General features: G+C 39.0%; 3 protein-coding genes across 3 annotated transcripts; 1 reads left to right on the forward strand and 2 right to left on the reverse strand.

Annotated features, from left to right (window-relative positions):
• Positions 1-1,383: 1,383 nt before the first annotated feature.
• Positions 1,384-6,207, forward strand: LOC146670957 (uncharacterized). The gene is made up of 6 exons (XM_085403102.1): positions 1,384-1,429; positions 2,184-3,093; positions 3,362-3,458; positions 3,832-3,942; positions 4,460-4,557; positions 4,890-6,207. Exons 2-6 carry the CDS (start codon positions 2,186-2,188, stop codon positions 5,935-5,937), a joined length of 2,262 nt encoding a protein of 753 aa, XP_085259228.1. The 5' UTR covers positions 1,384-1,429; positions 2,184-2,185; the 3' UTR covers positions 5,938-6,207.
• A 1,117-nt stretch (positions 6,208-7,324) lies between these two features.
• Positions 7,325-17,128, reverse strand: LOC146670958 (uncharacterized). The gene is made up of 14 exons (XM_085403103.1): positions 17,077-17,128; positions 16,019-16,439; positions 15,838-15,870; positions 15,652-15,741; positions 14,536-14,607; positions 14,339-14,427; positions 14,191-14,226; positions 9,865-9,931; positions 9,504-9,606; positions 9,372-9,424; positions 9,185-9,263; positions 8,467-8,963; positions 8,074-8,267; positions 7,325-7,909 (listed from the first exon to the last, which is right to left on the reverse strand). The coding sequence occupies exons 2-14, from the start codon at positions 16,229-16,231 to the stop codon at positions 7,765-7,767; spliced, it is 1,671 nt and encodes a 556-aa protein (XP_085259229.1). The 5' UTR covers positions 16,232-16,439; positions 17,077-17,128; the 3' UTR covers positions 7,325-7,764.
• A 22,377-nt stretch (positions 17,129-39,505) lies between these two features.
• Positions 39,506-42,133, reverse strand: hoxb13a (homeobox B13a). The gene is made up of 2 exons (XM_085405093.1): positions 41,171-42,133; positions 39,506-40,027 (listed from the first exon to the last, which is right to left on the reverse strand). Exons 1-2 carry the CDS (start codon positions 41,874-41,876, stop codon positions 39,780-39,782), a joined length of 954 nt encoding a protein of 317 aa, XP_085261219.1. The 5' UTR covers positions 41,877-42,133; the 3' UTR covers positions 39,506-39,779.
• Between the last annotated feature and the right edge of the window lie 29,956 nt (positions 42,134-72,089).

The raw sequence follows: 72,089 nt of genomic DNA on the forward strand, positions 1-72,089 counted from the left end.
TAGTTGTGTAACCCTGTGCAATACTTAATAATGCGGACAATGAATCACTGCATATCAGTACTTTTGAGACCCTGCTGTCCTCCACCCATTCTAGAGCCAGCAGTATGGAAAACAATTCAAATGCATACAGTATACACCCAGACGGGTTGATGTTCTTTTCGCAATCTTGATATTCAACACCGGAATTACCACTGCTACACCAGTTGCTTCTGTCTTAGGATCTTTTGACCCATCTGTATACACCTGTAAAAAGTCACTGTATTTGCTGTCCAATCTGTTATAGAATTTTTGACAAATATCTGTGGTCACTTTCCGCTTTCCAGTGTCCGTTAAAGAGCTGTCCACGACAAGACACTTCAATGTCCATATGGGACGTAAAGGCCACAACACTGTCTGATTAAAGACTTTGTCAGACACTTTAAAAGTTCTTGCACTATCATCTCCAACCCACCCAAAACTATTTTTAAAAACCTTCCCTCTTTCCCAACAAGCCCCCAACACTTTCTTAACAAAACCATGTGGTTTCCTGCCTCCTGTGCTTAAAATCACCCGTGATCTTGTGATATCGCGAGTCTTTAAGGCAACTAACCACTATCGTTAGATTTTATCATGTCATATCAACAAGAATAAATTTAAGAGGTGCTAAGTTGGTAAATTTCATGCAGATCATATATGATTTACAGAGATGGGCAGTAACGCGTTACTTGTAATGCGTTACTGTAATCTGATTACTTTTTTCAAGTAACGAGTAAAGTAAGGGATTACTATTGCAAAATCGGTAATTAGATTACCGTTACCTTCCCGTTGGAACGCTGTGTTACTGCGTTACTAAAACCGTGATTTTTTTGCGAGAATGTCTCATGACAGTGACGTAAGCGAGTGCGCCGTTAGTGACAACAGCTGTGTGCAGATCAACAATGGATCACATATCGATTGTGGGAGAGAGTATGAGCGTGCAGCGTTTAAAGTGTGGACGTACTGACCTTACTTTGAGTTTGATTCCATAAAAAGTGACAAAAACATTAGCGTTCATCGTGCGTGGGAAAAAAAACTTCTTTTTACAGCGAAAAAAAACCCCTAAACTTCCAAGCAAGCACCGAGTGCGCAACGACGTAATGGGAAACTCACAGAGAAAGTCGCGGATTCTTCAACTGACCGCGGCACACCTGCCTACCCCCGGACGATCTGATTTCCTCGTGTCAGCATTGTTCCCACATCATCATAATTAATGTTGTTCCAGGTTCAACATTGCAAGTGACCAATCACCTTCTTGTGACGTCATTCCTTTGCGACTTCGAAATACCCGCCTTCGAGTATTTCGAAATACAAGTGAAGAAGCGAGAAACCGCCGCCTGTCTGCCGAATTTGAAGTCAAATCGCCTGTCCGCCGAATTTGAAGTCAATTTAGGATACTTTCCTTTAATAAACGGTAAGCATTATACATATGTTCCTCACTTGGCTTGCTGTTTGTTTGCTAGCGATAGGCTACTTGACGACAGCATTAGCTAACCAGTGTTCTCTAGACCAGCGTTCCCCAACTTTTTGGGTGTTTCGTGGCCCGGGGGTTGGGTCAGGCAAAATTGCAGTAGCTTCCCTGATCATTTTACAAACATAAGTGAAGAGAATCTGGACTAAAAGGCCTAGACTTATGGTTGTGTGCTGAATCTATGAATCAAACTATCACCTGGAAACATAATTAACTGGTCCATAGCTGTGAAACTGGACATGAGTTCTTGATTCTATGGAGATTAACAGTAATCCAGAAATTTACAAATTTGTCCCAGGGACATCGCGTAGATGTTGTCCCTGGGACATCGCATAAATGTTGTCCCTGAGACATCGCGTAAATGTTGTCCCTGGGACATCGCGTAAATGTTGTCCCTGGGACATCGCGTAAATGTTGTCCCTGGGACATCGCGTAAATGTTGTCCCTGGAACATCATGTAGAAGTTGCCCTGGGACATCGTGTAGATGTTGTCCCTGGGACATCATGTTAAAGTTGCTAGAGACATACCATATGAAAGTTTAGCTTCTTTTAGCCCCTGTTTGTTTTATATTATTTTATATATATATATTTTTTAATATTATATTTAATATTTACATTGTATTGCAAAAACCCCCAAAACAAGTTAAAATGAATTAATGAATATTGACTAATTAAACCTTCGTTATTTTTCCACCAGAAATGGACGACATAATTAGAAGAAGTGTTCTGAATGACGAAAAAAAAAGAACTGGAAAAGACACACAACTTTGTGTGCATGTGTCACAATGCCAGGAGGACCCATTCAGTGTTGTGTTAGAAAAATTGAACTCATTAACCCTTCATGGACATTATAAATGTTTAAATGTTGCCTCAGGTAAAGACAGGAAAAGAGACTATTACAAATTCAACTGCATCAGAGCTGGGAAAAAAAGTCGAAACAGCTACAGAGCAGTGGGCTGTAAGGCCTATGTTTCATTTAAAGTACTCAAATGTTGGAAAGACCACACAGTCATCGTGCAGCGTACATATGATAAGCATGATGGGCATGATCCTTCGGACCCAAAAGACGCACATTTCAACAATATTTCCAGTGATTTGAGGAGGAAGATTGAGGAACTGCTTTCCCTTGGAACTAAGCCAGCCATCATACTAACCGAATGTCATAAATGGGCCAAAGAACATGGACACAGAGATCTTCACAACAGAGAGCATTTTGTCACACCACGTGACATTGACAGTGTTAGAACCTGCATGATGAGGAAGAAGCACTTTAACTGTGGAGACAGTCAAAGTGTACATACCTTACTTAATGGAAAACATCAAGAACATGTTCTCTTCTATCAACCATACACATCTGACCAAGAACTAATGATTGTTTTGCAGACACCTGTAATGAAATCAAACATGGAGAACTATGCAAAACAGTTAGTATTTGTTGACACCACGCACTGCGTTAACCAGTATTCATTTCCCTTATTCACACTTGTTGTAAGAGATGATCATGGGCATGGAGTCCCTGTGGCCTATGCTATTGTCAGCAACGAAAGTCAGAAAACCCTGGAAACTGTTCTTGGAATAGTTTGTGAGCATTTCCCAACTTCCCCGAGGTAAATAATACATTGACAGCTATTAATTTTGAAATAATTCCTTTTCAAAAAAGTTATAACGTGCCAGAATCTAATGCTATAGCTGCAGCATGGGCTGCAAAAAACTTTCCTTTCCAGTTGTTAAAGTTATTCCTATAGGCTGTATGCAGTATTTTATATATCTACTTGTGAGTTGAAATGTTTAATTTGGCATTGAAGTGGTGCTTTGAGATAGCAAAAACATTTTCATACTGTTTAATCTCATTTAGTGTTTTCTTTTTTTCTGTAGAGCATTTATGGTTGACAAAGACTTTGCGGAAATAAATGCTTTGCAGAAGGTTTTTCCAGAGTCAGCTATCCTTCTATGCTGGTACCATGTCTTGCAGGTAAACCACATTGTTTTCTTTTCACGTTGTCTAAGATGCACCTGAAACACATTTTTACAACAGGGTCCTGTTGTTATGATTTGCCTCATTGTGATATTCACCTACTCAGGTTAATGAATATAAAGGGATAAAATGTTGAGTGACTATGTCCATCCATTTAAGACCACAGTGCACTCATCTTCTGGTGGCTGCTTCCCAAAGCTCTTTTTGACATTTAAAAATATGTTTGCCTGGTTGATTTCTGTAATGCACAGGTCCTCTTGTCCAGTGAGTGACAAAGTTATTTTTGGACGTCAGCTTTCTTTTATGCTTTTTGTACAGCTGCTCCTCTGTCTCTCTCTCCAGATTAACTTTTTTTCTCTTACATTCACAGGCTGTTAATCGATGGCTTTCAAAATCAGAGTCCGGGGTCCATGGGCTTTCTAACACCCAAAAGAGAAATGAAATCATTTCTTTCTTTTGTAAGCTGAAAGCTTGCACATCTGTAAGTGTAATTTGTCTATTTCACATTTTGATTTCTTGATTACACTAAGAGCATAATAACTTTCAGTTGCTAAAAAAAGTTACAGAGAGATACAAAATAGATTTTTGAAACAATTTCTAAAGCTGGCTTCTTATCTTGCTTATCAAAACAAGTACTTAAGCTGTGCAGAACATCATTGTGTCACCCACTGTGCAGTAGAACTTGTGAGTGGGATTCTTTCACAGACAGATGCTGAAACCAAATATGCTTATAGGTTTAGTGTTCCTTCTTAGCCATTGTAAGGGAAGAACTAATTGCTTCTTAATACAAAAACACGACATATTATTAATAACTTAAAATTCTTAATGTTATTCAATAAAAGGAAAAGGGCTTCAATACATAATATTAAAGATTTCAATAGGTCTGTTAAATGGATTGAAATATATTCTGTTGCATCCAATTCTCTTAGGAGGATGACTTTAAAGCCACATCAGCAGAGTTCTGCCAGACATTTAAGCAATACCCTTTGGTGTGCCAGTATTTTCAGAAGCACTGGGAAGGCATTGGCCACATGTGGTGTGACTACGGCCGTCGCTTCAGTCACGCTCATTCTGAAACAAACAATGTGATTGAAAGGTATGATTTATTATTTTGACCTCATTCAATTGTATTGCTGAAAAAAAGATATTATGCTTTAATCCAAGAGGCTAAACTGAGTAGGTTCGTCATGTCATTGCCAGAACAGGTTTTAGGCAAATCCTTTAAATTCTAGCAGCGTTTTTTATGTTATCACAACAAAAAACAGAGTAGGTGGATTTGCCTAAATCAGCTAAACCGGCACAGAGCATTCCTTTATAAAAGATGTGTGCAATAGGTATTCCAATTTTTTAAAAAATAATACAGTCTTGATTAAAACTTTAAATTCCTTCAATTACAGTTACTAATCATTTCAAATAACTGTTTTTCAGATTTTTCCACCGCCTGAAATACCAGTTTTTATCTGGCTACAAGAATAGGCGTCTGGATGATCTGATTGAAGTGCTCCTAGGGAAGGCCGACGACTACTTCTCAGTCATAAAAACCCTGCAAGATGTGGGCCGCATGAAAAACAGGTTTGCTGACACCTTGTCTCAAGTTTCAGACTCTGCTTCAAGACTGATGGAAAGTGGTTGGGCTCTTAAAATTACAGTCAAGAACAGCCATGGAGTTAATGCATATCAAGTCCCATCTGAGTCAAGAGAAGACATGGTGTATGATGTCTGCCCTGTTGAGTCCTACTGCAACTGTACATATGGCTTACGAGGACTTCTTTGCAAGCATCTAGTGTTACTTGCAAAATTAGCAGAGGCTGACAATGACATCTATCCAAACATGGAAACAGACATTTCTACCTTGGCAAGAATTGCAGTGAAAGAAAGGCATTACTTTGTACACTGTGAGGACTTGAAAGTGATAAAAATGCCAAGTTTGTTTGGAAATCTGTGTTTTTTTGCATCGGCTGAAACACTTCAGTGCACTTGTTGTACGTTCTCTCACTATAACACATGTGCTTGCCTGAAGGTGGCTTGTAGCCATTTTAAACAAATGAAAAACTCTCTGAAAAGTCCTCTATCAACTTTGAATGACACTCCTGTAGTTGAAAGCACAGACAAAAAATGCACAGAAGATGCAGTTGGAAAACTAAATGCTGTTTTAGACACAGTTAAACAGTGGGCATTCATTCCAGAGGGTATTACTGCAATGATAGATGAACTGCATACAAATGTCTTAAAAACAAAACAAGTAGGCAAAAGTATATGCCAGTACGAAATAAAGACGACAGATAATGCACGCAAAATTAGGCCATTGTATTCTAGCAAGAAACGTTCGGCCAGCATCGACATTCCAACAGTCTGTGAAAATGAATGTGAACAGTCGATAACCACTGAAAGAGAGACATCCTCTGGAGAAAATGAAAACCTTTTGGAATACAAAACAAAAAAGAGAAGAGTTAAAGCTAAGTATATGCACAAGTAGACTTTTGTGTGACATTTCAAAGGGACTGCATCCATTACTTCTGTTTATTGAAACCTAAAGCTGAATAGCTGTCTTAACTTTCTGCCAAGGAACAGATGAAAAGAAATTGTTTGGTCTCTCAAGCAGTTGTTATTTATGTGTGTTATTCATTACTTTGGCTTGGTTGCTGTTTTTGATACAAATTCATCTGTGCCCATTGTAATATTTTCATATGTTACTATTTTTATATTGCTATGCATTATAAATAAAGGATTACTTATTACTATTAAAGGTCTGCATTTGTAATTGTTGGTATTATTTATAAAATATGCGCTCTTAAGTTTTTTGCTCCATAAAACGATACCTGTCACTTTTTGGACATAGAGTATCAGCTGTTGAGAATCCTGGCTCATACAAAATAGAAGTAAAAGGTTTCAACATCCAGCCTTTTTATGATTAAATACAAAGTGTAATAACAGAGTTATTGGGGTGTGATTTTGTTAATAGTTAGTCTTAAGTATAAGTTTAATAGTAATGAGTAAGAAAATATAGCCAGAATAATGGAATGAGACTAACACCTGACCTCACACTGAGATTTGGTATGAAGTGGCATGTTTGTGCTAATGCTGACATTGGGGCTCAGAGTTCCTCTGTGTGTATATATTTGTGAACGTTAACTTGGCTAATGTCCAAGGGTTTGACTGCTTTCCTGTTGGATTGTATCACAAAGAACAGGGATAAGAGCACCAGTGGCCGTGCACACCCTCATCTCTCTCCTTCACCCGATCATTAGTAGATTAGACTTCAGTATAGTGCAAGTGATTTGATTTTATGATTATTTGATTCAGTTTTTTCTGTGTTCAAGCTCAATTACTTTAATAAAATATGTTGAATTCAAACAAATAAATAAACAAATAAACTGTGGACATTACCCTTTTAAACCTTTCTGAAACAAGACAGGTAAAAACCAGTGTATAAAAGTTTACATAGGTATAAATAGCTCTAACACTTTACTCCAGCCTGGCGTCCACACATGTGGACATCACATTTTGGGTTATTTAGACCAAAATACTAAATCTTGATCAACAAGTGCCTGATATACAGTTATGAGGACATTATACTGCAACTGTTCTATCGAAATTTCAAATTAATGTCCTCATATGTGGCTCTCATTTTTCTCAGAAACAAAAATTAGGTAAAAAAAAACAAAACCTGGTAATTCTTTCTTTTTACATTCATCGGGTTCCAATCGGCCCAAATATCAAAGAGAAATTAAAAATGCATGCCATGGAAGATTTCGGGTCTTAGGGGGTTAAAATGACCAGACCCCTCCGGCCTGTTTTCCAGGCCACTAAATTAAACCCAGTCAATTACCAATTGAACAGAATAAAAACCTACGAGGTCCACTAATAGTCCAAAAGTCCAAATCTTTAATAGAAAAGACAGGCAGAACTCAAACAAACAATAATCCAAACGAGGAGCATATATACACACTGGAAAGTAAATAATTATAAGTTATTAAATCAGACTAATTAAATACAGTAAAACTAATAAGGGAAGACGAACACACGGGAAATAAAAATAACAGTGTAAACATACCAAAACTCAAAATAAAACAGGAAAGCTACTACAAACCGAGTGTGACACAATTACATTCATATTGAAACATATGTGATAATTTTCTTTCTTTGTAGCATTTTTAAGATATGTGTTAGAACAGTCATTATGCTGTTTGGATTAGGAACCAATCATTTTTGCCAAATAGTTAACACAAACTTAGAACAACAATGAACAATTTTCAAGATTCTGATTTACAGAACAAACAAAAGTCACAAAAGGTTTCATTATTTAAGAGACAAGATCAAGTTTTTCACACAGGAATGAAATGACAGAATCCAGTGCAGCGGGGCCAAAGGTGTGTGTCAGCAAACTGAAGGTTGAGGAATCAGTCAGTTCATGTTTAAGATTGTGTTGGATTTTGAGAAGAGTCTGTCTGTTATTAGAAAGTAAGATTAACAATGTTACACCAATAACCCAAATAAGATAAGATAAGATAAGATAACCTTTATTAGTCCCACACGTGGGAAATTACAAATACGGGGAAATGACAAATAATACCAAAAAAGATACAACTTTCATATTGTTTTACTAACTTACTTTGTCATATCAGCACTTGAATGGTCGATGCCTTTACAGACCATGTCTGTTGTGACATCGCAGGCCAATCTTCCGGCAAACCCGAGGGCTAGCTCCCCAGCCTCCTCTTCACTCAGAACACTAAATACTGTTACTTTAGTTTTGGCCTTCTTAGGCCTGTCAAGAATCATTGCGGGCAGTTTGGCTTTACGGCCCTAAAAAAGAAAAAGTGCAAACACCAAAAGAGCAGAGAGAGACACACACACGCGCACAAAGTTAAATGCTTTTGTTTACATGGTGTAATTGTGTATATGTTGCAGCAAATGCACAATTTCCAGCCACATTGTCACTTCATTGATACGAGTAACCCGGATTTATTTCAGGTGACATCAAAATCACGAAATGTATACCTACCCCAATCAAACCTCTGAAAACATGAACTGACATGTTCTCTGCGTTGATTCTGCGCTTGATCTCGTCTTCTGTTATTGTGTAGGTTTTCTTTTTTGAGCTTGGTACAGATAAGCGACCATGCACTCTGTAAACTGTACTAGTTCCTTCTGAATCAGTTTGGAATTCTGTATCTGCATCGATCCTGTCAACATCATCAGCAGCAGCATTATCTGTACTCAAACTTGTGCCGTATACTTCTGCTTCTTTTTCGTTGTCTTCAGTCTGTGTACCTTCATCTCTTTCAGTCTGTGTACCTTCATCTCTGACTGTCAGTCTTCCTATCTCACTGTTACTTGTCGATTTGCTGCAGATATTCTCTCCCTTAGGAACTTTTCCTTTGTCATTCGCTGCCTGATGCTTTCCCTGATGACATTCTTCACTGGCTACTTCTATTGCTCCTCCTGTATAGCCACCCACTATGCTGCACAACTCCTTTCCCTCTGCTGTGCTGCACTGTGCTGTTACATAAAGAAGAATGATATAAACAGCACTATATCAATTTAATTGTGAAGAGAAATCCCCACAATACGACACAGTTATGTCTAAAATAGTTTTGTGTAAAAACTGGATCTTGAAACGTCCACTTTAATTACACAGTCCTGGTGTGCAAAGGCAAAATTACGAAAAAAAATTTCACTTTAAACATTTTTGGACATTGTTTAGTTATATTGTGACTTACTCTCACAGAAGATACAGATGCCACAAACAGACTTTGAACAACGCATGTGCTTGTATGCACCACATTTCTGGCACTGCACCTGTGAATTAAAAAAAAAAAAAAGAAGAAGAAATAAACAAACAAAAAACAAATGAACAAAGTCCATTAAATAAACAATCTATATGGCTAAGGACATGTCATAGTGTACCCGGTCTTTGGCTGCAATCACACACCAGCACTGACTGCACTTCCTAGTTCGATCTGCAAAATATAATTTGTTTCAGTACAAGTTACATTTTCCAATGTTAGAGAAAAAGAAGGCAGCTAATTTTATCTTTACCTATTGAGGAAAATAAGTAGTGGCAAAGTCGGGACCTGAGCTTTGTGATTTCAGTGTTGTACTCCTCCACTTGTGTTTTACCGTCAATGAGAGATTGGGCAAACTAATAATTGACGAAGAAGAAAAAAAACAAAAAAAACAAAAAGAATTAGATTAACAAAGAAATGTTTGTTTGTTTTTAACCCCCCCCCCCCCCAAGAAAAAAAAAAAAACAGAGCAACCAAAGCAAAGCATTACTGCTGAAATGGTTCAATCTACAAAAAAAATTGAGATTTTACCATCCTGCCTCTAAGGCTTTAAAAACTGAATAGGCAAAAATGTAAACATTACTTATATAGGTTAAAGCTATAGTTTTCAGTACCATTATGACATGCACTCCACATGAGTTCCCATCCTGTTGATGTGGGTGGCTCACATGTGACAAGGTCTGTGATGTTTACAGATGTTTTATTTTGAAAGGTCGAACAGGAAACGAAAAAAATGAACAAGTTAGCGCTGCAGACTGTGTTATCGCTGCAAGCCTGAGAATAAAAGAATGGAACTGAGAATTACCGAGGGTGTGATCATTAATGTTTGAGGCATGCAAACATTACATTGGCGACGAGAGTAAAGGTTACAACCAAAGCAAGACGAAGAAAGTTGCCCTACCCGGAGCTTAAGAGACAAGAACATGGCTGCACACGCTACTCCACTTCCACCCTTCGACACGGAGACCGACCTCGGTTCCGTCGGACCTCGCTGGACGAAATGGCTTCAGAGGTTTGAAAACTACACCACCGCAATGAATATTACTGGAGATGCAAGATTAAGAGCATTATTGCTGCATGTGGCTGGTGAAAAAGTGCATGACGTTTACGACACGTTAGCAACGGATGGCGACAAGTACGCAGATACAAAACAGAAATTGTCAGCGTACTTTGCGCCTAAGAAAAACGTGCAGTATCAGATTTATCTGTTCAGGAAAGCGGTGCAAGAGTCAGGTGAAACGTTGGACAACTATCACACCAGGCTTAGGATTCTAGCCAAAAACTGTGAGTTTGCAGACATGACTGCAGAAATCAAAACACAAATTATCCAAAGCTGTACATCATCACAGCTGCGTAGAAAAGCACTCAGAGAACCTGATTTAACGTTGGATGATCTATTAAATCACGGGCGTGCATGTGAGTTGTCTGAATTGCAAGCTACAGGGATGGAAGCTGACAAGACAGCTGCAGTTAATAAAGTACAGCACAAAACAGGACGTGATACCACGGCGAGAAACAAATGGACACCCTCATGGCAGCCGAATAACCGCTGTCGAAACTGTGGAGGCAGATATCCTCATGAGCAAGGCTGCCCAGCCAAAGACAAAATCTGTAATTCTTGTGGCAAATACAATCATTTTGCAAAGCAATGTCGCTCAAAGACAAAAGAGACACATTGTGGAAAGAAGTATAAGAAAAATCTGCCACCGCAAACGGTTCATCAAGTAACAGATAGCACTGCACATGTGGAGACAGGGCACACATCCAGCAGTGATGACGCCTATGTATATGTGGTGAACACAGCTAAACATCCTAAACTCCCACATACTGAAATCAGAGTAATGGGCACCCAGATACAGGTGCTAATCGATTCTGGGGCCACTGCTAACTGCTTAACTGAAGCTACCTACAACAAACTGACACCACGTCCTACTTTGACGTCTACAGACATCAAGATTTACCCATACCACTCATCTACGTCTCTCCCTGTGTGTGGTGCATTCAGGTGCAGTGTGGAAAAACAAGACAAAACAGTTAGGTGTTCCTTCTTTGTCATTAAAGGAGGAGGTTTCAATATTTTGAGTTTTGAAACCTCAAAAGCCTTGGGACTCCTCCATATTGTGACTGCGGTCTCTTCTCAGTCTCAACGTTCTGTTGCAGACAAGCTAGTAGAACAACACCCAGAACTTTTCCAGGGAATTGGAAAACTCAAAGATTTTCAAGTGAAACTGCACATAAACACAGATGTAAAATCAACCTGTCAACCCCACAGACGTGTTCCTTTTCATTTACGTCAAAAAGTGGAGGATGAACTTCAGAAATTAGAAGCTGATGACATTATTGAAAAGGTTACAGGACCAACACCGTGGGTTTCACCCATTGTAACACTGCCAAAACCAAAGAATCCGAATGACGTACGGATATGTGTGGACATGAGACAAGCAAACACTGCAATCGAACGAGAACGACACGTCACGCCCACGATTGATGATGTAATCCATGAGCTGAATGGATCTACGGTGTTCTCAAAACTTGATCTCAGGGCAGGATACCACCAACTTGAATTACACCCCGACAGCCGCTACATTACGACGTTCACTACTCATCTGGGACTCTGAGCCACTGCGCAGGCTCACGCACAAGGACACCCCTTGGACATGGGGTCAAGACCAAGAAACTGCGTTGCAGGCACTCAAGGTCAGTCTCACAAGCGACACGACGATGTCCTACTTCTATCCCAGCAGACAGACTGAACTGATAGTTGATGCTAGTCCAGTAGGACTGGGTGCCATTCTCTGTCAAAAAGATGAAAAGGGGATGAAACACATTATTGCATACGCAAGCAGAGCACTGAGTGATGTGGAAACGAGATACTCGCAGACAGAGAAAGAAGCACTCGCCATTGTGTGGAGTTGCGAACATTTCCATTTGTATGTTTATGGACATCCATTCACACTGGTGACCGATCACAAGGCACTCGAAATCATCTGGAATAACCCAAGATCAAAACCACCTGCCAGAATAGAAAGCTGGGGACTGAGACTTCAGCCATATAACTTCAGAGTGGAATACAGAAAAGGTGCTGATAATCCAGCTGACTTTATGTCACGTCACCCAGTGCCAACACAGGAGAATGAAAGTGCTCGTGCATGTAAGGTTGCAGAAGAGTATGTCAATTTCTTCTCTTATCACTCCACCCCAAAAGCCATGACACTTCACGAGATAAAAACAGAGACTCTGAAAGACCAGGTTCTGCAGGAAGTCATCGGTCACATCAGAAACAACACGTGGCATCTAACAGATAAATCCCAGCATGCTGACATGTTGAAATCATTCAAACATGTTCAAAGTGAACTAACAGTAGCCGACTCATCTGACTTCATCCTCAGAGGCACGAGGATAGTCATTCCAACTATCCTACAAGAAAGAGCAATACAGCTGGCACACGAAGGGCACCAGGGTATCGTCAAGACCAAAGCGCTGCTACGTACCAAAGTATGGTTCCCAGAGATCGATCGGAAAGCAGAATCTGCAGTTCAAAACTGTCTGCCATGCCAAGCTAGCACACCTGTCACACACACTGACCCTCTGCAGATGTCACCATTACCGGAAACGCCCTGGCACAGTGTCAGTGCAGACTTTTATGGACCACTCCCTACGGGGGAATACCTGCTCGTCATCACAGACGAGTATTCTCGCTATCCAGTCGTTGAAAGTGTACGCTCAACATCAGCATCTTCTGTTATCCCAGTAATTGACAAAGTGTTCTCCATGTTTGGGATCCCAAGGACAGTAAAAACTGACAATGGTCCTCCTTTTAACAGTGAGGCTTTCTCACAGTTTGCAGACTACCTAGGATTCCATCATCGCAAAATCACACCTTGTTGGCCTCAGGCGAATGCCATTGCTGAGAGATTCATGAGAACCCTAGGTAAAGCACTGAGAGTTGCCGAGACGCAGGGCACACCATGGAAACAGCAGCTAAACATCTTTCTTCGTGAGTACAGATCTACACCTCATAGCACAACAGCGAGTTCACCAGCTGAAATACTGTTTCAACGCCAGCTATACACCAAGCTCCCTTTCGTTAACACCACTCCACGGAAGTGTTCAGATGCTGAAGTGAGAGCAAGGGATGATAGTGCAAAGATCAAGATGAAGGTGATCGCAGATGCAACTCGTCACGCCAGACCACACTCACTAAGTCCGGGTGACACAGTGCTGCATCGCCAACCCAAGCACAACAAATTATCCACACCATACAATGCAAAACCCTACAAAGTGACTAAGGTTAAGGGTTCTGAAATTACAGCTACACGGGATGGACACTCAATTGTCAGGAATGCCTCATTCTTCAAGAAAATCAGACATGGACTTGAAGATGCCCCACCTGGACGGCATGTCGACCCCGCCTTAACAGACAAGCCCAGATACCCAGTCAGATCAAACAGACGCGCACCTATGCATCTGTCTGATTACATCAGATCTAAGACTTGAATATCTGAGTGACCAGTTAAAAGTTACGCTGCGTGTAACATGTTTGTTGTTCCTGAATCTAACACTGTGACCAGTATTATAGTGTTGAATGTTGATAGTGTTTAGTCACAGATCTGTGCAAACGCAGTGCTGTTTAAGTGATGTTTAGGTGTGGAGAAACTCAAGTAATAAGAACGTTCAGTAATTTTATTAGGTGTCGTTGTCATAGGTTCAGATTAATAATTCACCTCGCTGAATATATAAGTTTGGTTAAAAAAAAAAAAGGAGGTGATTGTGATGTTTACAGATGTTTTATTTTGAAAGGTCGAACAGGAAACGAAAAAAATGAACAAGTTAGCGCTGCAGACTGTGTTATCGCTGCAAGCCTGAGAATAAAAGAATGGAACTGAGAATTACCGAGGGTGTGATCATTAATGTTTGAGGCATGCAAACATTACAAGGTCCACTCTCCAGCGCAGCCTCTTGCTGAAGCAAATGAGCTGAGAGATCGCAGTTATTACAAATAAAAAGCATATAGAGAAATCAATAACCACGTTCGGTAATGATTTCAATTAAATTAAATATGTTATGTTAAATATGTTAATTAATTACCTCCAGTTTTTCAACACCGCACTTTTTCTGACCTCCGACTCGCCAAATGAATTCATATAGACTATGGTCCTCTTGGGTATGTCACAAAACTGTTTTGTAAAAAGATGGATATGGTAGGCTTGGGCCTTGAGCTTTCCTAATGAGGGACACTGAAAAGTATCATGCACTAGAGAGAGTGCAAAATCTGTGCAACTTACAAACAAGGTCCAGTGGCTGCCGTTTTCCAGACAGGCTCCAATCAATTTCTCATACATCTGAAAGATGTTTTTCTGGAAATAAAAATAATGTGACAAGTATGTTTTTCTGTCAAGAATGACACTGCAAAACTGCAAAAGCTTGTCAGGTGAGACTTGTAATTAATTCTGCAGATACACAAACATATAGAAAGTGTCATTTTTGGTTTACATTAATTAATTTCTATAGTGTGTACAAAACAAATCAAGACCACAGACTCAACACGCACCACTCAATTTTTGGTGTTCTTTATCTGTCATGGTCCTGGGCCATGTTGGCCCAGTATTCTTAGTTTTCTTGTATGTTTGTATTTTGTTCCCTATTTAGGCCATGTTTCCTGAGTTGCCCTGTTGTGTTGTTCCCTAAGTGTTTTCCCTTCGTGGCTTTTACCCCCTGTGTGCCCCTCTGTGTATCTGTGAGCCCTTGTCTCTCCTTATGTTTTATTCCATGTTTCCCCAGCCCGTTATGTCTGTGTTTTCCCCGTGCTCTCTCTCCTCCTGTCTGAACCTCTGTACTTCCTGTTTGACTCTGCCCGTCTCCCGTCAGTGTTATGTTCACCCCGCCCTGTCTCGTTATGGTTATCTGTGTCAGCTGTGTTCCCCGTGTGTTCCCACTTTCCTCGTTAACCCTCTGTGTATTTCTGTCTGCGTCTCCCTCTGTTCGGCGTTCGCGTTCTCCCTCATGCTGTGTGTGGTTCTCCCCGTGTCTTCTGGTATATGTTACAATTAGCTTTTCCCAGTGTAGTTTAGTTTTGTATTGCTTTGGTATCACTGCTTTCGTTTGTCACCTGTCAGCAATAAAGCTGCATTTTGAGTTTATCCCCTGAGTCCGTGAGTTTGCATTTTGGGTCCTCATCCTGCCTGCCACACAGCGACCATGACATTATCAGTTGGCCAAGACAGAAATGTTTTAATCTGTGTGCATTGCTTTTGAACAAGTCTTTACACAGAAAAGGTTTCAGAAAGGTATTTTTCAGGTTCTTCTGACAAGGCTTCAATTTTGGAAAATGCTGTTTGTTTATAGTGGCAACTTATAAACCCTTTGTGATAAGAACATAGTTACCACAGTCCAAGTCATACCTTCAAAAAGTATGCACTTTGTGCTCTTGTGGACCCATCCAAAATTTTTCCAGTGATTTGGCTTGGTATTGGATAAATGTGAGGGAAATTCTATAAAAATAACATAAATACACCTATGTTTTCAAATACATTACAAAAAACATAAACATGCTATGTCATTATGATCAAACAAGCTTTTCAACATACCTCACACTGCAAATAGATTAGGCCATCTATTACCTTATAAAACAAATAAATAAATACATATAAATAAAAACAGAACTAAGGAATACGATTCATTAAGTAAATTGTACAATAAAGTGTATTTAAAGCAGAATTTAACATTAGTTTTATGACAACATAAAAGGATTTTTATGTCAAGAGGTACCTCATCTGAAATGTTAGTCTGGTCAAACAGGGATTTCAAACTTGAAATACCAATAGAGTTTGGTCCAGCTACTCCCACAAGGTAATCTGTGAGAAAGCATATGCTGTAGTCAACAGATATCATTTTCTTTTTGCATGCTGCAACCATCATCCATTTCAGTCTTCTAGGAGCTTTGTCTGGTTGTAGTTCTTTTTTCTCCTCCTCTCCCCTCATCTATTAATTAAATTGTTTTCTGACCTTCCTAACTGTTTCCGACCTGTCTTCCCAATGTGATGTTTAAGCAATATATGTATGGTCAGAAGGGGGTGAAATTTTCATTGCAGTTGTACGTGTAACATTGCATGTGATAATAAAAGGCTTGATTGGTTGATTATTCAACATGAGTTGACATTTACCTGACATTGTGAAGGAGTCACAGTTTCTGTAAGGGTGTAAGAACATAACATGTGGATTTGTTACACTTCTTTTTCACAAGTTAATAACAATCAATAATTTTCATTCCATTATTTACAAGCTATCACACGATGTCCCAGGGACAACATTTACACGATGTCCCAGGGACAACATCTACACGATGTCCCAGGGACAACATTTACACGATGTCCCAGGGACAACATCTACACGATGTCCCAGGGCAACTTCTACATGATGTCCCAGGGACAACATTTACACAATGTCCCAGGGACAACATTTACGCGATGTACCAGGACAAATTTGTAAATTTCTGGATTACTGTTAATCTCCATAGAATCAAGAACTCATGTCCAGTTTCACAGCTATGGACCAGTTAATTATGTTTCCAGGTGATAGTTTGATTCATAGATTCAGCACACAACCATAAGTCTAGGCCTTTTAGTCCAGATTCTCTTCACTTATGTTTGTAAAATGATCAGGGAAGCTACTGCAATTTTGCCTGACCCAACCCCCGGGCCACGAAACACCCAAAAAGTTGGGGAACGCTGGTCTAGAGAACACTGGTTAGCTAATGCTGTCGTCAAGTAGCCTATCGCTAGCAAACAAACAGCAAGCCAAGTGAGGAACATATGTATAATGCTTACCGTTTATTAAAGGAAAGTATCCTAAATTGACTTCAAATTCGGCGGACAGGCGATTTGACTTCAAATTCGGCAGACAGGCGGCGGTTTCTCGCTTCTTCACTTGTATTTCGAAATACTCGAAGGCGGGTATTTCGAAGTCGCAAAGGAATGACGTCACAAGAAGGTGATTGGTCACTTGCAATGTTGAACCTGGAACAACATTAATTATGATGATGTGGGAACAATGCTGACACGAGGAAATCAGATCGTCCGCCTACCCCCAGTCCTGCTTTACAGGTGAAAATAGAGCAACAGGACCGCTGAGTCTTTGACTTTATTTATTTTCTGCTGTGTTTTACTTGCATCTATTTGAAAGAGTGAGTGTAAACACAAAAAATATTTTATTTTATGTGCTGGAATGTGCAGAAAATAGGTTTAAATGTTAAACTAATTTATTCAAGTCAGAGAATGTTGCATATAATTAAATTTTTGCTTGATGCATAAAGTTAAAAGATTAAAACTGATAAAACAAGTAAAAAATAAAGAGACTTTTCCATTTGATTACATTTTGTATGATGGATTATGTAGAAAAAGTAGAATTGGGCTGAAAGAGCTATCGCTTTATCACCTCTTCAGGTTGTAAATCGTGTTTTTAAAAAGTAACTAAGTAACTAAGTAATTAATTACTTTTGAAAATAAGTAATCAGTAAAGTAACGGGATTACTTTTTTGGGGAAGTAATCAGTAATTAGTTACTGATTACTTTTTTCAAGTAACTTGACCAACACTGATGATTTAATTAAGTTCACCTTGGAAACCTCGGATTTTGTTAGAGACTTGTAAATGCAATAACCATTCAATTTCACTTTTTTGAGTGTACATAACATATTATGCCTATACTTTTATGACTATTAAACTTTTGAGTGATAACGCCTGACAAGATTTTGAAAGAGTTGAAAGAAAATGTCATAGTACAAACTGTATAATCACAATAAATAAATAAATAAGAAAGCTATTAAATATATTGGTATCTCAAAATATTTTTGCTTTTGTTTATGTATTTTTTCTACACTAAAACCCTGATAATATGTCATATCGAGGTAAAAGCACCACAGAATACACCCTTAATCTAAGGATCTAAGGTAAAATTAGTTTATCTGAATCCATTAGTTTTAGTTAACAGTATCTAATGCTCTAACAGCTTAGCATTTGCTTACTGATTCAGCAGATACTTCCATCCCATTCATCCTTCCTGAATTTAATTCTGTTATAGGTTTAATCACTTAATAAATGTATTTTTTAGCTATCTACTGCTAACAATGATCCAATGTCAAATTACACTGCAGCAGTGTACTATCCATGGATATAATAGAATGGATGGATGGACAATTTTTAATTGATAGTTTTTCAGTTTTCCTCTAATATTAATGATATCCAGAGTTAGCATTTTTCTTCAGGTCTGTTACAGTTCAACGTGGGAGACTCAAGCGCAGGACTCCAGAATCAGCTGAACACAAGAATTTATTTACAGAGTTCACCAGGTGTATATAAAGGAAGTGCAGGGCAGTGCTATATACAACAATGTGGGGGACGGGGCTCCAGGGAAATCCAAAGGGGGGAAATCTCTCGTTCTCCAACTCTCCACACTCACGACCGCAGTTCCTTTCTCCACACTTGACACAAAGATTCACACAGGGAAGGTTATCCAGGAGGTCTGTAGGCAAGGAAACAAGAATGAGTTACAACTTTCACAATAGACACTTGACTTAGCTTGAGCTGTAGCTTGAGTCTCACTGATTGTTGTCTACCACGATCCAGCAATCGTGGTAAATTTGGATAAATTTGGATATCTGCCGATACCGATATAAATCCGATATAGAGATTGACAGACCACGTGACTTTCGCGCATTGCGTGCCGGGAACTCGTGGCAAAACAATCCAAGTACCGCATCAAATGCAAGCATTTTCAGCACCTGAAAACGTTCATTCTCCGGTTCCAATACCTTCTTGCTTGTTCTTTGTCCCCCGAAAAAGTAATGTACACAACGAAGGAGAACAATGCCAGTCTGTACAAAGACAGACTTGATGAAAAGTCAAAGAAAAGATACGAGGAAAAAATCAAAGGAGTGAAAGGGTTAGACCCTTACGAGCACACAGAGTGGACAAAAGACGTTAGCGTGCTGCCCAACTTTCACCACGCTCATATTTATAATTATACGGTTCTTGGAGTGAGTGCATACTCTCATGAAGTTTAGTAACTTCAGGTCACTGCAACAAGCCCAGGTACAGTGTACAGACGGATGGGACCTTGAAATGCACCGTGTAGAACGAAAGACCATCATACCTATCATAAGTTTACCAGTCTCACAAATCGTCTTCATAAATACACATTCGTTAACAGTTTATTAATAGGACCTTTAAGCTCAACGGTAATTAATTAGTAGTGGAAATAATTTCTGGTACGCATTACAGAAATGTAGCAGTGACAACAATATTGTATGCTGTAATCGCACTGGGCAATTGGTGATACAAAAAAACCTGTTTTACCCTGTGAATAAAAGTATATGTTTTTGTCAATGTACCATGGTAATAACAGAAGCGAAACACAATATTGTGTCAGGACAATTCAGTATTTATGCACAATAAACAAAGGAGCATAGCGCGACAATTTCTGTTCAGCACCAGACTTGCTTGTAACCTATATCACCAATTATGTTAAGAAAAATGACGTATTAATTACTACAAAACACTGACCTTTGTGGGAATGCTTGGAGCAGACTAACATGTGAGCTGGAGTGTTCTGGGACGTTATATTTGGTCTTTGAATGGCTGCAATCCAGGCCATCCGTCGCCTGTTTGTTACTTCGGAAACATGGCTCGAACAATTTCTCTTCAACGACGTAATCCGATAACAACCGATCTCTTTACCCATCGGCTTCCCGTGGATGTCATGCGACTGGCTATTGCAGTTAACAATACAACAGCTTCTTGACATCTTTTGTTTATTTTTATCGCTGTGTAACTTATTTCAATTGAAAGCCTGCGTGCACTAGTACCTCTTGCCATGAGTTCCCAGAATCCTTTGCGGTTTTACCCCTGAATGACGTCACATTTTCAATCTCTATAGGGTATTTCATAATCAATAAAATGTTTTTTTTAAATATCTTGCTGCATTTTGTATAAGTTCATACTCAAGTTTAAAAAAGAAAACCACTAAAGCTATTCTGTTAAACCTGTATGCAAAAAATACACTGCACCCAAAATATTTTATAGTTCAGCAAAACTGATCAATCTAATAAACTTAAACCTACACCATCCTCACTATTCTGGTATTTTAAAGAGTACTTAGTGGAAATATTAAACAACCTAACTAATAGGGTTGCCAACTCCCAGCAAAAGAAAAATAAATAAATAGAGACACCCCCCCCCCCCCCCAATAATGCTTAATTATGCTTAGCACGTGCTTAATGCTTAATCAACTTTAATTTAAAGCACGTATAAAAAAAAAGCACAGTAGTCAACAATTTTTCTACAATACTTAAATAGATTCAACATGATCAATCAATCAATCAATCAATCAAAGCTTTATTCACCACATGCAGGTTACCCTGCAGTGAAATGGGACCCCCCCCCCCCCCCCCCCGACCTTACACACACAACACAGACATCACATGGGGATACAGGTCGGAGATTAGTAACATTACAGAAAAACACTGAAATGTACACTACAATGGGAAAGTACAAGAGGAAAAAAAGTAGTGATGGGATTTCCAGCTCTTTTTAGAGATCCGGCTCTTTCGGTTCGGCTCACTAAAAAGAGCCGGCTCTTTCGGCTCCGAACCGGCTCTTCAGATTGTTTTGTTGCTTTAATTAATTAATTATTAACAATAATATTAAATTATGCACAAAAGGAATTACTAACGTAAAAAAAGTGGTTTTATTTATATATGTTTATATATAAATATATGCGGTGGCACCTAGAGACAAAACACGTACAAACTCCAAAACACATTTCTAGCATGAACTGAACTTCCAAAGCAAAGCTACTAGATCACTTAAATTACACAATTGAAAGCATGTATGTATTGTTTGTGTATTCATACACAAGCACTCATATATATTCAAATAATTTTAAAAAAAAGTTCATTTACCTGTTACTACCATACATCAAATCCGGTCGTTGGTACTTGCTGGCTTGTGTAGCCACAAGATAACAAAAGCTCAACACTGCGCCCAGCATCCTGGAGTACTTCTGTTGTCTTTTGTACGTGTTTTGAGTTTTTATATGCTTCTAAGTTTTTACGTGCTTATGAGTTTTTACGTGTTTTGGAGTTTTTACGTGTTTTGGAGTTTGTACGTGTTTTTACGTGTTTTGGAGTTTTTACGTGTTTTGGAGTTTGTACGTGATTTGAAGTTTATATGTGCTTCGTCTCTAGGGGCCACCATAAATATACTTTTATTTATTCACTCCACATAAAATGTAATAAATAAATCATATAATACAAAAATCAACTATTCACATTTCAACTTTTAACTATTTAAATTTTCAGCTTTTTCCTTTTACAAATTTAAAGTGAAAACAACACAAAACACTGCAAACCACAACACAATTAAATATAAATTAAAATATGAAAACATAAAGAAGATGCATATTCTCTGTCATATGGGCCCGCATGAATAAACTTTCTGAATCCTTTATCATCTGCAACCGAAAATAGTTGTGGATGATTACTATACCTTTCTAATGTGATGTTGTTGTCCCTGGCTCCCGTTCTCTCTCTCTCCCTCTGGCTCTGTTCCTGTGCTACTGAGTATAACTCCCCCCTCTGCCCAGCGTAAAGCACAAGGCTCATGTGCAGAGTGAAGCGGAAAAAAAGTGCGAGAGAGAGAGAGGGTGAGAGAAAAAAAAAAAACCCACGTGACGGCTCGCGTCGTTCACGTCAAAGAGCCGGCTATAAGAGCCATTTCGTTCGCGAACGACCCATCACTAAAAGAAAGAGACCTCTACTCATGCTGGGCTCCTATGAAAGGACAGCATGAGAACAGGAAACCAAAAAACTCCTCTGCACAGAAGCACATAAATGTCCACAGCACAACATTATGGAGCACGTGACAAGCAACAGGGTTGGGTAGGGGGTGAGGTGTAATCCGAAGCAAACACAGCAGCCATCCTGCCCTCAGTGGCGTGTCCAGCAGGGTGGCCTGGGGGGGCACAGGCCACCCCCCCAACCAGACTGGCCACCCCAGGTGCCACCCCAAAGGCTTCTGCGCTTTGTGCATCACGTTAGCAAAGGTAGGAGAGCCAAGCACGAAAGATGGCACCGCAGGAAACAATTTTTCGGTGAAAGAAAATGAGGCCAGAATAAATGTCCCGGTAAGTAATATTAAGTTTGTTGAGTTTAGTAAACTTCGGTGAAATTAGAATACCAAGGAAAAAATAACACTTGAAGAATTATTGCAGCCGTCGAATATTTCAGACAGTATGCTACTGAGGGGAGCTAACATAAGAGTTATGAGTTATAATATATAATCCAAGTCGTAACATTGCTGTATGGAGCTGCAGATTTGGTTGCAGGTTAACATAGCTGGACTGGCCATCGGGCATACCGGGGATATGCCTGGTGACTTATTTTTTTTTTTTTTTGTAACGGCATGAACAATGAGAGGTGGTGGATTGGCCAGATGCAGGTCGATGTGTAAAAATAACTCAGTTGTTTGGTGGTGGCTATGGCGGGGCTTCCACAGAGGCCAGCAGGTGGATGAGGGAAGGGGAGGCAGGTTTCATTCAAATGTTAGTCTTTTCAGTTGTTTCCCCACTTTTTTCAAAATCAAACACCAGTTTGTGAGAAGATTATCTTCTTTTTTTAACAGGCAGATAAAGTTTTACATTGGAATTGGCTGATTTGTCAATTATTTGTTACAAATGTTCGTATTTTAATATTAAAAAATGTTTTTGCCCAAAACATATGTGCACTATATGTCAGTAAAAATACTATGCAAATATTGCTGTCCTTGAATGCTGAGTAAACACTGACAAAGCACTGATTGTATCTCTTGTACTTTATCAATGCAGTATCTAAAAACTTTGCACCGTAGTGCTTAAAATCTCATTCTAATAAGAGTTAAAAGCACATTCAGTTATTAGGTTTACAGGGTTATTTAATTATGGTTAACGGTTGGTAGAATTTTTTTTAAACATTATCTGCCAATTACATCTGCCACCCTTCTCCAAATCTGTGCCCCTACCTGGCCCCCCCCAACAAAAAATTTCTAGACACGCCACTGCCTGCCCTGCCTGCCCTGGAGAACACGGCTCAGACCCGCCGTGTTCTCCAGAAGGGAACAAGCATCGAAGGCGTTTGGAAAGGGAGGGGGGATGAGTGAGTGCGTATCAGTGTATGTGTATGTGTGTGTGTGTGTGTCCAGAGTTCAAGATCTTATCCATGCTGCACTCAATGAGCCCATTCTGAGAACTCATGCCTCGTCCCATCGTTTCAATCCCAGCGGGCAGCCTTGTGGGGGAACAGCCGGTTCTGCTTTCTTAATTCTTCGATAAGCCAGGGCCAAGCCAGCTCCGATCAGCAAGAACCCTGTTATCATGGTTCCGGATAGGTAGATATCTTCAGTGTCCTCGATCGACAGTCCCGCCAGGCACACGATTCTCCATTTCTGCCACCCGTCCATCGTGTATCCGGCAGGGAAAGTACCACCCGGACACTCAGACTTCTCGTTGAGAAAAGGGTGTCAATAGCATTCAGGGACCAGTTGATCAAATCCATAATTCCCTTTTAGGTTTTAGAGAACAGACTATGAGAGAGTGTTCCAGGGAAAAGTAATACAAAAAACACGAGACTAGACAAGGACATAAGAGGCTAAGCCCCTGCTAAGATAAGGGAGAGGAGGAGAGGAGTAAAGTGCAACCGCCTTCGCCAAGAGCCAAACGAGGTTTCCCACCTTTGAGTACTGTAGCTTTCTAGGTTATAAATTTGACTTAGTAGTTACTATATACAATAATGGATTTCTATACATTTTACATCAGACGAAAACTTTGGTTGTAAGATTCAGATAATTATTTATTAAAAGCCAGACATGACAATTAGAAAGAAAAGTATGTTTTTGTGCCCCCCTTTCCCTGTTAATGCCCTACCTGGCAAAACCTTGCTAGACCCGCCCCTGCATAGTTATCAGCTGTCAGCAACGTAGAAAATAATCCTGGTGTAGAAAGTAATATTAAATAAATTCTAACAACAGCTTATTACGTTTAAACGTGCTGCTGTTGTTTATCCGCTGGTTTCCTCTTTCTGGCGCAAAGTGGGCGATAAACAAACAAGAGAGACGGGGGTTGCGACGGAAAAGCCGATCAGCTGATCGTTGATCAGTTTCATGATTGAAGTAGCAGCAGGAGAGGAAGGGGAGAGAGGCAGTCGCGCCATATATCGGTTGTTAAGCTTAACGTGGGAATGCTTTATGAAATGCTGGTTTGGAAGCACGTAGCGAGGCTCCAAATGCTCAACCAGACCGCCGACAGGTTTCGCACGCCACAGCCGCTCTATCACGAGACGCACACTGCTCCCACGTGCTAAGGTCATGAGCTGGGTTACACTGTGTCGCTAGTTTTGTGAGGCGCTTTTATGATATTTAATGGATCGGATTACATTTTTTATTTCTCTCCGATATCCGATCCAATAATTTCGGTCAGTATCAGTCCGATCGGTCCATCTCTATTATGATGTCAGACGATTCTGGAGAATACACAGCGTTGGTCTTACTAGACCTTTCCTCAGCTTTTGACACAATTAATCATACTATCCTAATAAAAAGACTGAAGAATCTGGTTGAGATATCCAGTCTGTTTTAAAGTGGTTTTCATCCTACATCCTAATCTGGTGGGAGTTTTAATGTGTCTGCAAAACAGATTATGTCTAAATGTGGAGTCCCTGAAGGCTCTGTGCTGGGACCTATTTTCTTTTTAATATATATTCTTCTTTTAGACCAGATATTAATGATATTCAGCAGTACTGCTCTTTTACGCCTTCAGAGGTTCACAAACTGTCTGTTTTAATTAATTGCTTAACTAACATTAATCAATGTTTAAATAAAAACTATTTACAGCTAACCCCAGATAAAACTGAAACTTTGATTATATTGCTGATTAATTGATTATTGCTGTTTAATGTTGGAAATTGCAGTGTCCAACATTAACCTCCTAAGAACCGAACTCTTCCATGGCATACATTTTTAATTTCTCTTTGATATTTGGACAGATTTTTTTTTTACCTAATTTTTATTTCGAAGATAAATGAGAACCACATATGAGGACTTTCGTTTAAAATGAAAAAAAGAACAGTGGCAGTATAATGTCCTCGTAAGTGAATATCAGGCCCTTGTAGACCAAAATTGAGTATTTTGGTCTAGACAACCCAAAATGTGATGTTCACATATTTGGGCGCCAGGTCCTAGAGGTTAATCAGAAATTGGGTGATCCTGGTCACTCAGAAATTTAGGTGTTATTTTTGACAAAGCTTTTTTCCCAGAAATATAACTTAAAACAGACAGTAAGAACTAGCTTCTTTCATTTGAGGAACAGCTCAAAACTTCAATCAATGGTGTCAGCAAGTGAACTTGAGATGATAATTCATGCTTTTGTCTCTACGAGACTGGACTATTGTAATTGTCTATTTACGTGTCAAGAAAGGGCTGAATAGTTTCCAGGTTGTCCAAAACTCTGCAGCGAGACTATTGGCTCTCTGAAACAGAGGAACTCATAACCCCTGTTTTAAAGTTGCTGCACTTTTTAAATTTTATTTGTAACTTTTAGAGCATAGGTGTCAAACTCTGGCCCGCGGGCGCCATACCAAATTATTATTAGAGCTGGCCTACTGGTATTATACAGCTAATATATATATTGTTTAGTATTAAGCTTTGCTTGTCCCATATTCAGTTTTTCAGCAAAACTTGTTTGAGTCCATAAGAAGAGATCCATTCTTAAATCTGGAGGAAGATTTTTTTTCAATAAATATTAATGTTAGCCCGCGGCCTTGTTCCAGTTTTGAATTTTGGCCCACTGTGTATTTGAGTTTGACACCCCTGTTTTAGAGCATTATATGGAGAAGCCCTTCCTTGTATTGTTGATATGATTCATATATAACTATATATATATACCTCTTCTCGTAGCCTGATGTCATAGAATCAAAACCTTTTAGTGGCCTCTCACACCTGCTTCAAAACTATTGCACCCAGACTGTGGAATGCATTGAACCCTGTGATGACTTAAAGGGCTTTAATGCTTTGATGATGCATTTATGATTGTATTATTTTCTGGTTTTTTGTGGCATTTGTCTGCAAAATCTGCTGTATAAAGAAACTTTAAGGCTACGTTCACACTGCAGGTCTTAATGCTCAATTCCGATTTTTTGATCAAATCCGATCTTTTTGTCTGCCTGTTCACACTACAAATAAAATGCGACAGCAAACGCGCTCTAGTGTGAACGCTCAAAGCGGCCCGCATGCGCAAAAGAAGACTTCACACACAACGCGCTCTGTTTAGACCCAGAGCAAACAGTATTGTTTGATAGATGGCCCTTAATATAAAGAGTTCGGACTTTACATTTCCCAATTTTTTCTTTAAGTTATTTTGTTATTTACATAATAATGTAAATAACCTAATAATGATCCTTATTGCTGTTTTAGAGAGGAGCGGTGCTTCAAAGGATAGTTGCAGATTTCTGTCAGAATCTGCAGATTATACAGTACAAATAAAATGTTCACGTTTCTCCAACATTGTCTGCCCAACAGTTTCACTGATATCTACACGGGATGGCCAGAGAAGCGTTCGCGATGTCTTCTCTGGCGCTGATAATTGGCGTCTGTCTTGTGTCGGTGACGTAAAAGACGGATTTAATGCGACCTGACCGTTCACACAGCAGTCGCTTTCTGAAACATCGGATATGTATCGGATTCAGTACCACATACGAAAGTGACCCAGATCGGATTTGAAAATATCGGATTTGTGCCGTTCACACTGTCATACCATGATCGGATATGGGTCGCATAGGGTCAAAAAAATCTGATTTGATGCGCTTTCGCCTGCAGTGTGAACGTAGCCTTATTTACTTACATATTGATGTTATTTTAAAAAGTGACCTGCAGTGTAAATGCCATGTCACAGTATCAGGTTGCATTGTCTCTTGCCACTTGTAGGGCCCTCAATTATATGGGTGGGAACAGAATTTGTGTAGGCATCAGTTCACTGTAGGAAATAATTTCGCGAGCTATTGACCTGTTAATAACGACTATCAATCTCATCTTGAATGTATTTCTTGGCCTATAATATGACTATTTTGCATTACCTCTGTGCCATTTTTATTGACTCTGAGCATTTTTATAATCATCAGTCACTGATGTTTTCAGCTGCATAATGTTTTGTCAGGGTTTATCATGCAGTGCAGTGCATTACAAAGTTCCAAGATACAAAGCATGACTGCAACTTAAAATATTAATCTTTAGAGTACACACAAAAAACTGACAGAATAAGTTCCAAGACCCAATGAAGTAGATCTATTGGATATCAGAGGGGAATTCAGGTGTGAGCTGAAAGAGTTTGTGGTTTTCTGAGGAGTCAGTGGAAAGTGGGCAGCAGGATTTCGTCTCTGAGTAGTCAGCTGGTTGAACAAAGAACAAAGATCACCAGGATTTACAGACTTGGTGATCTAGAGGATGAGGAATATAGGATGAGCATACTTGAAGCAATAGCTATCTAAGAAGATGTATAACATTGTTTTTGAAATATGTAACATTTGTCAAAGTATTAGAATTAAAACATCTCTTATATCAACATTTACAAAAAGAGATTTGTTGGTTCATCAGTTTTCCAGTATATTCTGTAAATGATGTTAATTGCTGTCTTTCACTCAGAACTGTGATTTTTATTACCGGTATAAGTAAAATATTTAACATGTCTACTGAAAATGAATTTCTAGAAACCATTGGGGCGATCGTGGCTCAAGAGTTGGGAGCTCGCCTTGTAATCGGAAGGTTGCCGGTTCGAGCCCCGGCTTGGACAGTCTCGGTCGTTGTGTCCTTGGGCAAGACACTTCACCCGTTGCCTACTGGTGGTAGTCAGAGGGCCCGGTGGCGTCAGTGTCCGGCAGCCTCGCCTCTGTCAGTGCGCCCCAGGGTGGCTGTGGCTACAATGTAGCTTGCCATCACCAGTGTGTGAATGGGTGGATGACTGGATATGTAAAGCGCTTTGGGGTCCTTAGGGACTAGTAAAGCGCTATATAAATACAGGCCATATATATATTTAATTTTCTTACACAATGGATACGTTTATATATATATATATATATATATATATATATATATATATATATGTATAATTTCTAATGTCTTCCCTTACCTTTGCATGTTATACATAATTATTCTGGTATCAAACATAGAATGGTCTACTGAAGAGGAATACCAACATGTCATTGCAACAGTGTTAATAAATAAACTAAATTATTTTGTATTGATTCATATTTTGAATGTTACCTTATTAAGAATATACTAAAAGTAATAATTGTACAAGAGAAATAAATGTAATTGCCTTGTTTATTATATGCCAATAATTTCCACTGAATTTACTGTTTATCAACTTTAGAAATATGCAGCTGATGAAATAAATGAAGGTTAAATAAAGCTGTTTTTTTATTCCTGCTCCTCTGAATTCCAGGAAACTCTTTCCGTGTTTTTCAAACCAGGCTGGCATTCACCATCCCACACACAAAGGCTTTGTTGGAGGCCTGTCCGGCTGTATAGTGTGTTTATAGTCATTTCCTTTTCTTCCTGAGCTGTTAAAATTCACACATACTCAGACACACACGCATACACACATAGTTACATGCATGCACACACACACACGAACACACACACACACACAGTAGTAGTGTTATTTCTTTACATCTCAATTTAAAGTTAGTTTGATTTCATATATTCTCCATTCTAGAGCTTCAACAGTTTTACCATTTTACATCCAATATCTGTGCTACCTAGTCCAGTGTGTATTTTTTTAACTGTATTTTTTTTAACAGATCTTGAACTTGAAACAGATCAGAGATTGTATGTGCATATGAAAGCATTTGGTATAAAAAAGGGTTGCTGAATTCAGTTCCCCCCTCCACTGCTGCCACCACTTCCCCCAGGCCATTCCGCACTAGACAAGGGCCAGACTGCCAACAGTTTACAAGCTGTCTGTCTGTCTCAAGTTCAACTTCAACATTCAACCTGGAGAACAAAAAATCAGTCTGCAATGCACACAGAGAAGGATGGCTAAAGATGGTTTGTGTGTGTGTGTGTGTGTGTGTGTGTGTGTGTGTGTGTGTGTGTGTGTGTGTGTGTGTGTGTGTGCATGTGTGCATCTGCAGTCTGTTAAACACGAATTTGAGACGGGAAAAAAAAGAGCTACAGTCCTGCATTCCTGATGTAAAGCATACCCTAGAGAAGGTGTGTGTGTGTAGTGAATTGACACTTTGTTTTATGCCTCTAAATCATAATTTGTACTTAGTATAATTTATTGACTTTAGAATAACTGAATTTCATTGAGTATTCATTAGGTTTAGTTGTGTAATTTGTAAAGCTTAGGGGTGATAAATAATGGTTTAATTTTGAAATTTTATACTGTTTTCCAGGCTTTATGCAGCCTTACTCATAACTCGGCTAAAGTATTTTATCATACTTTTTAGAATAAATACATTATCAATTTAAGTTAAGTTCTTTGATTTAAATTATTCAATTATAGAATTTAATTCTTATTTTATTTTTTTGTTGTTTTTTGTGTTTATTTATGCTAAATAAAACATGACATTGCATACCTCTGTACACAGGCAAACTACAAAGTAAAGGCAAGTTTCCTGAGGTCACAGGTATAGTGTGATACTATCTAGCTCGCTGATCTCTTATATTAATCTCTAAACATGTTTGTGGTTGTACAAGTCAATCTTTTTAAAGCTGTCTTCCATGTATAAATTTATTTGCACACATAATGCATCTGATAATGAAATCATTGTGATGATTAAAGTGAAATTAAATATTATACTTAAGGGGTTAAGTATAATATTTAATTTCACTTCACACCACTGTCAATCCCAGCTGTGGATAAATGTGTATAGGCAGCTTTCTTTTGAACATCTTTCTTTTCTTTTTTATGCCATTTCTTTTTTTGTTGTTGTTGTTTTAAGTCTAGTCAATTTAGTCTCTAAAAAAAATGGTTGGTTGGATCCAATGTTGAATTTTGACTAAGTATATAATATAATTTAACAAATATTAAAATTCCTCTGCAAAATATTAGCTGTGCACTGATATATAAACATATAAATGCCAGTGATGCGTGATAACCCTGAAAATTCCACAGTGAAAATGATCCACTCCTTTGAAAGCATAATAACTTTATTGAAACCCTTCCTGAATAAAAGTACTGAATAATAATCTATAAAATGCACTTAATCATTAATAAAATAAATAAAGTAAATTTGAATGTTCTTTCTGATTCTTTCATATGTGTGTGTTACTGCATTCATTTTTAAATTGAAGATCACTTTACTTATATTTCAGATTTTTTATGTTTTATTGATTATATATTTTTTATTTATTTATTTACCCTTGGTGTTTTTTGCTCTTAATTTTGTGACATTTTCAACAGATATTGTCAAGTTCTTAAAGAGTTACATAAAATTATAGTCTTGAGTCCTGCATTTTTTCTATTTTACTAGGAACATGGGCAATAGGTACAGTAATTTGTGGAAACATATGACAACATGACTCCTACCAAAGCTTTCTTGTAATATCTTTAATATCTTTATCTTTAATATCTTGTATAACTAGCTCGGCATTCCAGCTCTTCTTTAGATGCTGATTGCCTTTTATTCCATTCTCTTTCATGATGATCCCACACTGGTTTAATAATTATGAGGTCAGGTCTCTGGGTAGGAGTGTCCATTGTGTGTTTTTAAATCCAACGCATCTGCAGTTTGTAATGCTGTTTCTCTTCCTTAAAATGTCTTCTTGACAGCAATGGTTTCTGACCTGCATTGCCTTCCATGCCAAGATATGCCAACTATTCAGCGATACTCCTTGAAATAACCCACGGTGAAAAAAATGACTGTTGAATTGTGTTATCATTATCATTTTTATAGATTCAGCTAAAGAAATGGGGGTGGAGAGGATTATTTTTGTGGCAGGCTGCTAGTAACTAAGTGTATAAATTTTTAGTGCTTGTCTGTTATGTGTTTAAACAACACTGGTTCCTACCTTCAGTTAGATACCTTTTTATTTTTTCAGTGGTTATTAAATGAGTGTTAAGTGGCTTAAAAAACAAACAAAAAATAAAAATTCCTCTGACAACGGCCAGGTACAAGGAGTGGCCTGAAAAGTCAGTGAAAATATAGCAATTATCATAAGACCTTCAAAACAATGGCGTGTCTAGAAAAATTTTGTTGGGGGGGCCAGGTAGGGGCACAGATTTGGAGAAGGGTGACAGATGTAATTGGCAGATAATGTTTAAAAAAAATTCTACCAACCATTAACCATAATTCAACAATCCTATAATACAATACAATCTTCTCACAAACTGGTGTTTGATTTTGAAACAGGAGAAAAGTGTGGAAACAAATGAAAAGACTAACATTTGAATAAAACCTGAAAGCAAGTAAATACTTTCTATGCTGCCTTATGGTAAACTTTGGTAATATTGATCAAGAGCAACACTGGCTGATGATGAAATACAGTCAGCTGGCATGGTGACACTGCCAGTATTAACCTGCAGGGCTGGACTGGGACAGAAAATCGGGCATTTTGACTATAGACCGGCCCACCAGGTATTAAAGCCATAAAGACTTTGAATGAAAACAAATGCTGTTGTGACAGTGCCCATATGGAAAAGAAATAGTTAAAACTTATATGATTTACTCATGAAAGTGGCCACTTTCTTATTACTTTCATATATTGTTTTAGTATCCAAAACATACAAGATTCATTATATAATCTTTCAAGGGATCTTATATCTGTTTTTACTCTTTCATGCTTTTCATACAAGTTTCACACAAGACAGATACAAACTTTATAAAATGTATATATATCTTTTCCATATGTACACTGTCTTGTTGGTATATGTATGATTTCTATACATTTTACATCAGATAAAAACTTTGGTTGTAAGATTTAGATAATTATTTAATAAAAGCTAGATATTTTAAATGAGAATAAGAAAGAAAAGTATTTCTTTGTGCCCCACCTTTCCTGTTAATGCCCTACCTGCCCCCCTGGCAAAACTTTCCTAGACCCGCCCCTGCACAGTTACCAGCTGTCAGCTACATAAAAAAAGGATCCTGGTGTTATTTGTCTCTCAGATACAGTTCATAACTTCAACTCATTCATGTGAACTAAAAGGTAAACCTGTTTCTCCATCACCTGTTCAGCTCCGATGATTCAGTAAGGACATCTCCTGGTTTCATCTTCATGTTTCCCTCTCACCAGATAACCAAACCGACATCATGACCAGCAGCTTTACAGCTGTGGCTCCAGCCAACATCAGCTGATACTAGAAATTAATATTAAATAAATTCTAACATCAGCTGATCAAGCTTAAATGTGCTGCTGTTGTTTAGTGCGACACCTGCTGGTTTCCTCTTTCTGGTACAAAGTGGGCGATAAATAAACAAGAGAGAAAAGCCGATCAGCTGATCATTGATCAGTTTCATGATTGAAGTAGCAACAGGAGAGGGGGGGGGGAGAATGAGAGAAGTTCACTATCAGTAAAATCACAGCACCCACCCAGCTGTGTAGAAACTCCGTCAAGCTGGCTAGAACGCAGTATGAGTTATTGTAACTGACAGTAAAAAGTCAGCACAATGAAAATAAACTCCACCTAAACTTGGTTTATATCTGACCCACATAGACTGCAGGTCATAACTTCTTACCTGAAGCTCAGTTCACCTGACACTCGGACTGGCGGCTGCCTCTGGGCTCTCCTCCTGCCTCCCCTTCCCTCATCCACCTGCTGGCCTCTGTGGAAGCCCTGCCATAGCCACCACCAAACAACTGAGTTATTTTTACACATCGACCTGCATCTGGCCAATCCACCACCTCTCATTGTTCATGCCATTACAAAAAAAAATAAAAAATAAGTCACCGGGCATATGCCCGGTATGCCCGATGGCCAGTCCAGCTATGTTAACCTGCAACCAAATCTGCAGCTCCATACAGCAATGTTACGACTTAGATTATATCTTATAACGCATAACTCTTATGTTAGCTCCCCTCAGTAGCATACTGTCTGAAATATTCGACGGCTGCAATAATTCTTTAAGTGTTATTTTTTCCTTGGTATTCTAATTTCACCGAAGTTTACTAAACTCAACAAACTTAATATTACTTACCGGGACATTTATTCTGTCCTCATTTTCTTTCACCGAAAAATTGTTTCCTGCAGTGCCGTCTTTCGTGCTTGGCTCTCCTACCTTTGCTAAAGTGATGCACATAGCGCAGAAGCCGATGCTGCATTCACTTACACTCGGATATCTGAGCTTCACCGTGAAAACATAATCGTACATTTGATATTTGATTGAATTTTATTGTTTTGCCTTTGGGGTGGCACCTGGGGTGGCCAGTCTGGTTGGGGGGGTGGCCTGTGCCCCCCCAGGCCACCCTGCTGGACACGCCACTGCTTCAAAAAACTATGGCTCAAGTACAATCTTAAAAATGACAAGTTTTGCTCCTAGTAAGGAAAATATAAAGAAATAAGGGGTGGCTCTAGACCAGGGGTCTCAAACTCGTGGCCCGGGAGCCACTTGAGGCCCACGTCACCCCTACATGCATATCGATGTGAAGAAATACAATGCAATTTTGCCCTTGAAGTTACTTTTTTTGCTTGGGAGGATTCGTTTGTTGTTGAGTGCAATGTTAAAATAAGTTATTTAAAAAGCAAAAAATGATTTAATATGAAAGCAATATGAGAAGAGAGTACAAACATCCGGATTGGCTGTGTTAGTTCAGTGAGACAGTTATTTGTCACTGGCTGTCAAAAACTAATATATACACTTATGTCTGCATTTTTATTTTGTTAAATACAAACAAAATGATAGCAGAAGTGCTGCCACGTGTCTGGTCAGAAAGAGAGTACCAATGTATTTATTTGGTAGTTCAATGAAAGGCTTCAGTTAGTTACTGTAAGCGTGAGGGAAAAAATTGTATTCACAATTGAAGTTAAATTTACTAGTTGAACACTAAAGTGGCCCTCCAATGAGATGACAGTACCAGCAGTGGCCCACAGCTCAGACCCCTGCCCCAGACTTTTGCATACTACATTAGATGCTGCATGCCTTTTTTTCTTTAGTAAAGATAAAAAGGCATGCTAAGTGAAAGACATATTTAAAATGCATGTGTGGATTAAAGGGATTTTCTATAGTTATGTGTGAATAAAGTGATAGCATGGTCCAGCTCAAAGGCTTGCTCTTTCATCTCCTCCTCCTCGCTGGTATGCAAAATAAAGGGGAGAAGTAACTTTGTGAGCTTCAGGTCTTCCATCAATTTTGTTGGTTTTAAAGAAGGAAAGAGATGAAGCAGTAAAGAAAGTAAACAGACCAGCAGAACACACTGCTATTTGTGAAGTTCAGTGTTAATTTTTAATGGTAACACACATGGGGCGATTGTGGCTCAAGAGTTGGCAGTTCGTCTTGTAATCGGAAGGTTGCTGGTTCTCGGTCGTTGTGTCCTTGGGCAAGACCCTTCACCCGTTGCCTACTAGTGGTGATCAAAGGGCCCGGTGGGGTCAGTGTCCGGCAGCCTCGCCTCTGTCAGTGCACCCCAGGGTGGCTGTGGCTACAATGTAGCTTGCCATCACCAGTGTGTGAATGTGTGGATGACTGAATGTAGTGTAAAGCGCTTTGGGGTCCTTAGGGACTAAGTAAAGCGCTATACAAATACAGGCCATTTACCATTTACATGCATGTGCCTCATTTTGAAATATAAAGTATTATTTTCTTGATAGAAGCAATTAATCAACTCTTCATATATGTACCCAGCAGTTCAATTATGTGCATTCCCTGGTGCAGCCTGCTTTAAGCAAAAATAACTACTGCTGTCCAGTTCATTCTAATTAATACATTGTATGCTTTAATGTACACTTGACCCTGGAGTTTCACTTCAGTTCTGCCAAATCGCCCTGGCAAAGCAAATAAAGTTGTATTTAATATTGTATTTCAATTTTTAACACTGTATTCTAAGCCACATATTTGAGCCTGTAGATATTACTGTAAAAATCTTCCTGCACACAGAAATCTCACATTTCATCTTTGATTGTATCTGAAGCATGTGTATACATATTCTATTTGTTTAATACAATTAACTGACTTCAAGCAAAGTATCCAATGAAAGAGAACTAAGAACTTTTAGAAGCAGGTCTGTTGAAGCAATTAACTTCAATTTGACAGGAACACAAAAAGTGCATGCATTTAACACCAGTCAAGTTTTACAGAAGCATTTTCCTTTATAGTTTTACTTAAACTATTATATTTCTGCTGTCACCCCATGAAATTTATAGTCAGCACTCCTTGAGTGGACTTGGACTTTCTTTAAAAAGTCTACAGTGTCACTTCCATGAAATGTGCAGATGAAATGCTCAGTGCAATGAAAACCATTTTCTGGTGGACTGAAATGTTCTCATTTAAAAGACATTGCCCAATGAAGCAAAAAAAATAAATAAAATAAAATAAAAATTACGGCCATGAAAAAGAAGCCATCAATATGATTTTGTGTAAATTATTTCTGGGGATTCATGGTAGAGATTTGGATATAGACCAAAACTGTTTTAAGACAAGAAATTCTGAAAAGTGTTTTTATTCAATAACAATTCCTGAATTTTAAAAATTTCTCTTACAATAAAATTGATTTTTCTTTGCTGCATTTCAGGTTTGTTTGACCTTTTTACAGCAGAAAAAAAAAGACAACTTGTACCGGTGGTCAAAACCACTTGGAAGGGACCACATGGCGATCAAGAAGGCACTCCTTGATAGTCATTTGAATTTTGGGCCACGAGGGTGACCAAATGTCCCTCAGAACGTGACACAGCGTTTTTGTTCCCTGTGCTCCTGTCCCAAATCTTGAGGCACTGTGACTAGTTCTAAAGGACATTTAGAACTAGCGCTTATTAGTCTGGTTTTTACCCACATCTATGTACATGAAAGGAAAACTTTTTGTTATAGTCTGAAGAAGGTTAGCCAGTCTAATGCCCTACTCCTCAGCAGATAAGATAAGATGAGGCTTGATTATTCAAGACCTTGTATGTGAGGAGCATGATTTTGAATTAAATTCTGGATTTAACAGGGAGCCAATGAAGGGAGGCCAATACAGGAGAAATATGCTCTCTCTTTCTAGTCACTGTCAGTACTCTTGCTGCAGCAAATGTTTAATATGATGGAAACTATCACAAACAAAAATGGAACAGCAGCATGTTCTGAGAAATCGATGTTTGGTCTTTTTTGCCAATGTTATTTTTCATTTTCACTTTGGGGGGGAAATGTTGTGTGAAATCACTTAGTATATGTCTCAAGGTCTGGCTGTGTGGCAGGCAGGATGGGACCCAAATGCAGGACTCGCGACCCGAAAGAGTGAACTAAGGGAGGCAGCTTTATTTTGGGTGTACAAAAATTCAAATACTAAATACAAGAAAACTAAAACAAAAGCTAGACACTAGAGACAAGGATAAAACTTGTAAACTGAGAAACTAGAATTAAGCATTGCAAGGCTCATAGAGGAACATGCAGCTATAACAGTAGCATGAAACAACAATGGACAGAGGAGAACACGGGGCTTAAATACACAAGAGAGTAATGAGGGAATGGGAAACAGGAGGGAAACACAGCTAGTGCTAATCTGACATAACAAGACGAGGAGTTAGCAAAACTGAATACATTGAACACAGGAAGCGGAACTATCAAAATAAAAAAGAGAAACACACCAACCAAAGACACACACTTTTAACACAGTGACTGGGGAGACATAAGGAACATAGAGACAAAGTTGACTATACATGAAACGTGGGACACGGGAAAAGCACAGACATGTGACAAGGGAACAGAGACTAAACACAGATAAATACTAAGGGAGAAAGAACTAACATCACTAAGAACTTAAGAAATAAAGATAACCAAAACCAGAAATAACAAAAGTCAAAGAATATTAAATCAGAATCTGAAACATAAATATTGGGTCACAGACCCAGTACTGTAACAATATGTGTGTCATAACTGGATAAAGTTTGCAAAGTTTACAAAAGCAATTGACCATAATTAAAGAATATTGGCCTGAGCATATACCAACTATTGATTGAGATCATAAGGACAAACCAAATTGTTGGAAATATGATATGTTTAGTCTGTACAAGCTAAATGATAATCCTGTATCAGCCACAATTTATTGTATTTTTAATTTTAGTTTAGATATCAAAATTTCAGAGTAACTCTCAGCATTGTTCACCTGTCCCATGTTGTCCCACATAAACACTGTGTTTGCCCCACATTTTATTTGTTAGAATCTGGACAGCCTATGTGAATATTAAACCCTTGTTTTGGACACACAAAACTGCGTCAAAAAATGTTTCAAAGATCTTTGATTATAGCACCCTCTTAAATCCGTCGCTACATCCTCTCCCTATAAACACTTTCAAATTTATTTGAGGATAGCCCACATTGTGTGCGTTTCCAAACAAATTACCTTTAAGTGAAGTGGTTATCAAACTACTCAGCATATTCTGCATCTATAAAGCCTACTAACCACAATCTGTGTGTCTGGTAAAGAGGTGATAAGATCCGACACAAGGTCCGGTGCCCCAGTTCTTAATAATAATAATAATAATAATAATAATAATAATAATAATAATAATAATAATAATAATAATAATAATAGTTTATTCATTCATTTCAGTTATGTTTGAGCATTAACGTAAATGTTTAGAACTCGGTTTATCGCCCATAAAACACAGTCAAAGGATTTGTTAAATTCAAAAAACGTTGCTCATGGTTTTCAGATTGAGGACTCAGATTTCAGCGTTGCGCAAGAAGTTCACATCAGAAATCTTTTGACTTCACCAGTGCTGAACATTTATGAAATGGAGTGGCATTTATCGATTGCCAAAGTCGCATACTTTGTCTCGCATATATGCGAGACAAAGTTATCAAAGTATACTTTGTCTTGCATCCACACAATCAGACTATGTAAATTAAAACAGATCCCAATCGCCAGAAAGCACACTAATGTTAAAGGGCTGGACATCGCATTGAAACCATAGCGAGTAAAAACTGTGGTGAACTCATGTGTAGCTGTAATCTGTGGTGCATGGCAGTGGCCCGTATATATTGTGTGTATTGTTAGTGATGTCCCTCACACACCCCGCTATTATAAAATATTCATGGAAGACTTGATACAAGCCTGTCTGGTCACATGATTTTCAAGGTCACCCACCCTCACGTTTGTGTTTGAGAGCTACATACAATGCAGGCTAAAAAAAATTGTATACATACGCACAGACAATTCTGTTTTGTTCTACAGGAGCTTCTAGGATTATCTTCACGGAACATCAATTATTATTATTATTATTATTATTATTATTATTATTATTATTATTATTATTATTATTATTATTATTATCATCACACATCACGCTCAAGGTCAGGGTCTTTTTTGTCCCTCCCCCCCACCCTCCTTATTCTCTCTGTCTCTCTCTCTCTCTCTCTCTCTCTCTCTCTCTCTCTCTCTCTCTCTCTCTCTCTGTGTCTGTCTCAAACGCACGCACAGTGCAGGCTAAAAGAACTTGCAGAAAGCGCAAAGAAAATAACACGATTTGAAGTCTCTACTCAGTTTTGTTCTGGAATTATTATTATTATTATTATTATTATTATTATTATTCACGAAATATTGAACTGATATGAATTGCTAAGTTAACTTTATTTAAAATTAAAATACTGTTCACGTTAGTTCTCTGTAATGTTAATGTTATGGATAGAATGTTCAAAAAGGGAAGAAAGGAACGAGAGTTTTTGTTTAGCATTTTTTAAATAATATTTTTATAAATACTTTTTAACAAGTAGATATATTAAAACACATTTCCAATGTCTATGATAATAATAAGTACACTAATGATTTTTTCTTCTTCTCCCATACGCGGTTCTGTCACAGGCATGGAAAACCAGAATGCTTGCCATTCCATGAGACAGGCTTCCACCACAGGGAGCGTTCCTCCAGAGGCAGACTTGGTAAGTGAATCTGGTCTATCGTGAACAGTTTTAATCAACAAGCGCAATATGGATTCCTCTGCTGTTTGTCTAATTTCGGATATCAGTTTTCAATGTTAAATAAAAGTTTGTTTGCCTCCTCAAGGCATAGAAAATTATTTTAAAAACATAACACCTTTATTGGGGTGGGACAAAATTTATTTAGTGTTACACTGTGATTTGGTTACTGTTTGACATGCGATATAAACAGTATGGAGAGCATAGTAGTTATGCTATAGGCTACTTGGCACGGACAACACTGACAGTGGAAGACACACACTAGACAGATATATTAGCAAAGCAGTCAGGAAAGTTCTGTAATTACAGTCTGTGAGAGGTCCCACTTCCAGTTTCTTTACTTTTTTCCATTCACTGTTAATTATCTCAACTGTTACGAATTGTCCAAAGAGCAGTGACCTGCATGCTATTGAGTACTGCTCTTCACTTTGGCCACGAATTTTTTCTCCTTCACCCTCCTGTTCTGGAACCAGATGGTAATCTGTCGCTCTGACAGGTTGGTCACGGCCGAAATCTTTCTCCTCTTGTCCTTTGTGATGAACTTGTTGGCTGCGTACTCTTTCTCTAGCTCTTTGAGCTGGACCTTGGTGTAAGGTATCCGTTTCTTCCTGCCTCGGCGGAAAGACAAGCTGTCATTCTGGTGCGCCACCACATCTGTCAAAGAGAAAAAGCCAGTCTGAAGGTGATGGGCTGCACACACCATGATACATTTTCAAGCTCTACACTCCACGATTGCTGTAATAGTGTAAGTGCCGATAAAATATTTGTCGAGCACAATTTAGCATCTTTAAGGAAGTGAACGGGAACTTTATGTTTCGATCGGACTGGATACAATCCTGCGAGGCAGACGGGAAACGAATATCTGCTGTCTGGGTTAAGTTCAAATTGACCTACAAAAAATGGCGTCTTTAAACACAGTGCACGCATCTATTCTACTCCACATAGACTGTCACAAGGACAGCATTTTGTGTCTTCTCTTGACTTTGTGTTTACAGTGTTTTTAGTTTAATTCTACATTTGTGCGATGTGTGTGTTAAATAAAGAGAGAAGTGGAGTGGGCGTTAGGGTTTTTCCTGTTCACTGTGAATATTGGGCCAAGAGGATTAATTATTTCCATCATTATTATTGAATTAATTACAATGTTAATAATGAAAGTAAATTTTCCTGTTTATTTAATTTATTTATTCATTCATTAATTTTAGCAGTGGCAGCAGAGTAACATGTCTCTCATCATAATAACCATTATGATAACCATTAAATTAACTGGAAGGCCCCAGCAATAAAATGATTATCTCACTTGGTTAATAAACGATATTGAACGAAACACCAAAATGTTTTTCACTCTGCACCAAGAGATGGCAATGCAAGGCTCATTTCTAAGTTAGAGTCTGCAACATGTTGGTATTTTCACAATATCAAGGATCCAATCAACATGACGTTAATTTTCACTTGTACGTGACGCCCTAAACTAGATGGGGATTCAAGGGCAGTGATTAACCTCAGCCATCACAAACCTCAAGCACATTATTGCCTTGCTTTTGCAAAGAAACTCGATGCATTAACCGCCTAATTTTAGTCCAAATTTATGAAGACGATAATTTACTATCGGAGCAAATTAATCATCCGAGATGTTTTTTGTTTTAACAAATGTCAATCCTTTAATTTCTTAATTGTTATTAAATGTAATTTTTATTAAATAAATATGTTCAGTTGCGTCATAGTTACAAAAAATCTGTTAGAGTTCTGTTTAACTGTTTTAAAATCGTTATTATGAACCTTGAAAGCAGCAGTACTCACCAGCAAGAGCGGACTTCCAGAGGTGGCCGGCCTGTCCCTGATCTTTGGAGCAGTACATCTGTCCTCCCCAGGCGTTGGTCAGAGCCCAGGGCTGGTAGCTGTCCATGGGCAGCAGTGTGTCATGGCGCGGTTCCCCGGTGCCGAGCGTTTGGACCACCGACACATCCAGGTAGCTGGCCATCGACTGGTATGGGCTGGCATAGCCATGGTAAAAGGCGAACTCCTTGGCCCGGTGGTTCGGATATTCGTCTGAGCTCACTGTTGTGTCCATGTACTGTGAGCTGAGAGCGGCTCCGGCCGCTTGTGTACAGGACTTAAGAGGAGCCCGACCCATCCTGCATGGGTAGTAGCCGTTACCAAAGTAGCTGTAGGGTAATGCGGTTGCGGCCGACGAGTTCTGGTGCGGCACAGCCGCACATTGCTTCCCCGAAGAGGCAGCGGTCTCACCGGAGCCTGAAGCGGACACATCCATTGTGGAATACCCACCTGAAGAGTGCACCAAGCTGGACGGGTGGCCACCCAGAGCAGCGGCGGCCGCCGAATGTGCCATGATGTTGCGGCACTGGCTTGCTGCAGTGGCAGCGGCAAAGTTGCCGCTACCTACCAGCCCCTCCATGTTCTTGTTCAACTCGTCCACGTTGTTGTCATACACAAACATTACCGTTTCCACTGGCCAGCGAGGATTGAGTACTAAAGAGGCTGTCATATGCCCACCCTTCCCCGTTTTGGCCTTCGTGTGCCTCAGACTCCGTCCGTTCCTGGCGCTAAGCTGCTACATTTGCTGAATGAGGCTGATCACTGGCGCTCACTACACATACATACATATACACACACAAATACAAACACACAAACGCAGCTCAAGAAATGTACTTGTACAGCACTATCATAGCACGGTATGCTGCTTTGTTGGAGTGACGGCGTGTCATTCGGTAGCAAAGACTCCCACTAACCGGCCGGATCTCCACTTACATCCCAGCCGCAGCCTTGACGCAACAAGCCCCCTGGACCAAGAAGTAAGGGGAGCATAACTATTGGATGAGACAGGGTGATCACGTGATGGGACAAGCGCAAAAAGAAGAGTAGAAGAGACTAGTTGAGGACTGTCAGTGAGAGGAGGGAAAAAGCATTTTATGAGTTTCCAGCTGTGATATGAGAAGGGAATGAGCAGATTCGCTTTAGCTTACTGTAGTTTGGTTTACTTTAGTTTGTCTCTGCAGCTGCCTTTGCGTCAGACTCAAGTCTGTGATGTGATGTTCTCTGGTCGATACTAAGAGTGACATTACCTTAGTCTGCCTAAAAACAGAAAGAAAGAAAGAAAGAAAGAAAGAAAGAAAGAAAGAAAGAAAGAAAGAAAGAAAGACAATGAAAATAAATCACTCGACCAACTTCTTTTGTGTCGTGCATAAAAGTACGTGGTGCAAATGGACTCGCCAATATCTGAAATCGACTCGCCAATATCTGAACTGACCGTTTAGATAATCACTTTTTCAATAACTATACTCTCCATTCTACACTAACAGCACACCTGAACCACAAGAAACAAAAATGTAAACTGTAAAGTGTATAAGTTTCAAACTGATTTGAAACTTATACACTTTCAGAAAAACTGAAATTTTGTTGTGTAAATGTTATTTATTTATTCAATATTTATTCTTCTTTTAATATGGAACTCCAGATGCTCAGTTTTATACAGATGTGAACACATTTAAAATCGGTGCTTCTCAAATGCATGAAAAACGTATTATTAATTTATCATTACCGTGAATGTTTTCAAGCCTTCAAAAGCAAAGTTTGGCTATTAAAATAAGTGCACCCACTGGAACATTTCTCCACCTAGTCAAAAACCAGGTTTTAGTTTAACTCGCTCTCAGTCGTTCTGACTAAAGTAAACGTTAAGGAGATTTATGGAAGGGTTTTGGAGTTCTTAAAACTTGAGAAAAACGGCTTTGGTTGAAAGTGTCTCAGAAAGGTTTCCGCGGCACTCAAGGGCCGTTATATTAAGAAACAATTTCACTACGGGGAAGTTATTGTTCTCATTTTTTATAGGAGACGGGAACTTAGTCTGCGCTTGGTTTGAAATTAATCCTTCTGATGCTCCTCTATAGTGTAATTGAAATTACTGTAATTATTTTTATTTTGAATCACTCCATGTGCCGTATACATGAAGGCTAAATAAGCCGTAAGTGAGAAATTAGTGAATTTCCTAAAGGTTATTAATGAACATGAAGACATGGAAAAGAAATGGTTGGTCAATGAAATACTGCAGACAGGAACCATTATTTTGCTTCAATACATGTTTTATCTCTGGCCTGCAATGAACCTATATGACTACTTCTTCTGCAAATAATTTAAAAGGAAACTTAAAGATTAAGCATTTTTTCAGTTTTTTATTCATTCTAGAATAATTTTGTTCAAGTTCATTATCTACAGAAAGCAGATCTAAAGAGAAATGTGGTGGGTAAAATAAACTCCTTACACATTACCATGAGCTCTTAACCCGAAGCTTCCAGCTTAAAAGCGTAGGGCCACTCATTTGAGTTCACTGGATTTTCATCATTTTCACCAGGGAGTCCGCCATTAGGCGCATATACGGTGGGGAAGTTCACTTTTACGTGTGCCGCAGAATTAATCCGAACACGTTAATATCAGACTTTGTTTTCAGTAACATTACAGTGACAGACTTTAGGATCACGTGTAAAGCCAACAGCCTGTACAATGTGAAGAATGCGGAAGTTTACTTCTCACCAAGCTACATAAAGAGGAAATACGTGTCCAGATCAAGTCTTTGTTTGAGCTTTGTGGTCATAGAACAGTGGCTGGATCCGTACAGTATAAAGAAATAAGCCGTTATAATGGACTTTAAATAAATAAAATATAATAATCTGTGCAATCATTTAAATGTTTTGAAATGTATTAGAATTCAAAATTAGCAACACAAGCTGAATGTAAAACTTGTATCTAAAATATATTCTTACACATGTAACCATCACGGTGTTTATTCCAGCTCACTATCAGGTGAACTCGAATAAACACTATTATATTTAATATTTATATAGCGCTTTTATACTAAAAGTAAGCACTTGAAGCGTTTTTCTTACTCAAGGTCTCAATCAAGCATTCACACAAGTGCTTTTTTCTATGCATGAACACTTTTAAAGTAATGTTCATACACTCGGATGGCTGCAACTTGCTCACAGACACTTCTACATGCAGGTTGGGGAAACCAGTAGACGACCGGCTAAACCTCCTGTCCAATCCTCACTTGCCGTCACAATATGACTATACTATCACAATATCAAAACAAGGAAAGAAAATATTCGTTTTAATTCTATATTTTTGTTGTAATACCTTTAATTGTTATTGACAGTTATATAAACATTTCGCTGTGCAATAGTTCTGTGTATGTGACAAATACAATCTTAAATCTTGAAGCTGCCAATGAATAAATAAATAAATAAATAAATATTCACAATATTGCCATCAGTTATATTCATATGCAACATTTATTTTCCTTGTGTTGTTTTAAAGCAAATGAATAAGTCTGAAAATACAAGTGAATGGGGCGCCAGTATGATAAATTTACACAGTTAACATTAAGTCCATGATAAGCATAATATCTATAATTGTTATTCTGAAATATCACCAATATAGTCCGTAAACATTATTGATAGGATATTTTTAAATTTCTATTCCTAAATAATTTAAAAATAATTTTTTTTATCAACATAAGGAAAATTAATCTCCCATGTTAGTTTGGCATTTATTTTACTTATTTCCAATTTATTCTGACGAGGAATCAGTAGATTGCGAGGTTGAGGGTTTATTTTTAAATTAAAATAATATTTTGTATTTTGCCCAACAAAGTAGAAAGCTTAAAAATGCTTCAGTAGACATAGTCCTTTAGAAATGAAAGGAAATAAACAGCTCAGTGGTGACGTAAATGCAGATGAATCACCTGCTCAAATCGACGCTATTGCTTTGTATAGCTGAAGTCTTCTGTTCAAAAATATTCAAACCTTGCAGCGTGGCCTATTGCAGACAAGACTTCACAAACAAACCACCCAGACAGTACGACTCTAACCCACAGTGTGGTCTGCTGTTGGTGGGGGTGTCAAATGTCAGACCGCCCCCGAAGGTCAAGGTCAAGTTTAACGTGAAAGGTGGGTGGGTTGGGGGGTTACAGCCAGAAAGACAGACATATTGTAATGAGTTCAACTTCAAGTTCAAGACCACCGCACACCTTGAAACTCACTCTCTCTGTCTGCGTGTGCTTGTGTGTCACCATGGTTGTGTTCAAAATTGCTTAGATGATGCCACGCACGGATGAGGCCCAATGTTACCACTATAACCGGTATGGAGTTAAATCAGCAGACTGCAATTCACTCAAAATGAATCGTGAATAAAAAATAAAACCATTCTCAATAACATAGAAGTCAACAGACTCACAGAGAGACTGAAAAGTCGTTTCTGAAAATAATAATAATAATAATAATAATAATATTTTCACTTTCAAATACACAGCGCTATGAGGATAGTACACTTTATTTCAAGCCTGAATCGTCCTCTGGTCTTCGTCAGGGCATTTTGTCATGTATGTATTTTCGCTTTTTAATCTAAATACAGTCTATAGACAAATAAAGCTAATACATCATTTATTTTAGAAAAAGAAAATGTTGTGTCGTATTCATTGATACATTTCATTAGTTTCCTAGGCTAACCCTATTTCTCTGGGCCACTGTGAAATTACTAAAACATTCCCAGTCTCATTTTCCCCATATTTCTGCAATCCATGAATCGAAATCAGCGGTATAGGTTATAAAATGTCATACAGTAAGTGAGAGATGGAATTTAACGGCTAAAGCAAGCATAAACTGATATATTTTATTTTAAGAAATTTACACGGTAGGTACGTGGGATGTTCTACCTCCTGAACTACGGGAGTGGTTCCTGCCACAAGGGTGGCTGGCACCCAAAAGGTAGAACATGTCAGTTATTACTCGGAAGATTTGTGGTTTGATTCCTAACCGCTTCAGTCTGCATAACTTAGAAACAAACCCCAAGTTGCTCTCCGCTGTATCCATCAATCAGAATGGGTTAATTGAACACGATTTGAGCGCTCAGGTAGAGCAGGAAAGCGCTATAAGAAGCAGGGCATATAAATATTGGAAAACGTAACATCAAAAGAAAATGGAGCCGACTACGCGTTCCCCAGAAACGTTACAAACTGTACGTGTCAAATTATATCTGCGTCGACTTAATCATGTTTTAATGTTTTGATTTCATTTGGTGATAGTTATAGGTTAATTACAACCGATTAGTCTGCGCAAAAAGAATTAAATAAATACACATCTAAATGTCCTGTTTTTACCCTCATAAAGGCCAGTGGAACGGTTTCACAGGTCTTCTAGCATTTACTTTTAGAAATCCCGCGAATGTAAAAATATCGTATATGCTATATCAGTTATTTCATTTGATGACTTAGTACAATAGACTTAGATTAAACGTATAAAATCACCCTGCCTAATAGAAAATAATAAATTTATATAGGGGTTTAGGGTTGCAGGACTATAATATAATAGAATATATTAAGCTGGAAAAAAAATGGTATTACAACATTGGACACATTTTAGAATGTTAAGATGAGAACAAAACTGGTTTCATACAGTATTATGTACTTCTCCCTTTGGCTTTCTGTGTAATAAATTGTGAAAAAGACGGTTGCGCAGATCGATCCTGGTGCTTTTACGTGGTCTTGTCTTATTCTCCATCTTGAGCAAACTCTTGAAGGTTATCATTGCATTGCAGGTTTGTTTCAGTTTAAAGAACTGCATCCATTGTAATTTCACAGTGCATCCAGGCTTGATGCAAATGCAGTAAACAAGGAACATTTGCAGCCTGACAATATGGATTGAAGTATGAAAAACGCGCCGGTTTCATAACACAATACCACTTCCGGCTTTCTTTTAGGTTACCTGATCCCAAAAAAGAAAAAGAAAAAAGTCTGAGCTGTCACCTAATTGACATGACCTGTCCAAAGTTCAAATTTATTCCAAAGGTGCCGTGGCTGAAAGTAATTCGTTATCCAGACTTTGTCTTTAACTTCATTAGACTTAATGTCACTCATCTAAATTTAATTCAGCAATTTACATCCGATAAAAAGCCGTAAGAGCTTCAGTAGAATAATGGAAGGAAAGTTGCCAGGCAGTGGCTGTAATCTTTACACTAAATTTCCAATAATGTTAGTTACATTTATACCTCTAGTTTTATAAAGATATATTTAGAAAATATATGCTGTATAGTCAATATATCGAACTAATTACTTACTATGGTATAAGTTATTAATTAAAGTACCGGTATATACAATAGTGTAGAGGAACTAGGTCAAGCATAATGCTGTAGTATTTTTTTATTTAGTATTTATTTATTTATTGTCATTGTCAAGAACAATGAAATTGCGTTTGGGGCTTCCATACAACCCCCCAAAAAGAAGAAAATAATAAATACCCCTTAAAACCCAAGTGTACATATTTAACCCAGTGTGACTCCAATGCAATAAGACAATCCTTAGCAATAATGTTCGTAGAAATTCAGACAAAGACCTGAGAAACATGACAAAATACAACAATGCAACCCATTCAATATTATTGTACTGTGAGATATGATATCAGATATGATAGTTATCTATTTAAGAAAGAAAGTATCTACGATTAATCACATGAATGTGTGAATATATTATATTTGTAGGAAGTGTATAAAATACCATGCAATCAACATATTTAGCTGATTGTATGTAGCTTATTTAAACATTCCTGAGTTTAGCTGCACCAGTCAGCAGTGTTTCAAATAGGGTACCTTTTTTATAATCTTCATGTTTAATTCAGCAGTAAAAACATATTAAATCATTAGGGTATTCAGTATTGATATAAAATCCTCGAACTTTATTTCAAATATGACTTCACACACAAACATTTAAATACACTATGGAATAGCATTGTTAAATAAAGAGTGTAAAGGTAATTTTGTACACACTTTGAAAACCTCCATTCACAAAATGGACAACTTGGTCCTCTAAAGAGCAATATACAATCTTGAAAAATTATAGTAAGTTAAAATTATAAATTAAGCTACATAGTAGAATAAAGTTTTCAACACCCTATTAACTGCAGTCATGATATGTATTAACTCAAAAAATAACCTGATTTGAGCCAGTTTAACTCACTGTATGCCACAGGTCTAGATCTATGGAATCCAAGCTGTGGCCCTCTTCCCCTGCTCTCCCTATGGTCTTAGTGGAAGGTTGGCTGTCAAGAAGCCATTATTGAGGAAAGGAAACAGGGTGAAAGGGGTTAGGTGTGAGAAATTACACAAGAAATGGACTAAACATCAGTGCCAGCAGGTCTGATGGAGTGATTAATGTAAATTTGACATTTTGTATCAAATCATCAGGATGTACAGAGGAAGTCAGGGGAGAGGTACATCAGTGAGTGGCCACAGGAATCTGAAAGGGTTGTTTTCACACCTGCGGTGTTGAACTTCTTTAAACTCCGGTCTGGTTTGTTTCCACCCTGGCTGCAGTTCACTTGAGCAGATGTAAGCCTAGTAATCAAACTTGGGTGCCAACCAAAAACTGCTTTGAAGGAGGTGGTATAATGAACTGTAGTGTGGTTAATTTCAATTCAATTTTAATTATACAGGGCCATATCACAACAGCAGTCACCTTAAGGCATTTCTTGTAATCCGGACTGTACAAAAATTAATTTTATGACTTTAGACTTGAAAAAAATGTTCTAAGACTTGTGACTTGACTTGGACTTTTACACCAATGACTTGGGACTTAAATTGGATATGAACCTGTTTACTTGAAAAGACTTGATATTTTACCCCAAATATTAAATTTAAAACATATATTATATAAAAAGTGCGTACCATTAATTCATTTAATTCATTCTTACCACACTCCGTATGTATGTGTGCAATGACTGTAGCACAGCCAATCAAATAAACTAGATTAAAAAAACAACAAAAAAACGTTTCAGACAAAATTTTGTCCAGTAAGGGCGGCGGGGGGGGTACATAAATTCAAATTCAAATTCAAATTTTATTTGTCACGTACACAGTCATACACAGTACGATATGTAGTGAAATGCTTGGACAACTGCTCGTGACCTAAAGAAAACAAAAAAAGGAAAGGGCTATGAATAAGATAGGAAATAAATATGAAAAATTAAAAAGGGTAAATTTAACTAGGAAGGGATAAAATATAAATTAAGGTTAAAAATGCAATAACTGTACAACACAAATTAGAATGAAGGGTAAATTTAACTGGGAAAGAATAAGATACAATATATAAATTAAAGTTGAAAATAAAATAACTGTACAACAAAATACACAATATAGAACTATATAAGAATGTATGAAGAAATATAAATAAATATATACACAATAACAGCAGCTGTACAAGTATTAACTGGAAATGAAGAATGTAGTGACCAGTGTTGTGCAATCCACATTATGTCTTGTGCAGTGCAAATATGCTTAAAGTGATTTAAGTGATGAAGTGAAAACAATGTCCAGAATGTCCAGTGTGTGTGTAAGAACTATATGTGTGGGTCAGTACTGTGTGGTGGTGTGATTGAGAGACCGTATCGCCTGCGGGAAGAAGCTCCTCCTCAGTCTCTCTGTGTTGGTCTTCAGGGAGCGGAATCGCTTTCCTGATCTCAACAGAGAGAACAGTCTGTTGTTGGGATGGCTGTGGTCCTTCACGATCTTCCTGGCCTTGGTCCAGCACCGCCTGCTGTAGATTGAGTGCAGGTCAGGGAGCTCGGAGCGGATGGTGCGCTCAGCTGACCGCACAACCCTCTGTAGAGCTCGTCTGTCTTGCATGGTGCTGTTCCCGAACCAGGTTAAGATGTTTCCCGTCAGGATGCTCTCTATGGTGCACGAGTAAAAGTTCCTGAGCACCTTGGAGGGCAATTGGAAGTCTCTCAAGAGTCTGAGGTGGTAGAGACGCTGACGGGCCTTTTTCACCACGGTGTTGATGTGACAGGACCATGACAGGTCCTGCGTGATGTGAACTCCGAGGTATTTGAAGCTGTCCACTCTCTCCACTGGGCACTCGTTGATGACAGGGGTCTGGCAGTTCCTCTCTTGCTTAGTGCCGAAGTCCACTATCAGCTCCTTTGTCTTACTGACGTTTAGAAGGAGGTTGTTCCTCTGGCACCAGTTCTCCAGATTCCTAATCTCCTTCAAGTAGGCCGTCTCGTTGTTATCAGAGATCAGGCCCACTATGAGGTAGTCAACAAAAAACAAAATGCAATATGTAAAACATGCAAGAAGGGAATCACACATGGAGATGGAACAACCTCCAACTTTGTAAGACATTTGAAGAACAGTCTGTGGTTCTTTTCTGTTGCTACAATGAGATAGCTGACTTAGCTAACATTATCTTATTAGCAAATGTTCTCCCGGGTATGTCAATAATATTGTTTGGCTTTAATATATGTGATGTTTTTGTCATGCTATTTTAAATCATTTCAGGAAGTGGGCTCTGAACCTGAAAGACAGTTTCTCACCATCTCTTTCCCATTATTCAACCCCGCTTGGACTAACAAATATTTATTTTACCATCACGTCAAAATTCAAAACCCACTGTGTTTAATTTGCAATTAGTGCATGGCAGTGTTTTACTTTTGCATGGCTTTTATCTGGACAGGCCAAATGCAATGTCTGGCCCAGTGAAATTTCTTGGCTTGAAAAACTGGCCCATCTTAGTGTGTAACAGCCCTGTATTACATGGCCTTTTTCTTCTGTCATTTATGTCAATAAATCACATATAATACTTTGAGTGCTCTTATTGAGTTAGCTGTTGTTTATTTGCAAATGTCAGTAATTCTTAACAGGGATCTGAAATATTGCTTATTAGAACTGTGACTTTGACTGTCTGAAAACTATGAGGATTTAAGTGTTAGTAGAAACAATTAAAGTCAAATGCAATTCATTAATGGCTATAATGGAATTTATTATATCAGTTTTCTTAACTCTAGCAGATTTGTGCTGGGCAGTACAGTATGGCTATCTACAGCAGAAAGCCATCACAAATGCATTATTAAGTGACTTGATTATTGGTTGCAACCTGCCCCCTGTCTATTGTGGAAAACAAGCATTTTCGGCACTTTCTGACAGTAATAGTTTCTGACAAAAACAGTCGTTTCTGACAGCAAATACAGCCCGGTATGAACAATTTTTGATGAACAGTTACATCAAAAATGATGATGATGGTGATCATCTTGATGACCCAGAGCTCTGGCACGACTTAACCTTGGAAGATCAGGAAACAGTAGGTGCTGCAATGGCAACAAAACAGCACCTGCAGTGTTTTGCGCACACACTTCAGCTGGTGGCGAGAGATGGGTTGTCAAAGACCAAAGTGGCATCTCCCCTTCAAAGATGTGTTTGAAGCTGAATTTTTTAAACAGAAAGTGATCCCTGCTGCTGTAATCACAAGACGGAATTCAACACTGAGGCAAGTAAAAGCAGTTCCGCAATGTTAACATCTAAAGTTGTTCTTGAAATGCCTGGGCACAAGGAGAGTGGAACCTGTTGAAGGAGATGGTAGACATTTTGAAGCCTTTTGGATTTGACATTACATGAGAACACGATCAGTGCCGTTGTTCCATCCGTGCTGTCCATCAATCACCACCTTGAAAAACTGAAGCCTCAAGTTTGTTTCCTGAATGGTCTGGTCAGGAGTCCCAAGCATCTTTGAACAAAAGATTTTTTGGAATTTTTATCAGTGTGCGAATGGCTAGAGCAGAAGATGGGATCACTGCCCCCTTTTCAGATCCAGTGTACCTGGGCATTTAGTATATCTATATCTATATATATGTATTAGTGCTGTTGTGCGCGGTTATGACGTTAACACCATAAGGCAAACCTACGTTAGCGGGATAGCGCGGATTGCGTGGGGCTGGACGGCATCAACACGTTAGCGCGGTTAGCTCGTTAACGCATTAGCGCCGTGCAGCCCCACGCACAGGGCGATCCGTACCCGGGGCTTAATGGCGTTAATATAATTTTAGCACTAATATAGATATACAGAGATTAAACAATAATACTAGTAAAAATAAAATAAAATGAGTAAATAATTAATTAATCAATTAAATAATTAGTTAGTTAGTTAATACATTAATTAAGGAATTAATTAATTTAATTAATACAATAATAAAAAGAAATCTACTAAAGCCCACATATAGCACTCCTGAGGATCGGAAAGATTTTCTTCCTAAAGATTTTTTTATATACAATGAAAACGTCTGCCCAAAAAGTAAAGCTGACTAGGCCACTCCAGGACTTTCAAATGCTTCTTATGGAGACACTCCTTTGTTGCCCGGGCGGTGTGTTTTGGATCATTGTCATGTTGGAAGACCCAGCCTCGTTTCATCTTCAAAGTTCTCACTGATGGAAGGAGGTTTTGGCTCAAAATCTCACGATACATGGTCCCATTCATTCTGTCCTTAACACGGATCAGTCGTCCTGTCCCCTTGGCAGAAAAACAGCCCCATAGCATGATGTTTCCACCCCCATGCTTCACAGTAGGTATGGTGTTCTTGGGATGCAACTCAGTATTTGTCTTCCTCCAAACACAACGAGTTGAGTTTATACCAAAAAGTTCTACTTTGGTTTCATCTTACCACATGACATTCTCCCAATCCTCTGCTGTATCATCCATGTGCTCTCTGGCAAACTTCAGACGGGCCTGGACATGCACTGGCTTCAGCAGCGGAACACGTCTGGCACTGCGGGATTTTACTACAATTACGTTTGCTTGACTCTGTGGATTCTTTTAAAAAACAGTTAAAAACTCTTCTGTTCAAACAAGCCTTTTGTTGATCTACATATTTTATTTTATTTTTTTTACATTATTTACATTTGATCTTTTACATTGTATATAATGTCTATTGATTTTATTGTTTATTTTAATATTTTAATATTTGTGTACAGCGCTTTGTGATTGCCTGTCTGCGAAAAGCGCTTAATAAATAAAGTTTACTTACTTACTTACTTACTTACTTACTTACTTATTCCCTGCCGTTGTAGTGTGTTACTGATGGTGACCTTTGTTACTTTGGTCCCAGCTCTCTGCAGGTCATTCACCAGGTCCCCCCGTGTGGTTCTGGGATCTTTGCTCACCGTTCTCATTATCATTTTGACCCCACGGGATGAGATCTTGCGTGGAGCCCCAGATCGAGGGAGATTATCAGTGGTCTTGTATGTCTTCCATTTTCTGATGATTGCTCCCACAGTTGATTTTTTCACACCAAGCTGCTTGCCTATTGTAGATTCACTCTTCCCAGTCTGGTGCAGGTCTACAATACTTTTCCTGGTGTCCTTCGAAAGCTCTTTGGTCTTGGCCATGGCGGAGTTTGGAGTCTGACTGTTTAAGGCTGTGGACAGGTGTCTTTTATACAGATGATGAGTTCAAACAGGTGCCATTCATACAGGTAACGAGTGGGGGACAGAAAAGCTTCTTACAGAAGATGTTACAGGTCTGTGAGAGCCAGAGATTTTCCTTGTTTGAGGTGACCAAATACTTATTTTCCACCCTAATTTACGAATAAATTCTTTACAAATCCTACCATGTGGATTCATGGATTTTTTTTTCACATTCTGTCTCTCACAGTTGAAGTGTACCTCTGGTGCAAGTTACTGACCTCTGTCATCATTTTAAGTGGGGGAACTTGCACAATCGGTGGCTGACTAAATACTTTTTTGCTCCACTGTATGTAATCTGCTGGTAGGTTCTTACACGGAAGGCAAGAAGGGTCTGCATCAGAATACATGTCTGGAAGCTCTTAAGAACAAATTGAGGATCCAGGTATACCTCTAAGAATGGCCTCCCATGATTCATCACCAGTTGCTGAACCTATGTCCGCTTCCCACCACCTTTTGTTTTGCTCAAGAGATCATGTCATTAATTATCATTATCGTGTCATTACTTAACCCATACAGGGTGGCAATTAGTCTGTTCTTTGGTGGTGACAGTGATCAAATATTGTCTGTCACCATCTGGTAAATTTGGAAAGGAAGGAAAATCTCCAGATATCTGAAGAAATTTGAGTTTGAAAAATTAAAGGTCACTTAGTTAAAAGAATGGGAAAACATTTTCCCTTAAAAACATTTTAAACAAAAATTTAATGCCTTTTGTGTGCCATAATTGATAATAGGCATCCAAAGAGTAAACATGGTTTACCAAAGATGCATACACATGATGTCCCTTTAAGACCAATTGTCTGTATGATCAACACGGTCACCTATAACATCTCAAAGTTTCTGGCTTCGAACCTTTAACCATCTGGTAGGCAGCTCTGAACACCACATCCAGAAAACCTTGGATTTTGTTGAGAAGATGAGAGATTTCATTATGGAAGCAGATGAAACAATGGTCTTGTGTGATGTTGCATCTCTCTTCACTTGCGTTCCAGTCACTGAAGCAGTGGAGGTAGTTCATAAGGGATTACAGGATGACCCCAACTTCAGCAACAGACCTACTCTCGGCACTGACCAAGTGTGTTTTCTTTTGGAAGAAAAACACCATTTTCACGTACAAGTGTCAGTACTACATGCAGAAAGATGCGTGTTCAAGTCATTGGTTCAGGTATGTGGACAATATCTGAGTGAAAATCAAATCAAGCGAAAATCCTTAGTGATCTCGTATGTGTCAGGAGAATTGGAACACTTGAGGCACATTTTTTTTAAACACTGCGCCTCTCCAAAACACACTGCACAAAATTTGGTCCACCCCAAGGATCGGGTACCCTGACACAAACAGAGTAATATAGTGTATGATTTTAAGTGCTGGGAGGATTGCCATGATTCATACATCGGGGAAACAAAACGACCTCTGGCTATGCAGATGGCACAACACAGAAGAGCTAACTCGTCAGACCCGAACTACAAAGTCTATTTACACCTAAAGACCAGTGACCACTCTGAGGTGGAGGTGTGGTCTCTGGCTCAGCTGCAGGGAAGGGTGGTGCAGCAAGCTCAAGGGGCAGTTCCAGGGAGGTTGGTGGGACAGGTGTGTGGTGTTTTGTTAATGAGATCGCTCTCTTCCTTTATGATTTAGTAAAACTGGAGCGGCGTGTGGGAGAGGAGTGTCGGAGTGCAGCTGGAAAGCTGCATGAGTGGGTGCTGAGCCAAAAGTAGAGAGATAAACTGTCAGTTGTGTCTCACTACAATAAAAGAGAAAATCAGCACAGACAGCATGTCCACCTTTTGCACACACTCTTTCAATGATGATTATGTACACATCCTGGACAGGGAAGAACATTGGTTTGAGCGTGGTGTCACGGAGGCAATTTACACAAAAAAGGAAAGACCACCTCTGAATCAAGGAGGGGGGCCTAAGTTTACATCTTTCCCCATCTTACAATGCTGTGATTGTAACCATTCCCCAACGCTCTGTGAATAGTACTTATGGTCCCTGATCAGTGGTCTTTGATCAATGTGTTTTCATCAGTTTGTTGATCAATGGTTAGGACAGTTTGAATATTAATGATAAAAAAACTGACCTCACAGGCCATTGTTCATTCAGTGAGCTAGTTTCAGTTATTGTGCAAATGTACTGTTTATAATGTACTCAGTACATCAGTGTTTATAAGTCTGAAGAAGTCACTTGGATGAGTGATGAAATGTTTCTCCAACTGAAACGCTACATCCAGATGAACAGAATCAACCTTTTGGGATTTACTTACCTGGATGACTGAGCATGCATCAAGACACGACCATTTCAATTATATTGAGCCTTCCAGCGACAGACAAAGGAAGGTCTTTCCATCTGTCAAAATCAGATTTACATTTCTTTAAAAGAAGAGAAAAATTTTTTGTTAAAGTGTTTGCAATTTACGTGTCACTTCCACTCCAAGATATTTGAAAGAAAGATATTTGGCCAGGGGCTCTATAACAACTGCAAAGAGGAGTGGGGACAACGGGCATCCCTCGCATGTGCCTCCACCAACTGCCACCTGGTTGGAATAAAGTAACTTTATCCATGAAATTAAACCAACCCCAAAGCCAAACTTATGGAGTGTAGCAAGTAAAACTTCCCACTCGGTCAAAAGCTTTCTCTGCCTCAAGAGATAAGATGATTTCAGTGCTTGGATGGGTAACTCCAGCCCACAATTTGACTACATTTTTGTCACTCAGAGCAGATTGGCAGCCATAAAATACAATCAAGGCTTTTGAGTCAAGAAGGATGATATATTTTAGCATGTTATTTCACAAGTCACTAGCTTATCAGTGTGCAGTGTCCTTCAATGTGCAGTGTCCTCACTGTCCCTTGTCACTTATCCAGCATATGACCATCTGCCACATCCAGTTTTAAACACAAAGGAGACAGTAAAAACACTCAACTGGAGTCTTTATAGTGGGAATTCAATAACCACTGGGTGGTTCACTAGAATGACTGTGATGTGCTATGTTTACTCTGTTATTCTAGATCAAAATAACTAGTATGAAATAGCCCTACAGATTTCTGCTTCTAACAAACATTGTTGAGATAACAAATAAGCAATTTCATTGCTTTACTTCTGCCTGATTGAAATTGCATGCACCACTGTGGTGTAGTGATTAGCACAGCAAGAAGGTCCAGAGTTCAATTCCACCATCAGGCCAGGGCCTTTTTGTGTGAGAGTGAGTTTGCATGTTCTCTGCATGTCTGCATGGGTTCTGTCCAGGTACTCCAGCTTCCTACCATAGTCCAAAGACATGCAGTTAGTGGGGTTAGGTTAGTTGGCAATTCTAAATTGCCCTTTGGTGTGAATGTGAGTGACAATGGTTGTCTGTCTGGCAACCTGTCAAGGGTGTAGCTTGCCAGCAATCCTGAGCCAAAAAATAAATAAATACAAGAAAAATGGTGGCACACTACCAAGAACATGCTTGGTAGCTGCAAAAGTCCTGAACCCAATAAAGTAACTCTGGAAAATCCTCAAAATACCTTTCATAGGCAACCTAGTTGAGCAATTTCTACAAGAGCCATCTAAAAGAACAGTGTGCCAAGCTTGAATGATGAAGCTTGAAGCTGTCATTGCCTTCAAAAGTACTTAATTTAAGTAATAATTTTGCTTGCATAAGAAAATTAGGTATTTTATATCTGTCTATTTGTTTTATTCATTTGACTTGAATTGGAACAAGTCCCACTTTATCAACAAATTATTTTTTTAGATTAAGAATGAAAATGAAATGAAAATACTGCACGAATTTACTGTGTCAGTAAGGAAATTTGGCATATAAAATCCTACTAAATAGAATGTACTGATTACAGATTCAGACACCTATTATAATATGCTAATATGAATTCCAATTTGTCACACATTTTTCCGAAGCAAATGTTGAGCTATTCCTCTAACTGCCAAAACTGCTACCTATTTATGCTTCACAACGTGAATGGGCAATCGAATGGAATATAACGTTTGAGAGCCAAAATGACATGAATACACCATACATGTATTAGAAATTAAGAAACCCTTCATGAAATACTAACAAAGTGAAATCTATTAATTTGAGTTGTTGGACAGGAAATTGTCTCCTTTCTTTGATTTGCATGAACAGACCAGGTGGATGAGTTATTTTGCTCCTCACATCATCAACCACAGATTGAGACCCACAATGAACCAAGAAGTTTTACACTTTATTACATTACTTATTATTTTTTTTACATTACATAGTTTGCATTTAGGTTCATTTTTGTTCTTTGTTTGCTTTGGTGTTGAATCCAGTCCTTGGTTACAACAGATAAAAGCTTTTTTCAAAGCTCTCTGTTTTCATGATTCTGGATTCAATTTTATTTATACAGCACCAAATCACCAAATCACAACAACAGTCATCTCTGTACCTTAAAGTGTAAGGTAAAGACCCTACAAAAATACAGAGAAAATCCCAACAATCAGATGACCCCCTATAGACAAGCACTTGGCAAGAGTGGAAAGGAAAAACTACTTTTTAACATGAAGAAACCTTCAGCAAAACCAGGTTAAGAAGAGGTAGTGATCCATCACAACTGGTTTTGGGTGGGAGGAGGAAGACAATACAAAAAATACATACTGCAATTGAACCATATGGTAATAATAACTAATGATTAAATGCAAAGTGGTGTATAAATACATAGTGAGTAAAAAAAGTGAGTGAAGAAGAATCACTGAGTGCATCATGGGAAGCTGCCACCACCCTAGGTCCTTTACAGCATAAATAAACAAGGTTTTTAGGATCACCTGATCAAGATTAAAATAATCAGTTGTCATAACTGCCCAAGTATTTGAAAAAATCCTATTACAATAATTTGTTGGTAGTTTCCAAATGCCTTCAGACTTGAATTCTAAAGACTTTCATTGTGATTGGTAGTAATTTATAGTGAAAGTTACCTTAGAACATGTGTTACTGCTGATTTTATTAAATGAAAGATAGTTCCATAGTTTAGGTAAATAAAGAGTTGAAAGACATGACACACTTACTCCACACCACCATAAGTACAAGTATAAGTACATAGGTATAAGAAAAACTGCAACAGCAAACTCATTTTTCTATTCTGGGTACTGTGGGCAACAAAACTATGGATGTTAAACTATTTGAATGTCATGATAAAAACAAGTCCAATAGCCATATGTTATACAGATACAATTGTGTACTTTGATCATTTGATCAAAAATACCAACCCTTTGGAAAAGAGTTTGGCAGTGTCCACATGCAAACTCTGCAAAGCATGACATCTGTAAAAAGTCCGGTGATGAAGCTGAAATCAAAGACAATAAGAAAATCTCATTGTCATGCATGGTCACAAATGATGCTATTTATCCTTGCATGGGAAATATGCACTCAATAATATATCTGCACAGGATGTTCTTCGTTTTTTTCTGCATAACATGTGTTTCTGATGAGGCCCGCATCAGCCATGTAGTACCACACTTGCCACTGTAGTCAGTCCCTATCTGAATATATGTGAGTAATATGTGATTATAAAGCGAGTAAGAGCTGTATGATCAATGACAATGAGAAATACAATGATGTCCATATACTGTAAACACATTTAGTTATGCTAGCTTAGCCTGCAAGGGGGCTTCACATGATGCACTAAGCATTTTTCTTTTCTCACCTCTTTTACTCAGTATGTATTTACACACCACCTCCCTCACCACCAACTGGTCACGGCAGAAAGACTTTCCCACATTTTAAGTCTGGTCTGCTTCCAGGATGAGGCAACAAACATCCTTGAGTACATCAGGAAAATGTCCATAACTGACCGTGTGCTTAGTGAATACCTCAGGCAGCAGTAATCATGGCAGCACAGGAGCTTTGAGTTCTGAGCACAAGAGATGCAGGCTGTGCAAAGACGCCCCGAGACAATCCAGCACATAACAGCAGGATGCAAGATGCTAGCAGGCACAACATACATGGAACAACATAACCAAGTGGCTGGCATAGTATACAGGAACATCTGTGTCAAGTATGGCCTGAAAGTCCCAAGGTAATGCGATACGCCCCCCCGGGTGATTAAGAATGACCGAGCTAAGATCTTCTCTGACTTTCAGATATAGACAGACAAACTGATGATGACTAACGAACTGGACATAGTATCTTAGAGCATAGAAGCTTGAGAAATATCAAGAGCTGAGAGAGAAGCTCCAGAAGATGTGGAGAGGGAGGGAGGCTAGCTCATGTAGTCTGCAAATGCAAGAGAGATTATAGGACTCTTTTTAAGAAATAATTTTGTCAAATTTACATTTAATTTATCACTGTCAAAAGATCCCTTAAGGTCTATTTGGTACTGGTACAGGTCCACACCACATAAAAAAGCAACAATAACACCTTGAGAACATTTCATACAAAGTATGTTTCAGAACCTGGGCTGAGTTGTGAATCGATTTGTTATGTGTGTGTACTAGAGGACAACACACACATTTTCTGTAAATTTCCAAGACATTTTAGCAACAAGAACAGCATAGTTACATATGTTTGGCACATGCAGATTAAATGCAACATGTGCATTGCTCCTCAAATATGGATCTAGTGAAGAAAACCGTGTCTGAGTGTTTGATCAATTACACAGATTGGGATAATTCATTGTTCCAAGCCCCAGACTTCCAAGTTATTCAGCTGTATTAGGACATTATCAGCCTGTACTTCAGCCAGTTGGCTGTCACTGAAACACACACAACATATACATACATATACATACATACATACATACATACATATGTGTGTGTGTGTGTGTGTGTGTGTGTGTGTGTGTGTGTGTGTGTGTGTGTGTGTGTGTGTGTGTGTGTGTGTGTGTGTGTGTGTGTGTGTGTGTGTGTGTGTGTGTGTGTATAGATAGATAGATAGATAGATGAGTATGAACAGGACAATTCTGTGATGTTGAATGTTGAAAAGCACTTCAGTGGCTCTCCCTATTTCCCAGGAGGTCACCACAGTAGATGGATCATCATGTTTGTATTTGTATTGATCAACAAATAAAGATTTTCAAGATGGCGGCGCGCACAGACGCAGCGGCTCACTGCTCCTCACGTTTGGTGTTTTGTTTTTTACTTTTTCTACGTGTATCTCTGTGGATGTGTGTGTTTTTTATTATTATACATCGAGTAGAGTCCACCTACAGTCGTCAGGACCTTCTGAGTTTGGGATTACGCTGTGCAAGGAGCATTACATCGGACTACCACCACTTTCATGGCATTCCGGAGGACATAATAAGAGCTCCAGGGTCTCCGTGGTTGGTTCTTCCCAGCGGCAAGACAAAGAGGAAACGTAAACAAAGGAGGCAAAAGTGTGGCTGCAGGGCGGGCCCACTAGCTCGGCTAAAGAAAAAGCCATTTAAGCCACCGCTTCCGAGTATTTTCCTCTCCAACGTCAGGTCCATAACCAACAAAATCGACGAACTGAGATTACAAATTGCAGTCAACAAGTGTGTACGGGACAGCAGCATAATATTACTCACAGAGACTTGGCTGCAGCCATCAATTCTGGACTCGGCTATTGAGCTAGCAGGCCGCACGGTCCACCATCACGACAGGAACGGCCACTCCGGTAAGATCAAAGGAGGGGGTTTATGCATCTACACCAATGACAGCTGGTGCAAAAACACAAAGACTGTAGACAGCCATTGTTCCCCGGATTTGGAATATTTGACTGTGAAGTGCAGACCCGTCTACATACCTCGCGAGTTTACTGTTGTCATGGTAACGGCTGTGTATGTACCACCCGATGCTAATGCTAACTCGGCCATGGAGGAGCTGCACAAGACAATAAGCAACCAGCAGAACTCCCATCCAAACGCAGTGCACATTATAGCTGGGGACTTCAACCATGCTGATTTAAGGTCAGTATTCCCCAGATTTGAACAGCATATTAAATGTGCAACGAGGGGGGAAAACGCATTGGATAAAGCCTACAGCAACATCCAAAAAGGCTACAGAGCAACCCCTCTACCACATCTAGGTTTGTCAGACCACATGTCCATGCTGCTGATCCCTGCATACACTCCCATTAGGAGAAGAGCCCCCCCAGTCACAAAAACTATGAAAACCTGGCCAGAAGGTGCATCACATCAGCTGCAGGACTGTTTTGAAAACACGGACTGGAGTGTGTTCAAACATCAGGACCTTGAAGAGCACACAACATCAGTGCTCTCATATATTAACTTCTGTGCCAACAGTGTCACTGTGGACAAACTTCTCCGGGTGTATTCCAACCAGAAACCCTGGATGACTAAAGAGGTCCAGGTCTTGCTGAAGCAACGTGACGCCGCTTTTAGATCCGGTGATGGTATGCAGTACAGTCCAGCCAGATCTGAGTTGAAAAGAGGCATCAGAGAGGCCAAGAGAAGGATCAAAGACCACTTCAGCACCAACAACTCACGACAGGTATGGCAGGGAGTTCAGCACTTAACCAACTACAAACCTTGCAATACCACGTTGACTGAGGGTAACGCGGAGCTTGCGGAGGAGCTGAACCACTTCTTCGCACGCTTTGAGGTGAAGGCACCAGAGGCAGCAGCAGCAAAAACATCGGACAGCAGCAGCAGCCCAAGCCTCATAGTGCAGGAATATGAGGTGAGGCGCACACTGAGGGCAGTGAACCCCAGGAAGGCCGCCGGACCAGATGGGGTAACCGCAAAGGTCCTAAAAGAGTGTGCAGACCAGCTGGCTGGGGTCTTCACTAAGATCTTCAACAGTTCACTGTCCCAGTCCTGCATCCCGCCGTGCCTAAAGTCAGCCACAATTGTCCCACTGCCAAAGCATACTAACATTAGCAGCCTCAACGACTACCGACCAGTTGCTCTAACACCTGTTATAATGAAGTGCTTCGAGAAACTGGTCCGACTTCACATCATGTCCTGCTTGCCACCCACACTCGACCCGCTCCAGTTCGCATACAGAGCTAACAGATCAACTGAAGATGCCATTGCTACAACGCTCCACACCACCATCTCTCACCTGGAAGTGCAGGGCCATTACGCCAGGCTGCTCTTTGTTGACTTTAGCTCTGCTTTCAATACAATACTCCCGGACAGACTAATAGTTAAACTGCTGGAAATTGGACTTCCTTCCACCACCGGCTCTCCACAAGGCTGTGTACTGAATCCCCTACTGTACACTCTGTACACACATGACTGTGTTAGTTCCCACCCAGACAACACAGTCATCAAGTTTGCAGATGATACCACCGTGGTGGGGCTCATCTCAGGGGGAGATGAGACTGTGTACAGAGCTGAAGTTCAGAGGCTGTCAGATTGGTGTGTAGATAACAACCTGGACCTCAATACCACCAAGACAAAAGAACTGGTAGTTGACTTCAGAAGGAGGAAGTCCGAGCTGCAGCCTGTCAGCATCAACGGGCAGTGCGTGGAAAGGGTCTCAATTTTCAAGTTTCTGGGTGTGCACATAGACACAGACCTACAATGGAGCTCTAACACCTCTGCGGTCTTATAGAAGGCCCAACAGCGTCTCCACTTTCTGAGAATCCTCAGAAAAATGGACCCGAAGAAGGAGCTGCTGACCGTCTTCTACCGCTGCTCCATTGAAAGTGTGCTGACATATTGCATCAGTGTGTGGTTCTCCAGCTGCACCACAGGACACAGAAAGGCACTCCAGAGGGTCATCAATATGGCCCAAAAAATCAATGGACATCCTCTTCCCTCCCTGAAGGACCTGTACAGCACTCGCTGTCTCAAGAGGGCACGCAGCATCCTACAGGACTGCACACACCCAGGACACCGGGTGTTTAAGCTGCTGCCGTCTGGCAGGAGGTTCAGGCTGCTGAGGTCCCGAACAAATAGACTCAAGGACAGCTTTTACAACAGGGCAATAGCCCCGATCAATGCAAATAGCTGACCTGACTGGCTACCTCCCTGGACTTTTTTAGGGGGGAGGTAACAGTGTTTAAAACAATAACAATAATAATATTTATATTTATAACAAGATGCAATAATAATTAATGTGCAATAATAACACTGTGCAATACACATACACTTATTCTTCTTTTTTATACTAAGTTAATATACTGTGTTGTGTTGTTTGTTGCGTTGTGATGTGTCATATCGTGTCGTGTTGTGTTATATGTAGTGCCGACGTAGGACAGTTTTCCAATTTCATTGTACTACTGTACTATGTATGACTGTGCAATGACAATAAAGAGTTATCTATTATCTATTATCTATTATCTATTATCTATCTATTAACATGTTTGTATTTGTATCTGATGGAAGCCATCATTCATCCAGACTAGAGACCGGCACTAGGAATGCACTAGTTTGTAAATCCCTAAGGCTGGATTTGTGCCTCTACCTGTTCTTTTGTATTTAAAGTAAATATGTTTGCCATTGTTGACACGAGGTCCGCAGACCGTCACAAGAGAAAGAGATAGCGATTTGCAGAGTGTTTTTCAAACCTAGGTAAGCGACTCATGTTGTAACTGATGTCAGATGCCGGAGATTTTGGCGGAAAATTAAAGCGAATGGTAGTTTACATTTGAACAAATTCCTTTAAGCTTCAGTATTACCAAATACACTTATCAATTGTCTTATAACTAACAACATTTGTCTAAATCATCTCCAACACCCTGGAGAACAACGGGGAGAGTTTAGAGGCTCTCCAACATTACATTGATCAGTGCTTCCAGGATCTCGTGATGAAGAAGGCCCAGAGTGCAGCTTCCCCCAAACCTGACACGCCATCATCATCATCATCATCATCATCATCATCATCATCATCATCATTTATTTATTTATATAGCACTTTAAAAACACACCTGGTAGACCAAAGTGCTGTACAATACTAATATGCACATAGTAATAAAACCAGACATAGCAATAAAGTTAAAAAACAATAAAAAATGAAAAAGATAAATAAAAAATAAAAATAATAAAAATAATAATAAAATAAAAATGTCAGTTACCCACAGAGTTAAAAGCCAGGGAATAAAAATAGGTTTTTAATAAAGACTTAAAAACTGGCACTGATGCAGCCTGTCTAATATGGAGAGGAAGGTTATTCCAAAGCATCGGCGTGGCAACAGAGAACGCTCGGTCTCCTCTAAGTTTCAGCCGTGACTTTGGGACCGAAAGCATCAACTGCTCAGCTGACCGAAGGGAACGAGTGGGGACGTGGGGCTTCAACAAATCAGACAAATAAACAGGTGCCAGACCATTTAGAGATTTAAAAGCCAATAAAAGGACTTTAAAACAGATCCTGAATTCAATTGGAAGCCAGTGTAAAGAGGCCAAAATCGGAGTGATGTGATCAAATTTTCTTCTACCAGTTAAAAATCGTGCCGCAGCATTTTGCACTAATTGCAAGCGTGACAAAGTGCCCTGCCCAACCCCTGTTAAAAGAGAATTACAATAATCTAAACGTGAGGTAATAAAGGCATGAATAACGCTTTCCAAGTCACGCTTGGAAAGAAAGGGCTTAACCTTTGTTAAAGGTCTGAGGTGATAAAATGCTGATTTTACCACCCCGTTTACATGGTCATCAAAGGTGAGTGCAGAATCAATTTTAACTCCGAGATTTGTGATCGAACTCTTTAGTTGGGAAGTCAAAGCTGCAAGATCAACATCCAGAGTATGAGAAGAACGATTTGGGCCAAATAAAATTGCTTCTGTCTTCCGATCATTAAAATTTAAAAAGTTGTTTGCCATCCATGCTTTGACATCAGTAAGGCAGTCAAGCAGAGGTCCAGTTGGGAGACTATCAGAATGACTAAGAGGTAAGTAGAGCTGGCAGTCATCTGCGTATAGATGGAATGGCACTTTATGCTTTCGGAAAATCGCACCAAGGGGCAAGAGGTACAATGAAAACAATAACGGCCCAAGAATAGATCCCTGTGGAACACCCCAAAGCAGAGGGGCCACAGAGGATGAAGCCGACCCCAACTTAACACAAAATGTCCTATTTAAAAGATAGGACTTTAACCACAAAAGTGCCGAACCAGTAATTCCCACACCGTGCTGTAAGCGGGAGATCAGCAAATCGTGATCCACAGTGTCAAATGCAGCTGTCATGTCCAACAAGACCAGCACTGCATATTTACCACGGTCTGTCGCTATCAGGATGTCATTCATAACTTTTACGAGGGCTGTCTCCGTGCTGTGGAATGGCTTAAAGCCGGACTGAAAGATTTCTGACAATTTAGAGTCATTCAAGTAGTCCATCAACTGAGTATAAACAATCCTTTCCAGAATCTTACTAAGAAAGGGAAGCTTAGAGATGGGTCTAAAATTTGATATGACTGAACCTGGTTTCTTAAGTAAAGGATGTATGACTGCATGCTTAAATTCCCTAGGTACTTGACCAGACAAAAGACTAGTATTAATAATGTTCAGAATATGTGGTCCGATGATAGGAAATACCTTTTTAAGAAAACGGGGAGGAACAACGTCATTTGGAGAGCCACACGGTTTAGCATTCAACACAAGTTTCTCTAAATCAGATAAAACAATTGGTAGAAAAGCAGAGAACAGACTTGAGCAAGAACCATGCATGGCTGGGTCAGCAATAGGTAGAGTCGGAGGTCTCAAACTAGCAACCTTTTCCACAAAATAATTAAGAAACTTATTGCACATAACCGCAGAAGAGTGCAAAAGAATATAGCCTTCCGGATTAAGTACAGAATTTATAGTGTTATATAGAACACAAGGGTTATGCGAGCTGGCAGCAATAAGTTGAGAAAAATAGGAGTGCTTGGCAGCCTTTACTGCTCTCTGATAGACTTTCCAGCTAGTCTTAAGAGCTTCCATAGAGACGCACAGCCTATCTTTTTTCCACCGTCTTTCACATCTTCTACATTCTTTTCTAGCGGCTCTGGTAAAATCAGTTAGCCAAGGACTAGCCTTTGGCTTGCATTGTCTGAATATAAAAGGAGCGACAGCGTCGAGGACAGATTTACAAGCAGAATCCAAACAAGAAACTAATCCATCTGAGATGGACAACTCAGGAGGATAAGAAATAAATTGGTCAAACAATATGGAAAACCGCTCGGCAGTATCTGAGCCAAAAGCACGATAACATCGAGCAGGTACAGCACGCTTAAGAACAGGATTAAAAAGAACAATATCACATAAAATAGGCATATGGTCAGAGAACACCGCATCCTCGACAAGTACGTTTTGGACAGATAAACCATGTGATAAAACCAAGTCCAGTGTGTGACCACGTTCTTGAGTGGCACCTTTAACAGACTGAATAAAGTTAAAAGAGTTCACTAAGTCCAGAAAGTCCTTAGCCAGGGGCTTCCCCGGGCAGCAGACGTGTATATTAAAATCACCAAGTAAAAGGATCTGGTCATACCGTGATGCACAGTCAGCAAGAAACTCTGAGAACTCGGATAAAAACTCCTTGTTATATTTTGGGGGCCGATAAACAATCGCACACAACAGCGAAGACGAGTGGCCCAGTTCACACAAACAGAGTTCAAAACTGGTGTGGCGTGTTGATGGGGATAGCTGCTTAAAGTCAAGATGTGCCTTAAAAACAACAGCTAGCCCCCCTCCGCGACCAGAAACTCTCGGAACACTAAAAAAGGCACAACCAGCCGGCAGTAATTCAGAAAAGGCACTTAACTCACCGGGTGGAATCCAAGTTTCAGTCAAGCAAAGAATATCCAGTGCATGGGAAGCGAAAAATTCCTTCAAAATGAATGTCTTATTTGCCACCGATCTGGCGTTAATTAATCCCAACCTGAGAGGAATTGGCTCGGGAGCTTCCGAGGCAGCAACAACCAGATCCACAGGTCGGAGGTTTGTTTGGTCCACTCCACGCCAACGCAGATGTCGGAGAGGAGAGGGTTTTGCAGAACCCTTCTCGAGAGATCCCACAACAGGAACCAAGCAGGAGTCCACCGGGTCCAAAGCACGCAACGGCACCAAGAGTAGCGGGCAGGATCGACAAATTGAGCGAAGCTCATGAGGAAAACAAGAGATCCTGAGTCTCAGTTTGACAAGGCGACCTCCACGGTTACCTCGTCTCCTGCGTCGCTTCCGCACATCCAGTGGCAATGGTAAGGAGCGCCAGTGAGGTGGTGTTACTTCCAAATCGGGAGGCAGAAAGCCTTGGTTGTCATTTCCAAACCGAGCTAAAGCTTGGGTAGATGGGCCTATTTCCAATAATGTCTGGCGATCATAAAACAATGCAGGGCTGACATGTTGCACAAAATTGACTAAAAACAATAAAATAAAACAAATAGAAGAGAGCGATAGACGGCATGCCAAACACACAGGCGCCATCGTCAAAAAGACTTCACCCAGCAGATTCCCCCGGCACAACATCGCCAGCCGGCAAAGATATTGTCGACATACTGGAGTCAATCGACCAACGATTGTCCAGTTTTGATGCAAGGCTGTCCTTGGTGGAGATTCTTCACCGGGAATTTAAATCCTTGCGAGAATCCCTGGAGTTCAGCCAGCAGCAGGTGGAGACTCTCCGTCAATGGTTTAATTGGAATGTTTCAGGGGGTTTTTTTCTTCTCGTTTTTTCCCCCTCTTTTTCCCCGTCTTGTTTTTATGCTGCTCACCCTTGTCCTTGGTTTCTTTCTTTTTTATTTTCTTTCACTGCCTCGATCACTATGGAGTGCCAGGACTGCCATAATGAATTAATTAAATACACAATTAAATAATTAATTAAAAGTGGCAATAATTAATTAAAATTTGAATTAATTAATTAAATATATAGTTATGACACATGTAATTAATTAATTATTTTGATTTGATTTGATTTGATTTTGATTTTATTGATTAGCATTCAAATTCAAATCTCAGTGAAAACAGTGAAAAAAAAACAAACAAACAGTGAAAACAGAACAAAAATTTACCATAAAGAAAGAAAGCATGAGACAAGGCTAATCAAAAGGTATTGGCTGAAGCATTTGCTTATTACGCCAACCCTTTTCACAAAATATCTTTTTGTATGCAGCTCCTGTACACAGGGCTTGAAGAAAATAATAAAACAAAGCAAAAACCAAACAAACAAACAAACAAACAAACAAAAAAACAACAAAGAAAAAAAAAACAACTTTCCACCTTAGATAAGTAACTACATCAAAGCAAAAGAATCAAGAGGTTGTTTTTTTTCTCCTTTTTGCTCTTTTCATTCTTGATTTATATATTTTTCTATTACTCGATTTTTAAACATGTTTTTAAACAAGGAAAATGAACCACACCTTTTTAAATCACTGTCATAACTATTCCACAGGTTAACTCCTCTAACAGAAACACATCTCTGCTTTATATTTGTCCTTATCTTGTTTTTTTTAAAGAAATCTGTTCCCCTTAAGTCATATTGACTCTGTCTGACTTTGAACAGCTTCTGAGTACTGGGGCAAAGCAAGTTATTTTGTGCTTTATACATTATCTGTGCCATTTTATATTCAACTAAATCATAAAATTTCACACAGTTAATTAATTATTTATGTATTTCACATTTTAATTAATTATTGACACATTTAATTAATTATTGACACATTTAATTAGTTATTTAATGATATATTTATTTATTTCATTTTGGCAGTCCTGGCGCCTGGCTCTCATCATGAAATAATTTTATCTGTCAGCCTCACCCATCAAACTCAGGGGGCGGGGTTAACGCTGATCGAGTCAAAACCATTGCTTTGGCCTGGTGGCCATTGTTTCTAGCACACAACAACCGGCATGTGGAAGTTAACAGAACTGAACTTTGATAAACCCTGTTTGTGTGTCACCAAATACCGTTTTAATATTTTTTTAGCCGAGAATGTAGTGGTTTAATCTTCATGTGTCTGGTCGGTTTGTCAAGATACAGCTTCTTTGCAAAAGTGCTTCGATGATTTCGGAGATGTCTGCCCAGTCTCACGGCAAAGCGTGGGATAGACCCGCTCGCCTCGCAAGCAATCCCACCGACAAAGCGCAGGCCCCGGTACACAGCTGTAGTAAGCCCCGCTGACTTCTTTTACTGAGGTTATATTTATCGGTGTTTTATTTCCTGATGTTCTTATGTGTCCTACGTGTTTCAGTCGCCAATTCTGAATTATAACTAACATTAAAAACATGTTTAAGGAGGAGAGAGAGCAAATAAATCTGTTTAACATCTGATCTTTGGGTTTTTGTTCAGTAATCAGCGTGACCTGTGTATAAACGCATAAAAGAGATAACGTTGGTGTTTCTGTCATGTTGGCTTTAACTGTACAAAGGTTGCTCGACACTATGAAACACATACAGACTTCATGATGTTCGGCTAATATTTTTATTGTGAATATTAATCATGCTGACCTCGCTCTGTACACCACGCAGCGAGGTCAGCATATCCACGATATCCTCAGCTAACAGTTAACACAGAGTTTCCCAGCTGACTATCTAACTTCCAACTATTCCAGAGACTTGAAAATATACAGCATAAAGAAAAGTGTAAGAGACTCAGCAGCAGATTAGAATAACAGTTATACATTTAATAAATCACCAAATGAATCCAAGAAACGAGCAAACCTGTTCCGACAATTTGAGTTTGTATTCCCTCAGCTGCAGACTCGATTTTTTTTTTTTTTATATATTTTTATTACTTTTCCAACAACATACAAAGGTAGTTTCCAATAATATGCTGTTGTAAGAGAAACCCTTTTCCCCCACCCTCACCTCCCACTCTGCTCTCTTCCGAACAAAGAAAAAAAAGAACAAGCTCACATGAAATATATATACAATTGTACCATATGTGGCATTTATACATAATTCAAGAAAAAAAAACAAAAAAAAAAGAAATAAGAAAATATAATCAATAGGAATAAACAATAAAAAATAGCATGCACATGCTAAACAATTTCCTCCTACTCCACTCTCCTACATAAGTTGTTCTATATTTACTACTTTTAAAAAATTTTTAAATGGCTTCCAAATTTCATCAAAATATATTAACTTATTTTTCAGAAAGTACGTAATCCTTTCCATTTCCATACACTGTGTCAAGGAGTTTATCCAAGCGCCAATAGCAGGAGGAACTGATGTTTTCCAATTTATTGCAATCATACGTTTTGCCTGTAATGTACAATAATCCATAAACTTAATTTGATAGGTTGTTAATTTAATATTTTTAGGATACACTTGTAGTAGCATCATTTCTACATCCAAAGTGATCTTTTTATTTAAAATTTGGTTTATTTTGTTCATCACCTCCTGCCAAAAGGCACAAACAATTCTACATTCCCATATACAATGAAAAAATGTTCCACGGGCTTCTCCACATTTAAAACATGTATCTGGTATTCTATTATTATATTTATTCAGTTTCACCGGTGTTACATATGTTTGCATGATCCAATTGTATTGTAGTAATTTTAAGTTACTGTTAATCGATTGTTTTTGTGCTTTTAAGCAAATTAACTTCCATGTCTCCTCAGAAATATTAATATTTAGGTCCTTTCTCCAAGCTTCCAACTTAGAAACTGATGTTTCTGAAGAGGCAGAAACAATCCAATTATAAAATGTTGAAATTAAGCCTTTATTACCACCTTTTTTCACCATAAACTCCTCTAGCTTACTTAACTGGGGAAAATTAAGGGATTTATTTTGCATAGATGAAATAAAGCTTCTAATTTGTAAATACTTAAAAAAGTGTTTTTGGGGGATTTGAAATTTTGAGACTAAATCCTCAAATGAGACCATTACTCCATCACAAAACAGATCACCCACTTTCTTAACACCTTTTACTGCCCAATCCTGAAACCCTGCATCCAACTTTCCTGGTACAAATAAGGCATTTCCCCAGATGGGGCTAAACTGAGAGAGATTGTTCTTAATATTCATCATTTCTTTTATTGTAAACCAGACTTCAATCATGTTTTGAACTATAGGATTATTTGTTTCTTTCTTTAACTGTTTGGATTTCGCAGAATATAAGTACAAATTTAATGGCATTTTAAGAGCATTTGCTTCCATCCCCACCCATGACGGGGTATTTTGGGATGAAAAATAAAATCTTATTGTCCTTAATTGAATAGCCAAATAGTACCAGTAAAAGTTGGGGCATTTCAACCCCCCTGTATCAAAGGGAAGGTACAACAAAGACAAACGAATACGAGGCTGCTTCTTGTTCCAGATAAACTCTCTGATTAGTGATGTTAATTTAGTAAATAATCCAGCAGGAGGAGCCAGTGGGACATTTTGAAACATATACAACAGTCTAGGTAATACATTCATTTTAAGAACACTTATCCTTCCAATAATAGATAGTGGTAGACTTATCCAACGCTCCAAATCTTTGGAAATTTTCTGTAGTATTATATTATAGTTAAGTACCACCACATCTTTTAATGAAGGAACTATTTTAATACCTAGATAGATGAATTCAGAGTTAACAGTAAAGCCAGATACATTCTGATTTACGTTTTGATTGTACCCTTGATTAAGTAACATTAA

The sequence above is a fragment of the Rhamphochromis longiceps genome, linkage group LG4 (assembly GCF_057381845.1).
Source record: "Rhamphochromis longiceps isolate RC_006_pf linkage group LG4, R_longiceps_female_GT1.1, whole genome shotgun sequence".
NCBI classification, from domain to species: Eukaryota; Metazoa; Chordata; class Actinopteri; order Cichliformes; family Cichlidae; genus Rhamphochromis; species Rhamphochromis longiceps.

Excerpts from the sequence above, each read along its gene's own strand:
- LOC146670957 (XM_085403102.1), top strand. The coding sequence starts at position 2,186 with ATGGACGACATAATTAGAAGAAGTGTTCTGAATGACGAAAAAAAAAGA. Across the intron at positions 3,459-3,831 it reads GCTGGTACCATGTCTTGCAG|GCTGTTAATCGATGGCTTTC; the intron begins GTAAACCACATT and ends TTACATTCACAG. Across the intron at positions 4,558-4,889 it reads ACAAACAATGTGATTGAAAG|ATTTTTCCACCGCCTGAAAT; the intron begins GTATGATTTATT and ends ACTGTTTTTCAG.
- LOC146670958 (XM_085403103.1), bottom strand. The coding sequence starts at position 16,231 with ATGAGGGGAGAGGAGGAGAAAAAAGAACTACAACCAGACAAAGCTCCT. Across the intron at positions 9,607-9,864 it reads GTGGAGTGCATGTCATAATG|TTTGCCCAATCTCTCATTGA; the intron begins GTACTGAAAACT and ends GTCAATTATTAG. Across the intron at positions 7,910-8,073 it reads TCAAGTGCTGATATGACAAA|ACAGACTCTTCTCAAAATCC; the intron begins GTAAGTTAGTAA and ends TTCTAATAACAG.
- hoxb13a (XM_085405093.1), bottom strand. The coding sequence starts at position 41,876 with ATGACAGCCTCTTTAGTACTCAATCCTCGCTGGCCAGTGGAAACGGTA. Across the intron at positions 40,028-41,170 it reads CTGGAAGTCCGCTCTTGCTG|ATGTGGTGGCGCACCAGAAT; the intron begins GTGAGTACTGCT and ends TCTCTTTGACAG.